General features: G+C 39.7%; 1 protein-coding gene across 3 annotated transcripts; it reads right to left on the bottom strand.

The window, feature by feature from the left end:
• Positions 1-576: 576 nt before the first annotated feature.
• SLC35D1 (solute carrier family 35 member D1) lies at positions 577-55,180 on the bottom strand. 3 transcript variants are annotated; one of them, XM_004280765.4, is made up of 12 exons: positions 54,600-55,178; positions 53,747-53,780; positions 53,563-53,649; positions 52,810-52,877; positions 51,222-51,293; positions 50,569-50,637; positions 48,355-48,457; positions 43,647-43,739; positions 24,550-24,617; positions 23,337-23,415; positions 19,439-19,521; positions 577-5,346 (listed from the first exon to the last, which is right to left on the bottom strand). In XM_004280765.4, exons 1-12 carry the CDS (start codon positions 54,800-54,802, stop codon positions 5,238-5,240), a joined length of 1,068 nt encoding a protein of 355 aa, XP_004280813.1. In that variant the 5' UTR covers positions 54,803-55,178; the 3' UTR covers positions 577-5,237. The 3 variants fall into 3 exon arrangements, with proteins under 3 accessions (XP_004280813.1, XP_049554345.1, XP_049554349.1); XM_049698388.1 differs by lacking the exon at positions 50,569-50,637 and having other exon boundaries at positions 54,600-55,180; XM_049698392.1 differs by lacking the exon at positions 53,747-53,780 and having other exon boundaries at positions 54,600-54,725.
• Between the last annotated feature and the right edge of the window lie 5,768 nt (positions 55,181-60,948).

Here is a 60,948-nt window from a genome sequence, read left to right as displayed (position 1 = left end):
GTCACCTCATTAACATAAACTCAGGTATGGTTGAAAGATGCTAAGGAAAGACACCCATTTCACTGTTATGGCTCTGGAGCTATTTCAGGAACTGGAAACGATACTAAATACTGTAACAAAAGATGTTCCTATAGCTCTTATAGAAAATTACAAGGGGGCTTCCCTGGTGGCGCAGTGGTTGAGAGTCCGCCTGCCGATGCAGGGGACATGGGTTCGTGCCCCGGTCTGGGAGGATCCCACATGCCGCGGAGCGGCTGGGCCCGTGAGCCATGGCCGCTGAGCCTGCGCGTCTGGAGCCTGTGCTCTGCAACAGGAGAGGCCATAACAGTGAGAGGCCCGTTTACCACAAAAAAAAAAAAAAAAAAAAATTACAAGGGTTTTAGGAGCTGTGTGCCAGGAACAGGGACAAAGACCAAATGTATATTTCTTATTATAAATCATAATATCACAATGGCAAACAGTATTTTCTCTATTACTGGGTCTCAGTTAACTAACTTGGATGCCATCCTCTTAAATTCAGGCATACTTATGGCTCTTGACTGTCTTTGTAGGCACTTAGAAAGAAATTTTAATACATGTGTTGAAGAAAAAGTATTTATTTGACACCTTTACAAAAATATTTAGGCACATAATTTTCATATTATGTCACCTGATTTACATATCTCAATCCTCGGTACCTTTTAAAAACACTAAAATGGTCATTTGGTAAATAGAATCTGTATTGAAAAAATACTGTGATAGGCTAACATTTGTAGACAAACTCAGTTGATTATCAGCATGAGAAAGAAACATTTATGAACAAATTAATCTCTAAAAACATTTTTGTGAGACAAAAAAATCTAACCAGTAGATTTCTTTTTAAAAAGTATTTTCAACAAAGCAAGCTTAAAAAAAAACCCACCATAGAATACCTCCTCATACCATGATGAAGTGGCACCCTAACAGTAAGAACTAGAAGGTAGGTTTAGAAAACAGCAATGGTGCCAGAGGTTCACAAACACCAATTGACAAAAGCCTGGACACAGAGGCAGCATGAAGTTGATGCATTTAATTCGGAGAAGGGAAGAAGGAATGTCTGACCTATACAGGAGCTACCTTAAGGTGACAAACTGGGGAAGTTTTAACGGAATCACCATTCTGAAGTCTAATTATCTTCCTCTCAGGTAGAAAATAATTTTTCTTTCTTTTTTTTTTTTTTAATTTACCAAAATACGAAAGTAATTTTATTTTTTTTTTAAACAGATGGATTCACCTGCATCACACAATATCCACAATTATATCCAGTAGGTATTTAATAAAAGACGGCCGTGAGCAGAAACCATTCTTTAACCGTGAGCAGAAACTGTTCTTTGAAACTAAGCATTCTAGAGGCAACAAAGTATAGGGTCACATTTTAAAAGAAATACACTGCCCAGCCTCTAGCATTTTAAGGAGCACAAATTAAGAATCCTAATCTTTGCCTATAGTTTTACCACGAAATAATGACGATAACATGTGCTGAGTGCCTAATATGTAGGAGGCGTTGTGCTGAGTAGTTTGCATCTGTTATCTCATTTATTCTGAGTATCTTTTTTTCCCCTCAGGGAGGGAAAAATCAATTACAGCCTCATTCACAAGGAGGACCAGTAGTACACGGCTGTAGCTCTGAGGAAGCAAGAATGCACGCACGAGAGGGAGGAGGGACCCAGGCTAGTCACAGAAGTCTAATGGCCTGGCACGCATCTCAGAGCTGGGGGACTGGTAGGAGTTATAACTCCTCTTAGATTAAAAAAGTGCTTCATTCAGCGCAGTGGGTGGGACACCCCTGATCAGCGGTGCTGACAACTGTGCAGGCAGCTTTTACTCATAAATCACGGACTCCTTTCATCTGCTTCTTTCTCTCAATCGGGGTCTGGCTAAAGAATTATACATTCCTTGAGAACAAGAACCCTGCCCTCTTCACCTCAGATGCCCCAGAGCTTAGCATAATGCCTGGAATAAAACAGTCAATCTTTGCTCACTGAATGACACCATAATAATGAAAGCAAAGGCAGGCCCTCCCCAAATCCTGGGTTCCTTCCCAAACCAGTCAAAAGTGAAATTCTACTATTCTTTCCACGAAGATCCTACATCAGCGTTACTGATGTGAACTTACCATGCATTCCTGATACACTAGGACTACAAACAACAAACCTGCAAACATACTTTTCTTTCTTAACCTACGTGCAAGTTGGATCCTACAAATGACTGACTCATACAGCCAACTGCCATATAAGGGTATTAAAAATCACCTGACATGTTAGCAATGTGTACCCTGGCCAACCAGGGTTATTCAAATCAATCTGGCACTGCCTTAAAAACAGACTGGCCAAAGACAACATCACTGTCACTGACTCAAGAAGAGGAGCCACTAGTCACTAATGTGTTTTCAAAATTCTCACCACAGCTCATCTGTCTCAAAGGGCAAATTTAAGCATTTAACTCTATACTGTCTCTGTTTCTTCCAAGAGGTAGTTAACAGGTCAAAGAACTTTTGCCTTATAAGATGCTGGAATGCCAGGTAAATCTCTTTGTGTGTGCCATAACCAAGCCTGCACGTAATTGAAAACAAACTTCAAAACTGGTTGGCCAGTCTATTCAATCTCCAACCTCTCCAGGCTTCTTTCTCTTATCTTGAAATGTTGGTGGCAGTTGAAGGGGGCATCCAGCAATCAACATGGACAGAGCAGAAGCTGTAAACTACTCCACTGCTTCTAAGCATCCAGAAAGTTCAGCGTAGGCCAGGAGCCCTGAGGTCATGTGCATCTAGTGAAGTTATAACTATTCATGATTTCCTCAAATAAACCTGGAGAGATGACAGATCTTCAAGGGAACCTGATCCCCAAGAAGCAGTGCAACCCCTGGTGGGGTTTTAGTCCAACACCTCTAAATGCACACGAAGTATTTCTAACATCAAAGTCCCCTCCTCCATGTGGCTGACAGAAGAAGGAACAGAACTGCTAAAATTAGCTCCCACGACTTCCCACTGTCCCCAGTGGCAAAACCAGGCAGTGGCAGCAACATTCACAGCCAGAAGTGCATGTCAACCGAGGCCAGGCTGGAAGTGAGACAGAAGCTCAGGCATGTAGACTGACCCATCATTCTCCCTGATTCACAAAGCCTATTCCTCTCTGACTCCAAATTCAATCAACAGATTGCCTCCCTGACAGAGCTCAAGCTAGCTTAGCTGGCAGCCCCGTTTCCTCACTCCCTCAGAGGAGAAGGGAGGTTATCATTGGCAGCATGGTTCAGTGGAAAAAACAGGAATTGTGACTTACTAGCAAGTCACCTAACTTTCTCTGAGTCTTGTTTTCTTATCAATAAAACAGGGACAACAAGATATCTTGTACAAGATAATATCCTATTCTCCCACTTGAATTTTCTCAGCTCACATAATACTGGAAAAAAGTGAGCCTTAGGACCCCTTACCTGGAGCTTGTAACTTAGGAGTTGGCCATGAGGCTAATTCTAGGGACCCAGCACCACCGGCCAGGCTTCGATAAAGACAAAATAAGGGAAAGATATGAAAGTGAAATGACCTCAATATAATACTTTTTCAAAAATAAAAAGAAATCAAAACCTTCCAGGTCCCCTGTTGAGGCCCCAAAATACTGTTTAGGTCAACAAAGGCCAGTAGATTGCAAACCTAATGAAATGGAAGCCAGAGTGTACACCAACACAAAGGTACCCAGCCTCTTACACAATGATTGCACAGCTGGCCTGAGCAAACACTCATCTCCAAAGTCAATGGATGTCTCTAAGCCAAGTCACATTACTGTGTTCGAGTTAACACCTGACCCACCCAAAGAGGCAATTTAGTCATGCCCATCCACAGCTGCTCTCCAGGATGCAGCACTGGTCTTGAGAGAAGCGGGCATGCCCAACAAGTGACCAAGGGAGGTGGGATGTAGGTGGGAGCGTCCAAAGGAAATAGGTATGCTCGTGCCACTCAAGTGGAAAGGAAGGTGATGGCTCTAACACTGACACTGCCAGAGACAGTCCAAGCCTCAACAATGGAGAAACATCTAATCAGCCTTTCTCCTCAAACCATACACTCAAAAATATAAGATGTAGACATATTGATTCAAGGACGAGTAAAAAGAGTAGCAACCAAACCCAGAGATGGGAAGCATGGGGAAACATGATGGTCCCCTTCCCTGCATGCCATTCTCACTCAGAGAAGAAAGGCTGAGTTGCATGGTTTACAATTGCAGCTTTTCACATACATGTGACATACACTGTAGCATGTGGTTTCGCATCGCCGTGGGGCTGGTAGACAGGTGCTTCCAACCCTGCTTACAGATCTGCAGTTTCTGAGAGCTGAAAAAATTTCCATGACTTGTTCATAGTCACAACGTCTTCTAAATAAATCAAGAGAGCTAAGTTCTCTATCTAACCCTCGGTCACTATAGCAGGAGTGAGATCAAGGCAACTACCTCCAAAACATCCCTTTACCCCCAGCACTTAGCACAATGTCTGGCACATAACTACATACTCAGTACATTTTAGTTAAATGAATGAATCAGAGACAGACAAATAAATGAGGAAAAGGCCTACTTCCTCCGTCCCTTCATTATCCTCATCCTACACAACAAAGAGGGAATAGGATATTTTCAAGGAAAGCACTCTGTTCATCCCATGAGTTCTTAGGGAAGCCAGCGTGGAAACCAATACACTTCAAAGCCGCACACATTTCTTTAGCGCCAAAGATGTCATCTTTGGCAAAAGGAGTGATGACATCCTTATGAAGAAAATGCAATTGTTAAGAAAGAAAATTCAAAGAAGAGAAACTTCAGATCCTTGGCTGCATTTCCAGCAGAAGGAAGGCTCAAGTGCCTCCAGACGCGGCAACGATGTGAATGCTGAGGCTCCGGGTGAAGCACTTCATATACGCAGCTCTCAGGGACACCTGGATATCAAACTATGGAATAAAATATTTTCAAAACATTGATGTTTCACTGTTGGCATAGAAGAAAAATAAATTAAAAAGCCCAGTACATTTTCCAGTCTGATATAAATTAATTCAAATGGCATATTTAAAAGAGTCAATTATAAGTCTCTCATAAAATTTTAAAAGGCAGCAATCAATCCTCAGATTGTACAAGTGCAAAGGAATGGTATTTTCTCCATAATCAAGACACCTCAGAATCTGTATAAGAACTGCCAGTGTTCCAAGCTGATCAAAAACTCGGGCCTATGTAGCTGATGCAATCCTCTGGTCATACTGCTCCTTTCCCCTTAATGTCCAGCTTGTTACTGGCCTCTGACTGTTTGCTCAGCTGCTCTTCAGAGAAAGTGATGTAGGAATACACCAGGCTCCCAGCAATGCTGCAAAATAGAAAACCACCATCAGAGAAGAAGGAAGGAATGGCAAATGTAAGGGAGACTGGTGTGAGCACTGGAGCTACCTTTACAAATCAACAGCACAGAAAACTAAAACATAGCATCTTCATCTACCAAACTAGAGACATTTCCCTCATCATGATACTATCCACTGCTGTTGATGCTTTGGGAAAATGAATGTTTGCACATAGTTGCCAGCAGGAGTGCCAATTTTATATAGCCTTTCTGCATGACAATTGGTTGAAATAAAAACCCTTAGAATTCGGCTTATCCTTTGACCTAGCAATCCATTTCATGGATGAATTGTATACATCTTCACAGACTTATTGACAAAGTATTTACCACAAAATCTATAATTGTAGAAAATTAGCTAAAGGATAAATGTCCCACAACAGGGAATTATATAAATTCATACAATAGAATACTATGCATCCATTTAAATGATATAAAATAAAAACTGGCAATGACAGTATTTTGTAGTCTTACAAAATATTAAGTATTGTCCAACCCCATTTTATTTAAATGAACATGAATATGTATATTAATATGCATCATAATAGGAAAATGTCTGAAAGGAACACAACAAGTATTAACAATGGTTACATCTGGGGGCTTCCCTGGTGGTGCAGTGGTTAAGAATCCGCCTGCCCATGCAGGGGACACAGGTTTTAGCACTGGTACAGGAAGATCCCACACACGGCGGAGCAACTAAGCCTGTGCTCTAGAGCCTGCAAGCCACAAATACTGAGCCCAAGTGCCACAACTACTGCAGCCCGTGCGCCTAGAGCCTGTGCTCCGCAATGAGAAGCCACCGCAATGAGAAGCCCGCGCACTGCAACGAGGAGCAGCCCATGCTCTCCGCAACTAGAGAAAGCCCACACACAGCAACAAAGACCCAAAGCACCCCAAAATAAACAAATAAAATAAATAAATTTATTTTTTAAAAATGGTTACATCTGGACGGTAAGGTTATAGGTGATTTGTATATGTATTTTCTGCATTTTCAAAAATAATCATTCAAGACAAAAGAAATATTATTTTTAGTAAGAGTAAAAAGCATCCCAATAAGTAAGTAAACATGCAGACCCTGGGGAGATTTCACAGAGTTGGTTTCTCTCCCACTAGAATCAAGGTCACAGTGGAGAGAACCTGTCATCTGAGCCCTCAGACTCTGAGCTGGTTGCTGCTAGCCCTCACACTTGTCTACCACATCTAACGGCAGGAGGGTTCATTCTTTTGCGACAGTGATTATTCTAGTCTACTCTCACCTGGACTACAAAGCCTCCTGCCCCAATCACTAAACGGAAAGCAAACTGGAGAAGCTCCAAGAGCCGACATGCTAACCTGCCCTGACCAGCTCTGCCACCAAGCCTGCCGCCTGTGACTCCCTAGGGTCTCCAGCTGGCAGCCTAGCCTACACTCTTGCAGATGTCTCCATCCTGGATTTAGCCCCCACCTTCTACCTGACCACCTGATTCATAAACTTGCTGCTTATTTGAAATTAGTTCTATTCTCCTCTGGACTTTGGCATGCCGGTCCCAGGAGGGTAAAAGCTGCATAGCTCCTGCAAATAAGGAAGCAAGATCAGGCATTCAGGGTACTAAATAATCAAATTGTGACCATTTATTGAAGTCTACTACATGCCAGGCATTTTACATACATCTCCTGCCACTATAATATCCCTTCAAGGTGCTCATTTTAGGGATGAAGAAACTGAGTCCCAGAAGTCATAAGTTACCTTGCTCAGGGTCACAAAGCATCTTAATGATGGACCAGAATAAAACCCAAGTCTGTCTGATTTTCTCCACTGAATCGGCTTCCTCCCTATAGCCCCTGCTCCACTTGATAGTGCAGGTACCTGGCTTTATACTGTTCCCATCAGCTTATGAATTTCCCAAGGCTTTACTCTTAGCTCTACAGAGTGCCTTACACAGGCCTGGCACTTTGTAGCAGCACAATTAAATAACTGCTGAATTGAATATCTGCTATGGCCCCATTCAAAGAAAGGAGCCTCATGAACCCATCCCTGGGCCAGGGTTCACAGAACCTTCATCTTTTCCTTCATCTGGTTGCTTTCTTTCATTTCTTTTTTTTTCTTCTTCTTCTTTTTTCCTTTCAGAATTTGATCCGACTCTTCTGGAAACTTTTCTTATTTATCTAATGCATCAAGTAGATGATTTCCTTGGTAGCTGGGCTAGGACCCAAGGAGACAGACAGCTTACCATAGCCTTCCTGATCAAAGCTAAAACTTCTCTGAGGTTCACATGTACATCTACATGACAGTCAATTTCCCTTTGCTTCCAACCCCACAAAAAAGTAGAAAGAATGCTCTTTCTTAGTTTCATCCTATCCTCCTCTAGATCCCCTCTCCTATGACAACCTAAAACATAACAATGCTCTCTTTTATTTCTCCTGTCAAGACAATCTATTATGTTCATGTTAAGCCGATTTCACCTAAATAGAAATAATGGAGCAATGTAGGATAGAAGAAGACAAAGAACGCCCTGGAATTCACTCTGGACTTCCTCCTTATGGCGATCCTGGGACCCTATATCCCTAGCGTAGTTAGTGTGACAAAAAACATGGACTCTGGAGTTAGGTGTTGGTTCAAATCTTGAATGTAACTGCTAGCTCTGTGCCCCTGGGCAAATCTGTTAATTTCTCTTGAGATTCTAGTTCTGTACTAAAAAGATAAGAATAATACTATCTACCTAGACTTGTTTGAAGAATAAATGAGATAACACGTATAAAGAACCAGGCCCTAATCCTGGCACATAGAGTAAGCAATCAGGAAATATTTATTCCCTTCTCCCCACTTCCATGTAAGCGCCAATACTCACAGGCTAGAGGCGAGATGCATTGTTAACAAAAGGTACAGTGGTATGATAAGGTATAATAAGAAGATTCCTGGTGCAAGAAAAGGGCATCTTGTTACCACAGAGTTGTTTAAATAACCAGAGCAAAACCAAAACACAGAAACCATTATTCTTAACTCTGGAGATTAAAGAGTACAGACTGTTCGGGTTATCACAAGTTCCAACATGAGGCAATAATAAAAGGCTTTCATCTCATCTTTATTCCTGACCTGATCATTATCAAACGTTTACATCTTCAGAAATGGTCTTTCCTGAATCACCTGAAAAGAAGTAAATATTCATCGACAAAGACACCACGTGCCAAAAAGCAGGGATGAGTTAATGCTGTGGGAAGAATATAAATTGCTTCCTAGAAGCTTTGGGAATGTGGGGAAGCTGGAAGGAGGAGATGAGGAGGACTAAGAAAATAAAGGGAAAAAACCCAATTTGGGGGGGAAAGGCCTATATCTAAATTTTTATACATCACTATCAAGTGATTCTGAATCAAAATCTGCTTCTTCAAAAAACTTCTCATTAATCTACTGGCTCTACAAATATTCACATTAAAGTTGACCTCTGATACTTTGGAATTGGTATTTATATACTCGACAATCCTAAACACTGATTTTTTAAAATCTTAAGCAATTCTCCATCTGCCTAATATTCAGATCATAGTACTACCAATTGTTAATTCACTGAGACCTGCTGTGGCAGACACAGCCAGGAAAGAAACAGAAGAAAGAGACAAAGCAAGAGTGTCCTGCAGACAGGGGTCTAGCTAGAATGCCACAAGCCTGGCTGGCAAGTGCCACTTCACCTGCTCTGATCCACTCCTGATCTTCCAAAGATCAGGCAAGTACAACCTACCTCTCCGAGACCTTCGCAGCCATGGACATGTTTACCAGCCTCATACGATTAGAAATCCATGCTACAAACATATACTAAAAACGCCCCTCCATGTAGCAGCTCCATGGCCGCGGACAAGAGTCTGAAGGAACAGGCTGTCTCCATCTCCCCCTGCAGCTGACCTGTCTGTTCACCGGTGTAGCCAGGTAGCTCTGCCTCTTGGATTAGACCCTGCCTTCCATATTCCATGTGTAAAATATGTCAACCAATATCAAGACCTATGAACTAAGACAGTTTGACTTTTACTGCGATTTCCTAATACACACAATTTCTGCCAAATAATTGAGGCAGGGCCTCTGAGTACATTCCTCCTACAGTGACCAGGGACACCCCATCTTCACTCCACACGCAGCAGCTGCTGGGGACCCTTTTCTCATCTTTCTCACCAGGCACATAAAGCAGAGCTATGCTGCCTCTTCATCTATCTTCCAGAGCTCCTATCTGAACAAAGGGAAACAGAGAGGTGACACAGGGTTGACTAGAAAGCATTTAACTGTGGACTCTGTGACATTTGCAAAATTCTATAATGTGGGGCAAGTTACTCTCAGAACCTCTCAGAACCTTAGTTTCCTCATCTGTGAAATGGTGATTAGACTACCACCCTTACAGGATTGATGTGAGAATTAAATTATATAATTTATTTATATAACAATGTTATATATAATTATATGTTAAACCATATAACTAAACTATAGACTTAATAGGACAACAGATCATTTTCAAAAGGTTAATCAGCATACAGTAGACATCCAATAGGGGTAAAAGTCAAAATGCTAAGGCATACCAGGGACTAATACTGCCAAACGCAAAAAGAAGAAAGGGGTTTTGGCAGTTGTCGCTTCTCCCCCATCTCTGTGGCTGCACACCAATTTATTCATCCAGAAAGTCAAGGAGTCCTAAGTATAGTAAAACCTTCCTGGTTTTGTCATCCCAATTAGGCCTTAATTGTATTATGAGTAAGCAAGACTTGACCTAACCTCTACCATCTGTAGTGTATTAGTAACTCTCAGAGTATTTTCCTAGCTGGGTATTCATCCTTCCCATTATGAGACATTCAAGGCACTCTGCACTCGGGCACCAACCTACTTCTCTAGCACAGTCAGCCCTCGGTACCTGCGGATGTAGAACCCACAGATACAGAGGGCTGACCATGGGACTTGAGCATCTGCAGATTTCGGCATCCACGGCAGGTCCTGGAACCAATCCCGCGGAAATACCGAGGGAGGCCTGTTTCACCCTTGTGAAATACGTCTTGCTCTAGCTGTACTGGAGTTCCTACCAGCACCTCCCCAGCCTCCACCCAACATCTGCCTTTCCAGCCCCACACTTCTGCTCACGCAGTACTGCATGGCTGGAATACCCACCCTTCTCTTTCTCACCTCTCCAAATCCTACCCACTGGTCAAGTCCTGGCCTAAGTATCCTTTCCACTATGAAATCTCCCAAGCAACTCTGTGTGATTTTAGTTCCTGAGACTACCACAACCTTTATTACTGGTGCCAGTCTGGATAGATACTTTGTGACCTTTGAGTGATGACAGCTGTTGAAAGCTCTTTTGAGGGAATGTATTAAAAGGGCCTTGGCATTGCTATTATTAATGCCATATAAATGCCTAATGTTATTATAAATGCTATGTGATTCCTATATAAATGAAAGCCATTACTATTAATATAAACATTTCACACTTCCCCTCCTTTGGTCTCATCACAGTAGCCAGGGTGGTCCTATTAAAATTAAATCAGATCATGTCACTCCTCTATTCAAAATCCTCCAACTCTCTTCCTATCTCTTAAAAGTTGTCCCTAGGGGCCTTCTCTGGTGGCGCAGTGGTTGAGAGTCCGCCTGCCGATGCAGGGGACACGGGTTCGTGCCCCGGTCCAGGAAGATCCCGCGTGCCGCTGGAGCGGCTGGACCCGTGAGCCATGGCCGCTGTGCCTGCGCGTCCAGAGCCTGTGCTCCGCAACGGGAGAGGCCACCACTGTAACAGTGAGAGGCCCGCGTACCGCAAAAAAAAAAAAAAAAAATTGTCCCTAATCTGCCCCCACCCCATTACCTCTACGGCCCCATCTCATTTCAGGCACTCCACTCCCACCTGCCACACTGGCCTCCTTGCTGGTTCTTGAACACACCAGGCACACTCCCACTTCAGGACCTTTCCACTTGCTCTTCCCTCAAGAAATCAGTATGGCATCTTTGATACTAATCTCAACTCGGGGCTGAGTCCAAACTACTCAAGCATTTCCATCATTTTCTCCCCTACTTCTATTCCTTTTTCTTTTCTGCCTCTTAAAACACCTTAAAATGTGGGTAGAGGACTCCCATCAGAACTTTTAAAAAGATAATATATTTTATGTGTTTCCTACACCTGGAAGAAGTTCCTTCAAATGTCATTAGTCTTCTGCAAAATAACTTTAGACCTAATGACCACATGACACAGTTTCACAGGACTTCCTCAGGGTGAATCAGAGAAGTTTAGTGGCAGAACTGGGATAGACAACTCTAGCTTAAAAACTGAGCACATGAAAACTGAGGTCATGAAAAGTGAACTATATATAAATAGCTAGCAGCAGTACCCATAACAAAACACACATTTTTGGGCTATATTCTATTTCAGTGCTCTTCTGTAAGGAATTATACTATAACCAAGGGCTAGCTAACCTCCCTACATCCTATTTAAAAGTCCAAGTTATTCTAGTGAGATGCCAGTTATTTAACTCTAAAAAGCCTGGTAACTGTTACAGCAGCAGCAACCAACTGATAATACAAAACATGTCCGCTCTCTCTCCAAATGAGAGAACTACTAAGTAAAGGGAAAGCTCATGTCCTTACTTCAGGAGAAGCCTAGAACCAGAAGAGAGTCTGCTAGGATGGAATTATTCAGGAGGAGAAGTCTGGAACTAGGAAGCAACACATCCTTTTAAGGAAACAGGCAAAGGAGTCCACAATGAACGAATTGTAGATTCAGGCGCTGGGCAGAGATAGCTAGACCAAAGTCCTCAGAACCTAACTCTGGAGCTAGACTCTGAGCTGCACCATGGCCCACCCCAAAGACTGCATAGACTCTAGTTTGGTGTCAGAAGCTACAGTAAAATGGGTTGTGTTACACAAAAGGAGGCTGACTTAAGAGTTATATAACCAGTATGATGACATATCCTGAAGGGATATGAAAATAAATTCATTCATCTATTCACTATTTACTAGATTGCAGTTAAGAAAATGTGGAAGGCAATCAAGGATTGAATATTTACCAGCTGGGTAGTATGTGGCAAGTTTCTCAGCCCCACTATGAAATGGAATATACACAGCATCTGTCTCAGGGGGCTGTTTTTTTTTTTTTTTTCCAGAGGGCTGTTTTAAAGATTAAGTATGGAGTACTTGGGGCAATGCCTAAGCATAAAAAATATTGTCTGGTATTTTGTTATTATTATTACTGGTTGGATGCCTATTATGGACCAGGAACTGATAAATACTGACACAACTATAAATAAGACAAGTGGTTTCTACCCTCAAATAGCTGAGAATCTAAGGTAACAATGGCTACATATGGTTTACTTAGGTTACACTACAACTAATCAGTCATTTACTGAATGCTAATTCATTAAGGGGTGAGAACTTGGACTCTGGAGTCCAACCCATCTGGGTTAAAATCCTTTAATGACCTACTAGCTATGTGACCTTGGCAGAGCTATGAGTGAATGCACCATGTCTCTCTGGAGCACGATGCCCGGCACACAGAAACAGGCTCAATGCATGTCTTCAGAATCCATTCAACTCAAACTTTCTAAGCCTCAGCCTCCTCATTTATAAAACAGTGATAATAAAAGAACTTCAAAAGAGCGTTATAAAGAATTAGGCAATTCAACAAAGGACAGTATTTTCAACAAAAGGTACTGGAACAATTAGATATCTATATTAAAAAAACACATACACAGGAAAAAGAATCTTCATCCAGACCTCATACCACATATAAAAATTATTACAAAACAGGCTATATACCTAACTATAAAACCTAAAACTGTAAAACTTCTAGAAGAAAATATAAGAGAAAATCTTTGTGACCTTGGGTTAGGCAGAGATTTCTTAGACACAGCACTGAAAGCACAACCCATAAAAGAAAAAAGAACTGGTAAGTTAAACTTCATGAAAAATTTTAAATTTTGCTCTTCAAAAGAGATTAAGAAAATAAAAAGCAAGCCATGACTGAGAAAAACTACTTGCAAATCATACATCTGATAAAGGACATGTATCCACAATATACCGATATAAGGAACTCTCAAAACTCATTAAGAAAACAACTCAAGTTTTTGAAATGAGCAAAATATTTGAATAGCCATTTTACCAAAGAATACATACAGATGGCAAATAAGCACATGAAAAGATGCTCAACATCATTAATCATTAGAGAAATTAAAACCACAATGAGACACCACTACAGATCTATTAGAATGTCTAGAATTTGAAAAACAAAGACAAACTGACGATACCAAGGGCCAGGATGCGGAACAATTAGAACTCTCATACACGGCTGGGGGTTACACAAAATGGTACAGACACTTTCGAAAATAGTTTGGCAACTTCTAACAAAGTTAAATATACACTTACCATACGGCCCAGAAATTCCACTCCTAAGTATTTACCCAAGTGAAATGAAAACTTATGTTCATACACAACTTTTAAACAAATGTTTTAGCAGCTAACACAAAACACCTAAAAACTGAAAACTATGTAAATAACTTTCAGTTGATGAACGCATAAACAAACTGTGATGTATCCATAATGAAATACTACTCAGTAAAATGGTACAAACTACTGATGCATGCACACCACAGAATCTCAAATGCAACATGGAATCTCACATGCAGTATGTTAAGCAAAAGAAGTCAGACCAAGAGCTACATAACATTATGTATCATTATATGATATTCTGGACACCATATGGATAGAAAACAGATCTTTGTAAGGGGAAAGAGGTTCAATGGAAAGGGACATAGGGAGATTTTGGGGGGTAATACAATTATTTTATACCTTGAATATGGTGGTTACATAACTGTAATAGTTGGTTGCATAACTGCATGCATTTGTCAAAACTTGCAGAACTGCACAGGAAAAGGGGGACATTTTACTGTATTTAAATCATATGTTAATTTTTTTTTTTTTTAATGGAAGGGAAAAAAAAGAATCACAGATAAAGATAAGCTCCAGAGATTCTACAAATTCTAGCCCGGGCAGTTATGGGGATGATGATATCATTATCTGGAGAGGATACATTACTCGGGCAAAGCCACGGGCCAGAGCCCAACCTCTGATGAAAGTACAGAAGCGTGTTCTGTCACCACCCTTCACTATTCATTCCCCACTTGCTCTGTTGCTTTTTTGGGCTTGGGTGAACATGCACTAATTGGCCACTGGAAAAAGGCACTTAGGGGAGTTAGAGACAGCCAGGCTCTCCACAGAGCCCTACTGAAAAAAGAAAAAAAAAGCCTTCATAAATCACAGTATCAAATTTGAATGGAGCCTGAGAAGCAATGCAAACCTCCTGCTTCCTGGAATTGAATCGTATCAGAGGGGGCTATTTAAACTTTCCTTAAAACAGCAAAGAAACCAGGCAGGGTGAAGGGGAGCTAGATGCATCTGAGTTTAATCAGAGAATCCTTTAAGAGTACAGTTTAATTAGTGATTTCCTTCAAAGTGCAATCAGCCAAGGATGGACTGACACCATGTCCAATCAAAGTGAAATCTATTAGGTAGCCAATTTAAGTTTGGTTTTCACATTTAAAAAAGAAGTAATATTCACAACCTATGAGTCTGCTTATTAACTAGTGGAAGATAAGTCAAAAAAACAATAAAACCATAATTTTCATTTTAAAGAGAAAAAGTGAAAGAAAAAAAGGCAACATATACTTTCCTTTACAAATGCTGTAAAGCATGTTGTAATGGAAAGAGTATTTGAAACAGAAGGTCACCTGGATTTTAATCCCAACTCTGCAAATAATTTGAACGCTGACTGGTGACTATACCACTTATTGTCCTTAATCTTATAATGAAACAGAGATTAAAGAGATACGGCATGTAGGGCTTCCCTGGTGGCGCAATGGTTGAGAGTCCGCTTGCCGATGCAGGGGACACGGGTTCGTGCCCCAGTCTGGGAAGATCCCACATGCCACAGAGTGGCTGGGCCTGTGAGCCATGGCCGCTGAGCCTGTGCGTCCGGAGCCTGTGCTCCGCAACGGGAGAGGCCACAACAGTGAGAGGCCTGTGTACCGCAAAAAAAAAGAAGAGATACGGCATGTAAAATTTATTACAATAAAATGTGAAAGCAATTAGGAATTATTAAAAATACTACAGAGGGGAAGAGTACCAATGACATCATTATCAACTAACCTTGCTAGCAAAACAGTACTGTTTAACCAGAACTATAATGCACTACTTAACACAAAAAGAAATTCCACTGGAAGAATTTTCAAGATGTTACGTATGTTAGGCTGACATACGTTGTAACATTCCAGCATACTCAGGCACTTCAAAGTTTTTTTTTAAGTAGCCTGAAACGTGAAAAAAAACCCCAAAAACCTAATATTTCTTATAAGATACTATAAGAGATTTGAACTGCAGATATCTGAAAATGCAAAGAGCAGCTTTTATTTCATTTTGACTATCGAGTTCTCATTTGAAGGGGACAAAAAGAAAATCAAGGCATCTCTGAATCGGGTCTATAACATGTCATAATGATTCTTTAATCTAGATTTTTAGAAACGAAGGAAACTCAGGCCACATCCAAAGTCAAAACTGGTTCACCATGTTGATCCTTACAGCCTGGCCCTTCTTCACAGCTATTAATGAAAGAGACTGATATTTACTAAGCATAGATGTGAAGCGATGAATCAGGTACTTTACATTCACTGGATTATTTCATTCCAACAACCCTAAAGAGATAGGTATTTCTATCCCAAACACATAAGAAAACTGAAGCTCAGAAAAGATAAACAACTCATTCAAAATCACACAGGTAGCAAGCATCAGAATTGTGACTCTGACCAAGATCTGAGACTCAGCTACTCATCTTCCTTCTATAATATGCAATCCTCAGGTATACTTACATACCCATCCTCTCACCAACTCCTACCCCACAAATAAAAAATGATTTTTCCTCTAAAAGGCAAACAACAATAGTGGCAAATAAATGTCAGGGAAGGGGAAACAATGAATTACTAACCTATTAATGATATTAGTATGGAATATTAAATTCTCATATTGATTCATAAGAAAGGTAGAATAGGTACTATCATTTGTTTACATTTGAAGAAATAAAAGCTCAAGAGAAGTTATATACTTTCCTGCAAATTAAAAAAAAAGATACTACCATATTCTAGAAAAGAGCTTATCTTTTCCAAAGTGTTTCCAAAGTGTTTTTTCCAAAGTGCTAGTTTCCAAAGTGTTTTTTTACCAATCCATACAGCAATATACACCAATCCGATCAAGCAAATATTTATTAAGCAATGACCAGGATTCATTCTAGGAGCTTGGGAAACGTGAGTGAAGAATACAGGCAGAGATCCATACCCTCACAGAACTTACATTATAGCAGGGGAGACAGAAAATAGGTAATATATATAAATATAAATAGAAAAGTAGAATAAGAGGGTTTGGGAGTATCAGAAGAGGGAGAGCAGGCTGCAATTTTAAATAAGGTGGTCGGGATAGACCTCCTTGAATAGGTAACATTTGAGCAAAAATTTATAGGCATAAAGGAATTAGCCACGCAAAGTATCTGGCAGTATAATGTTCCAGGTAGAGGAAATATCCTGTCCAAGCACCTAAAGAGAGAGCATGCCCTGTATTCTAAAGGAACAGCAAGGAGGTCTGTGTAGATGAAGTGAGGTGAGGGAGAAGAGAAGCAAGAGTTGAACTTGGAGGACAAGAAGGGGATAGATCTTGTAGGGCCTTGTCAGGACTTTGGGACCTGGAAAGACATGGGGGAAGGGGAGTAAAAAGAAGAGTGACATGTTCTGACTTACCTTTTACAAGGAATATACTGTCAACTCTTGAGAACTGACTAGGGGTGGGGGATGAGTTAAACCAGTGATACAAGTACAGAAGACTAGGCAGTAATCTAGGCAAAAGATGTTGGTAGCTTAGATGATGGAAGTTATGCAGATGGTGAAAAGTGATATTCTGAAGGCAGAACCAACAGAATTTGCTAACGAACTGGATACTGGGTATAAGACAAAGAGTCAAGGATGACTCCAAGGCTTTTGAACTGAGAGGCTAGAAGGATGGAGGCTCCATCAGCTGAGATGCAGAGGCTGTGGAGGTGGAAGAGACTTTGGAGAAAATAAAGGAGTTCAGTTTTTGACATGTCAGCCAGAGATGTCAAGTGGGCTACTACATATAAAAGTCTGAGTTCAGGACAGAGGTCTCTAAAATTTGAGAATTTTAAAGCATATAAATAGTGTTTAAAAGCATGAAATTCAAAATTCTCAAACTGAAAAAGATCTTTCATGCAAGTCACCCCATCACTGTTGAAGATAAAGTCTAAAGGAATGCAGTGATATGTCCAAGGTTAGACACATATAAAGCAACTCTAACAGAGCTGGTATTCTTTAGCCTAGAATTTTCTTGAGAACACTGCATTGACATCTAGCACAATAAATAAAGGATTATTCTTTGAAGGCTAAATAAAAGGGGTTCAACTTCTAGAAAAGACTCCCCAAAAACTGTGGATAAAATATGGAACCACTGTCTCCCTTTTCTTAAAAAGCATTACTGAAAGACGTGAAATGTATGGTTTAAAGACAGCCTCTTCAATAAGTGGTGCTGGGAAAACTGTACAGCTACATGTAAAAGAATGAAATTAGAACACTCCCTAACACCATACACAAAAATAAACTCAAAATGGATTAAAGACCTAAATGTAAGACTAGACACTATAAAACTCTTAGAGGAAAACACAGGAAAAACACTCTTTGACATAAACCACAGCAAGACCTTTTTTGACCCACCTCCTAGAGTAATGAAAATAAAAACAAAAATAAACAAATGGAACCTAATGAAACTTCAAAGCTTTTGCACAGCAAAGGAAACCATAAACAAGATGAAAAGACAACCCTCAGAGTGGGAGAAAATATTTGCAAATGAAACAACAGACAAAGGATTAATCTCCAAAATATACAAACAGCTCATGCAGCTCAATATCAAGAAAACAAACAAGCCAATCAAAATAATGGGTGGAAGCCCTAATAGACATTTCACCGAAGAAGACATACAGATGGCCAAGAGGCACATGAAAAGATGTTCAACATCACTAATTATTAGAGAAATGCAAATCAAAACTACAATGAGGTATCACCTCACACCAGTCAGAATGGCCATCATCAAAAAATCTACAAACAATAAATGCTGGAGAGGGTGTGGAGAAAAGGGAACCCTCTTGCATTGTTGGTGGGAATGTAAATTGACATAGCCACTATGGAGACCAGTATGGAGATTCCTTAAAAAGCTAAAAATAGAACTGCTATGTAACCCAGCAATCCCACTACTAGGCATATACCCTGAGAAAACCATAATTCAAAAGGACACATGTACCCCAATGTTCACTGCAGCACTATTTACAATAGCCAGTTCATGGAAACAACCTAAATGTCCAATGACAGATGAATGGATAAAGAAGATGTGGTACATATATACAGTGGAATATTACTCAGCCATAAAAAGGAACGAAACTGGGTCATTTGTAGAGATGTGGATGGTCCTAGAGTCTGTCATACAGAGTGAAGTAAGTCAGAAAGAGAAAAACAAATATTGTATATTAACGCATATATGCGGAATCTAGAAAAATGGTACAGATGAACCTATTTTCAGGGCAGGAATAGAGACGTAGAGAAGGGACATGTGGACACAACGGGGCGGGGGTGGGGGGAAAGGAAGGGTGGGACAAACTGGGAGATTAGGATTGACATATAAACACTACCGTAGGTAAAACAGATAGCTAGTGGGAACATGCTATAAAGCACAGGAAGCTCAGCTTGGTGCTCTGTGACGACCTAGATGGGGTGGGGTGGGAGGGAGGGGATATACGTATACATAGAGCTGATTCATTTCACTGTACAGCAGAAACTAACACAACATTGTAAAGCAATTATACTTCAATAAAAAAATTTTTTAGTAAAAAATATATATATAGTACATTGCAAGCACTCCATAAATGTTTGTCTAATAATAAATGAACAAATTTTCTGTGAAACAGTCTAAGCTTACTGTGACTATTTGACAATCCAAATCCACTCATCAAAGTGGTTACAGTTAAATATTTTTACTTACCTGATATTTAAGCCAATGAAGTTTGTCCATGTGAAAATGTAATCTCCACCAAAGACCATTCCGATGTAAGTTATTAATATATTCTAAAAAGAAAAATGGCAATATACTGTTTCATAGGTTTAACTGAACTTTTTCAATATTCATATAAACTCATCCATACAAAGACCCAAACATATATCCTTAAAATACAAAAACAAATAAACAGAAAATAACAAAAACCCAACGACCCTAAAATGAGCGTGAACATTAACTAATTAAAAAACAATGACATCAGTCTCTTCCCAGTCTCTCTCTGAAAGCTAAATGCTTTCACCGATACTGAAGAATACTAAAAAGTTATCAAACTTTCCCTGCCCTGTGGCACGCGCTGACATTATCAATCTAGATAGAAAAGCACTGCTATTACTAGGGGCAGAAAACACCAAGGCATGTTTAGCAATCTCAGAGAAGAGTGCTTTTTTTCCTCCCGTAGAGGTAGCAGTTGACTTGCCAGGGGAGAGTGAAGAAGGAAAATCTGCTTCCATGCAAGCATCTTTCCCTCTTTCTTGAAAGGAAAAAAGGGATGGTGGGGAATTTACCAACTCAAAGACTGTTTCTAGAGCAATCTTCCTTGGCACCTTAAAAAACCACAGGGGAAGTCATCTCAAAGTAGCGTACCTAAAATCACCTCTCCCAACTCCCTTAAACTCCCAGGTGTAAACATCTTCTGCTTATCTCACTCCCTTTTTGGCTTGTGAGATCTTAGTTCTTAGACCAGGGATAGAACTGGGCCCAGGGCAGTGAAAGCGTCTGGCTCCCTTTTAATTATCCTCAGACCGTAAAGGTGATATAAAGTTTTCCAGGGCTTCCCTGGTGGCGCAGTGGTTGAGAGTCCGCCTGCTGATGCAGGGGACACGGGTTCGTGCCCCGGTCTGGGAAGATCCCACATGCCGTGGAGCGGCTGGGCCCGTGAGCCATGGCTGCTGAGCCTGAGCGTCCGGAGCCTGTGCTCCGCAACGGGAGAGGCCACAACAGTGAGAGGCCGCGTACCACAAAAAAAAAAAAAAAAAAGTTTTCCAAAGTTTCATCTAATTCAGTTCTTCCCTAACCTCTCTTCTTTCACGTTAAGTCACTGCCTCCCTCTGTGCTATTACAACTGCCAGAAACGGTAAATGTCACAAATATTTTTAGTACCTGGGCTCTCTCCGATTAGACCTGTGAAGCAGAAAGTATAGTGCCACAGTGTTTTTAAGAAGCCAAAAACAAACTTCAAAATTATTTTTTTAATAGAGTACGCTTTGAGAGAGCATTCAAAATTATGTCAGCCTCTTCTAGGTCTAAGGATGGAGACAGAAAGTTATTTTAGAGCAGATTTTCTTATTATTTGAGAGGAAAAAAATAAAATTAAATACCATGTAACAGTAAACAAGGTTGGTAGGCAACTTGGGAAAATGTGTAACAGGACCTCTTGGAATACAGAGATCCAGGGAAAAGAGAGATTAATTTGCATAAACTGCCCAAGGAACTTCAGAAAGGGAAAGGACAGAGAACTCAACCCTTGTTGCTCAAAATCAGTCAGAAGTTAGAAAAACTTTTTTTTTTAATATTTATTTATTTATTTGGCTGCGCCAGGTCTTAGTTTTGGCATGCGGTATCTTTAGTTGTGGCATATGGGATCTAGTTCCCTGACCAGGGATCGAACCCGGGCCCCCTGCATTGGGACTGCGGAGTCTTAGCCACTGGACCGTCAGGGAAGCCCCAGAAGTTAGAAAAACTTAAAGTATATATTAGGGTATCCTAACCAAGGTTTTCTATCAGAAAAGACACTCATGTTCCCAAAGTAGAACTTACCAGGAAGCACAGAAGAGTCTGCGCTGGTAGCTCAAAACTAAGACCGCAATCTCAGCCTTTAGCATACCTGAGACTCAGCTGGAAACCCTGATGATTTCCACGTCCTACTTTAGAGATTCTGATTCAATACATCTGAGGTGAGGCTAGGAATTTCCGTGTTTAACGAGCTCTCCTAAGTAATTTTCCCACCACACTCAGGAGAAACAAGGAATGCTGACCCAAGGGTTTATGGGGTTAGGATCCTCAAGCACAGAAGGAAGCTTGAAGCCTGCTGTAACAGTAACTGAGCTACAAGGGTTGTAACTGGGAGGCTAATGAAAGAAGCTCCACTGTGGCCTGAAACACTCCAAACCAGCAAGGACATCAGGGTACTCCCATCTGTCTGAAGGTATAAGACATCCTTTAATAGCAAAACCACATGGCCGTGAGAAGCAACAGCAATTATAAACCACAGCTGACCCTTGAACAAAGCAGGGGTTAGGGGTGAGTGGAAAATCCGACTGTAACTTATGGATGGCCCTCCTTACCTGTGATTCAGCATCTGTGGATTCAACAACCACAGATGGTGTAGTACTGTAATATTTACTACTGAAAAAAATCCGAGTATTAAGTGGACCAGAGCAGTTTAAACCTGCATTGTTTAAGGGTCAACTATAATCAGATAATCCATTTTTTCCCCTCCCTCTAGAGCTTGGAAGTAAAACTGCTCCCTTTGGACTAAGTTCATACAGTTCTGTGGGAAGGAAGAAATATCAAAAGAAAAGTACTGGACTTTATGTTAATGAGAGCATGACTGTATTTGTACCCCATGCTAATAATGATAAAGAACGTACACTAAGAAATTCTAAGCAAATAGGTTTAGTTATCTGCTAAATAACTTTCCCTCACCATCCTTCTTCTTGGTTAAAAACATGGCACCAACTGTTCTGTCTCTCATGTTCTTACTGTTTTTATTCTGAAAAGGCAAGTCATCTACTTTGCTCTTGAAGCACTCACTTTACAAAAACTGAAACAGGGCTGAGAGCTAATTTGGGGGCTGAAACTGTCTCAGCCAGGCCAGGCCTTTGAATGCCTATCTCTAGCTTTCACGGGAAGTCACACAACTACTTGTTATAGTTTAATTTAGAATTCTATTCACACCAAACACTCCAAATCCATGATTTGAAGACACAGACCTTCTGAAGTTTTAACCCAAATCTAGTTTCTAAAATGAGGTCAGGCAGACACAACTCCACTGGGGGTGTAAAGGGAAACATAGCAGAACAGCACAAACTTTGCCTCTGCAACCCCTTCCCTCGCTATTGACAAATGGGGCACCAGAAAGTAAGTTCCAAGGGCAACTGCACTCTTTCCTCCAAATGATCCAGGACCTACCTCTATCTTGCTTTTCTTAGAAAGCAAGCCTACCTCACTAATTCTTTTGGAATTCAGGGATGCTGTGGCCTCTTCGATCTTAAAGCACCAGAATCACAAAGTCAGATGAAAGAGGCCTCAGGCTTCAAGTCACTAACTGCAGCTCAATATTCAAGTCAGCTTGGCTCTCCTGGCTGAAGACAAATGAACCTCCCTCAAATAAAATGGATCAGGAGGAAATGACATCACTGGAAATGTCAGACACAGCTTTTAAAAGTGGGCCATTTAAGGTTTGGCTCACGCTTAGGAAAACTCCCTGGATTAGCTTTTGGCAGGCATCCTTTTCCTACAGAACAGCCAGAACTCAGCGAGGCAGAGAACAATTCTCATTGGGAGTTAAAGGGACAAACCTATCAGAACCAAGCTAGTCATCTTTTCTGTGAGAAACAGGGCTGACTCTCCTCCCTCTGCTCTGAGATGACACATTCTCCTTTTCCCATACTCCTCAGACCTAAGTTGCCTGGAAGTAGAGATGATGCTTTCCCTGAGTTCTTAAGGATTGTTCTAGCAACCACCCCACAAGTCGTCAAACTACCAAAGCAACACATGAGGAAATAAGAATGATGGGGCTTAAGGCCACAGCCAGACTTATTTTAGAGGAACACTTTTCAAATAAAGAAGGCACCCAAAAGAGAACAGTATTTTTTCAACTCACCTTAATACAGCCAACTATTGTAGTTGTAAGAGCAGAATTATACTGAGTGCAGAGTACTGTGGCATACATCAAGATAAATCTGGAAAAAAAGAAGGAAAAGGTATCTTATAAGTAAGATTCAACTGCTGATTTTATAATAACCGGTAGCCAAGAGAAACAGTGTTGGCCATGCCAGTACATTCTACTAGTCACTGACTGACTGTGAGCTTTCCCTACTTCACTACTGCTTATACTGCAGCTTCACATTTTTTAAAAATTTCATTAAAGAGAAACACACGTACATTTAACGATCAGGTGCTTTTCCCAGCTACCACACCAAAACCTTGAAACCACCATTCACAACCATGAGTACTCTTTTTAGATCATAGTCTTAATTCACCTAACCCAGATAGAAAGCTCAGGACTCACAGGCCCTGGCTCAGGTGTGCATGTCACCATGAGGCCAATATGATTCCAGACCAGGGTGAAGGCAAGAGAGATTCTTAAGGATGGAAGAAAAGCAAATGAGAACTACTTTAAGAGGGGATATAGTTCACTTAACAACAAAGTGGCAGCAGTCAGCAGCCCCAGATTTTACAATGAGGCTTCGAAGCCTGACTCAGTACCAAGGTATCACGTCAACTTTATTTTGAAGCATCCAATCACTATGTACCTAGCCTGTGCCAGATCTGGTCACAAATATCGAGCGAAATGACTGGTTGAGGGAAAAAAGCATTAGGGATATTTGGAGGTGAAGAGAAGAGGCAGATAACAGCACATTTGCAGATACCCTCTTGCCTTCTACAACCTGGCAGGGAGAAGTCAGCCCTAAATTCAAAGGCTGCCACTGCTACCTACTAATTCTGCAAACTTAGACAATTTACTTGAATTCTGGGCCTGCTTTCTCATAGGTAAGGGGACAACAATCTCTGTCAAATGGTCAATGTAGAAATAAAATTAAATAATGCATGTTGAAATATAATGGTGCTTATCACATATTAGCTTATTGGGTAAGTATTAGTTTTTTTCCTTCATCCTTCTAAGCATGACTTTGAGATCAGTTTGGTAGCCCTGAGGGCACATTCCCAAGGGTGGTGAAACCACTTGAATCTGGAGGTTTATCCTAAGCTGATACACTCAAGAGACAGAACAGGATACTAAGGAATGAGGCAAAAAGACGCTAGAACAAATCTGCCTCGAAAAACTATCTGTTAACAAGGCAGCAAAGGCTTACCCCATCACACAAGAGAGGGTGAACTGCAGAAGAAAGAGGGTGTCGGCCCAGCCTTCAAAATCCATTGCCTGTAATACACAAGAAAGCCCCGGACTTTAGAGCAGGCTCTCAACATCAGCCGTTCCACTCATTAACCCAACTCCTGTGCGCTTGCTCCCGCCACACTCTGACACATACATACATTTCCCTGCATCGCTCCAAGCATAGAGAGTGATGTTCAAGAATGTCATATACATGGAGCTGAATCAACAAGCAGTTTTGTAAGGTTTTCTCCTTTCCAAAATATGTAAGGTGAGGGAGATTTTGTACTTCTCCATGTTGGTACAAGGAAACTGATATCTGCTTGAAGGCACAAGCCATGTCCTACTAATCTCAGCAGTTTTCCCAGATGGCTGGTATTAAATAAAGGCTTTCTCAAACCCTAAAACGTATTTCTTCCCTGTAACGTGTGAAAGCTCAAGTACAGCCTTAGTTACACAAATTCAGCTGAGGTCTGTCCAGGAAGAATTCCTATTTTAAAACAGTTGATTTTGTAAAAGCAAGATTTCTGTTGTTCTGTTTGTTTTGAAGCCAAAAGCAAAGGAATGAATAGAAATGACAGGTGCATTGATCATCTCATTTCTCATCCAGTAGGGAGGGTTTGTCTCTCAAGTACATAATTTCTCTTGTAATATGAGTTTGTCAGGCAAATATGAGAAACGCTCCACTTTTTCTCTCTCTGCCAACCTGTCCAGCTTCAACTCTTACCACTTGAACATAAATCTCACAGCTCCAGGGCTCCAGCAATACCAGGCTCCTTGTGGTTTATAAAACATAACCTGCAGTTTCAAACTCACATGCCTTCGCCTGGAATACCCTTCCCCTCTACATTCATCTGACTCCTGCTCACCCATCAAACTAGAAGCCAAGCAGCTCCTTCGTGGGGCTTTCCCGGATCAAGAACACCTTCCTTTGTGCCTCATCAGTACTTCTCTTTAGTGCTCTTATCTCTCTGAACTGCAAATCTTTCTACACCACATCTACAGACTGTGAGCTCCCTGGTGGGAGGAACCACATCAAATTAACTGAGTCACATTCCGAACACAGCATTTGACAGACAGTAGACATTCAATTTGTTTATGGTTCTTTGTTGAGGCGTAACATATAAAAAATAAAATTCACCAATTTTAAGTATGTAATTCAATGAGTCTTGAAAAATATATAGTAATGAAACCACCATTAGAGTCATGATAAAGAAATTTCGGCCTAAAACCATGAAACCTAGAAGAGAACACAGGGAAAAGCTCCTTACCACTGGTCTTGACAATAATTTTTTGGCTATGACACCAAAAGCACAAACAACAAAAGCAAAGATAAGAGGGACTACATCAAACTAAAAGGTTTCTGCACAGCACAGCAAAAGAAACCATCAACAAAATGAGAAGACAACCTACGGAATGGGAAAAAATATTTGTAAACCATATATCTGATAAGAGGAGAATAGCCAAAGTATATAAGGAACTCATATAACTCAACAGCAAAAAAAAAAAAAACCAAACAACCCAATTAAAAAATGGGCAAAGGAAGTGAGTAGACATTTCCCCAAAAGGAGGCACAAATGGACAACAGGTACATGAAAAGGTGCTCAACATCACTAATCAAAAGAAAGAGGCAAATCAAAACCACAGTAAGCACACCACACCTGTTAGAATAGCTGTCATCAAAAAGACAAGAGATAACAAGTGCTGGAGAGGGTGTGGAGGAAAGAGAGCACTTGTGCACTGCGGGTGGGAATGTAAATTTGTACAGCCAAGATGGAAAACACACACACACACACACACACAATGGAGCATTATTTAGCCATGAGAAAGGAAATCCTGCTTTTTGCAACAACATAAATGGACCTTGAGGGCAAAAGTGAGATAAATCAGACAGAGAAAGACAGACGTGGTCTGATCTCACTTACACGTAAAATCTATAAAAGCCAAATTCACAGAAACAGAGGGTAAATGGTGGTTGCCAGGGGCTGGGGCGTGGGGGAAATGGTGAGAGGTTGGTTTTACAACTTATAAGATGTGTAAATTCTAGGGATCTAACGTATAAGCATGGTATTATAGTTAACAACACTATTATATATTTGAAAATTACTAAGAGAGTAGATCTTAAGTGTTCTCACCACAAAAAAAAAAAGGCAGTTATGTGAGGTGATGGCAGGGTTAACTAATGCTACTGTGGTAATCATTTCCTAATACATAACTGTATCAAATCAACCATTGTACAACTTAAACTTACACAATATTAAATGTCCATTGTATCTCAGTAAAGCTGGAAAGAAAGAAATATTTACCACCCTAGAAAGTTCCCTCCTGCCCCTTTACAGTCAGTCCCCTCTCCCATTTACAGCCCCTGGGAACCTCTGATCTACTTTCTTACTAGAGTTTTACCATTCAGTAATTTCATATAAACGAGAGATTGTACAGTATGTACTCTTTTATATCTGGCTTCTTTCACTTGACATAATGTGGATGGCTTGGTTCTTTCAGTAAATGCATCTTTAATTTTATAATGAACTGTCCAACTGTTTTCCAAAGTAGCTATAACATTTTGTATTCCCACCAGAACTGTTATGAGAGTTCCCGCTGCTCTACATTCATACATACATTTGGAATTGTTTCAGACCATCCAAGTGATTAAATAAATGGTAGCTCATTATAATTTTAATTTTTTTTAGGTCATGAATCAATTTATTGATCACAAATAGCATTCAAAAATAAAATAGAACAAAATAGAAAACAGGGTGTATTCTGTGTAACAAGAAATATTTTTTCATGAAATTTTGCCTCATTTATGTGTGCATGGGAGTGTATACTGAATCACAATATAATTATTATTTCTAACTGTATGTAGAGGTCAAACATTTTAAGAAATACTGGTCTAGGGGATCAAATGTTATTTTTAGGGTTAAATGTCTAAAATATTTATACACTGACATGAAAATTGTAGTTTATACCTGGTCGAAGCATGGCAAGACTCACACAGATAAACCGGAGTAAAGTATTACAGACCTAATACTTTTTTTTTTTTTTTGGCTGCGTCGGGTCTTAGTTGCGACACATGGGATCTTCGTTGAGGCATGCGGGCTTCTCTCTAGTTGCGGCGTGCAGGTTTTTCTCTCTCTAGTTGTGGCGCTCGGGCTCCAGAGCGCGTGGGCTCTGTAGTTTGCGGTACGCAGGCTTAGTTGCCCTGCGGCATGTGGGATCTTAGTTCCCCGACCAGCGATGGAACCCAAGTCCCCTGCGTTGGATGGCAGATTCTTTACCACGGGACCACCAGGGAAGTCCCCAGACCTAATACTCTTGAAGAAATAGAATACATTCTATTTCACACACAGACACCAACATCTTTTGTCTTGAAACTTGTAGCACTTTCCTCTAAGTTCCGTTTCTTCTTCTTTTTTAAAACCTTCATAAACTGATTACTGGCTTTGAAGTCAGACCTGCACCCAGATCCCAAATCCACCACTCCCTACGTGTATCATTGTAATTTTAATTTGCATTTCCCTAATCACTAAAGAGGTTAAGCATCTTTTAATGTGCTTTTTTGCCATCAGTACTGTTTCTTTAGTGAAGTGTCTGTGCAAACCTTTTCCAAATTTTATTCAAGTTGTCTTCTTACTACTGAGTTTTAAATTAACAGTTTTAAAAAATATATTCTAGATACAAGTCCTTAATCATATATATTGGGTTGGCCAAAAAGGTTCCTTCAGTTTTTAAGTAAAAATAAAAGACACATTTTTTCATTTTCACCAAGAACTTTACTTAACAACGTATTCACCCTTTTGTTCCACTACCTTCTGCCATTTTTCAGGCAACTTCATAATTCCATCTTCCCAAACATTTCATCTTTTTGAGCTAAGAGCTGTTCCAGGTGCCTTTTACAGTTTTCCAGGGAATTGAAACTTTTTCCGTTGAGAGAATTTTCTAAAGACTGAAATAAATGGAAATCCAAAGGTGCAATGTCTGGTGAATACAGCGGATGAACCAGAACTTCCCAGCCAAGCCTTAACAAGTTTTTGCCTGGTCATCAGAGAAACATGAGGCCTTGCGTGATCCTGATGGAAGATTATGCGTTTTCTGTTGACTAATTCCAGACGCTTTCATCGAGTGCTGCTTTCAGTTGGTCTAACTGAGAGCAGTACTTGTTGGAATTAACTGACTGGTTTTCTGGAAGGAGTTCATAATAGAGGACTCCCTTCCAATCCCACCATATACACATCACCACCTTCTTTGGATGAAGACTGGCCTTTGGTGTGGTTGGTGGTGATTCATTTCAGCCCCACGATCCCTTCCATTCCACATTACTGAACAGTATACACTTTTCATTGCCCGTCACAATTTGTTTTAAAAACGAAACGTTTTTGTTATGTTTAAGTAGAGAATCGCATGTGGAAATACGGTCCAGAAGGTTTTTTACCACTTTAACTTATGTGGAACCCAAACATTAAAGTGATTAACATAACCAAGCTGATGCAAATGATTTTCAGCGCTTGATTTGGATATTTTGAGTATGTTGGCTATCTCCCGCGTGGTATAACGTTGACTGTTCTCAATTAATGCCTCGATTGATCACTGTCAACTTCAACTGGTCAACCTGAACGTGGAGCATCTTCCAGCAAGAAATCTCCAGCACGAAACTTCGCAAAACACGTTTGAAACGTTCGATTAGCCACAGCACCTTCTCCAAACACTGGACAAATCTTTTTGTGCGTTGCAGTTGCGTTTTTACCATTCTTGAAATAATAAAGCATAATGTGCCAAAAATGTTGCTTTCTTCCCATCTTCAATATTAAAATGACTAGACAAAAATTCACCAATATCCATGTTTTTTTTTAATGCAGGCTGATATGACAGCTGTCATACAATCTAACAAAACAATCTAACAAAATTGTTTTGAACGAAGTTAAAGACAACTAAGCACTGCTAGAGCCATCTTACGGAAAAAACCAAATGAACTTCTTGGCCAACCCAATATATATGAATGCAATATATGCAATATATGATTATACAAGTATTTTCAGTCTTTGGCTTGCATTTTCTTAATAGTGTCTTTTGATAAACAATTTTAGGGCTTCCCTGGTGGTGCCGTGGTTGAGAATCTGCCTGCCAGTGCAGGCGACACGGGTTCGAGCCCTGGTCTGGGAAGATCCCACATGCCGCGGAGCAACTGGGCCCGTGAGCCACAACTACTGAGCCTGCGCGTCTGGAGCCTGTGCTCCGCAACAAGAGAGGCCCGTGCACCGTGACGAAGAGTGGCCCCCGCTCGCCGCAACTAGAGAAAGTCCTCACACAGAAATGAAGACCCAACACAGCCAAAAATAAATAAATGTATTTAAAAAAAAAAAAAAAAATTTTAATTTTGATGGAGTCTAAGACCAATTTTGTGTTTTACAATTCTTGCTTTTTATGACTTTTCTATGAAACCCAGTGTAACCCCAAATCACAAAGATATTTTTCTGTGTTTTCTTCCAGTTTTATAGTTTTAGCTCTACTTTTAGGTCTATGATCCTTTTTGTATTAGTTTGCTAGGGCTGCTGTAACAAAGTATCACAAACTGAGTGACTTAAAAAACAGAACTGCATTGTCTTACAGTTCTAAATGCTAGAAGTCCAAGATCAAGGTGTCAGCAGGGTTGGTTCCTCCTGAGGGCTGTGAGAGAACATCTGTTCCACGCCTCTCCCCTAGCTTCTGGTGATTTGCTGGCAATCTCTGGTGTTCCTTAGCTTGCTGAGGCATCATTCTGGTGTCTGCCTTCATGTTCTCATGGCATTCTCTCTATGTTACTGTCTGTGTCCAAATTTACCCTTTTTATAACTGCGCCACTGATATTAGATTTAGGGTCCACTCTACTTCCATTATGATTTCATCTTAACGAATTACATCTGCAATGATCCTGTTTCAAAATAAGGTCACATTCTGATACTGGGGGTAGGACTTCAACATGGCTTTGAGGGGAGGAACAACACAATGCAACTCAAAACACTTTTCAAATTAATTTTTGTGTATTTCCTGAGGTAAGGGTCAAGGTTCATTTTTCTGCAAATAGACGTCAAACTGTTCCAGCACCATTTGTTGAAGAGATTATCCTTTCCTCATTGATTTATTTAGTTACCTTCAACAAAAACAACTGACCAAATGGTCTATCTGTACTTCTCGATTCTCTGCTCTGTTCCATTGGTCTATGTCTACTCTTAATCCAATACTACACTGTCTTGATTACAGTAGTTTTACAAAAGTCTTGAAATCAAGTAGATAAATCCTCCAACAATTTTCTTTTCTTTATAAAAAAATTTTTTTTTTTTTTTTTTTTTTTTGCGGTATGCGGGCCTCTCACTGTTGTGGCCTCTCCTGTTGCAGAGCACAGGCTCCGGACGCGCAGGCTCAGCAGCCATGGCTCACGGGCCCAGCCGCTCTGCGGAACGTGGGATCCTTCCGGACCGGGGCACGAACCCATGTCCCCTGCATCGGCAGGCGGACTCTCAACCACTGCGCCACCAGGGAAGCCCCAAAAGGTTTTTGGTTTTTTTTAATTGAAGTATACTTACAATATTGTGTTAATTTCAGGTTACAGCAAAGTGATTCAGTTATATATATGTTTTTTTTTCAGATTATTTTCCATTATAGGCTATTACAAGATACTGCATAGAGTTCCCTGTACTATACAGTAAATCCTTGTTGCTTCTCTATTTTATGTAATAGTAATTTGTACCTGTTAATCCCATACCCCTAATTTATATCTCCCCCCGACTCCCTTTCCCCTTTGGTAACCATATGTTTGTTTTCTGTACCTGTTGAGTCTGTTTTGTATATAGATTCATTTGCATTATTTTTTAGATTCCACATATAAGTGATATCATATAATATGTGTCTTTCTCTGTCTGACTTACTTCAGTTAGTATGATATTCGCTAGGTCCTCCAACATTGTTCTTTTTCAAATTTGACTATGATTAAGTCCTTTGCAATTCTATATAAATTTCAAAATCAGCTTAGCAATTCTACAAAAAATCCTGCTATGGGATTGGAACGGTGTTGAATCTACAGATCAATTAGAAGAGAATTGACAGATTAATAATATCAAGTTTTCCAATTCATAAACATTCATAAATATAAAAATCATTTATTTCGGTCTTTTAAAATTTCTCTCAGTACTGTTTTATAAAGTTTTCAGTGTACAGACATTGACATATTTTGTTAAATTTTTCCCTGAGTATTTCATACTTTTGAAGCTTTTATAAATGGTATTATTTACTTAGTTGCCAAGTGTTCATTGCTGGTATATGGCAGTACAGTCCATTTTTATATGCTGACCGTATATCTCACAACTTTGCTAAACTAATTAGTTCTAATCACTCTTTACTAGATTCTTTAGGATTTTCTGCATATATGATCATGGTTTTTATAGAGATATTGTTAATTCTTCCTTTATAATCTCTTATTCTTACCTTCCTGCACTGATGGGGTCCTCGAGTATAATGTTGAATAGAACATTATATGAGAGCAGACATCCCTGCCTTGTTCTCAATCCTAGTGAAAAGGTATTCAGTCGTTCACCATTAAGTAAAATAGCAATACATTATTTTGGTAGATGTCCTTTATTAGGTTGAGAAAGTTCCCTTCTATTCCTACTTTGCTGAGAATTCTAAACTCATAAATGGGTGTCAATTTTTGTCAAATACATTTTCTCAAACTATCGACATATTCTTCTACTTTATTCTTGCCAATATGATGAATTGCACTGATTAACTGATTTTCCAATTTTAAACTAACCTTAATTCCTAAGATAAACACAACTTGGTCATGATTTAGTGTCCTTTTTATATACTGCTGTATTTTTTTGGACTATAGTTTTCTTCTCTCCTTGTAATTTTTTGTCAGCTAGTGGTAGAGGGTATGCTGGCCTCATAAATCAATTGGGAAGTGTTCTTTTCTATACTCTGGAAAATTTTATGTAGAATTAGCATTGTTTCTTCCTTAAACATCTTGTAAAATTCTCCAGTGATCAGGGCCTGGAGTTTCCTTTCTCGGAAGGTTTTAAACTAAAAATTCAATTTCTTTAATAAAGATAGGGCTAAAAACTAGGGCTTTTACTTATTTTAATTAAATAGAGCAATTTATTTAATCGAATAAGGCTATTCATGTTATCTATTTCTTCTTGAGTGAGCTTTGGCAGTTTTGTCTCTTTCATGAATTTGTCCATTTCATCTCAGTTTTTGAGTTTATGGTATATTGTTCATAAAATTCCCTTATTATCCTTTTAATATATGCAGGCTGGGTAATGATGCCCCTTTCTCATTCCTGATGTCGGTAATTTGTATATTCTTTCCGTCCTGATCAATTGGCCATGGTTTAGCAATTGTACTGATCTTTTCAAAGAACCAGCTTTTAGTTTCATTGATTTCTCTACTGCTTTTCTGTTTCCTATTTCATCGATTTCTGCTTCCTTCTATTTACTTTGGGTTTAATTTGCTCTTATTTTTTTCTAGTTTTTTTTTTTTCTAGTTTCTTAAAGGAGAGGCTTAGATCACTGAATTTAAATCTTTCTTCTTTTATAATACATATTAATTTCTAGTTTAATTCTGTGCTGATCAGCGAACATACCCTGTATGGTTTTGATTCTTTTAAACTATTACTACTTGTTTTATGGCCCAGAATATAGTTTATCTTGGTGAATTGTTCCATGTGCACTTGAAACAAATGTGTATCCTCTTGCTATTGAGCGGAGTGCTCTACAAACGTCAGTTAGGTCGGCTTGGTTGATGGTGTTGTTCAAGTCTTCTCTATCCTTAATGACTCTGAATTTGTTTTATCAATTACTGAAAGGAGAATGTTAAAATCTCCACTATAATCATAGGTTGGTCTATTTATCCTTTCTGTTCTATCACTTTTTGCTTCATATATTCTGAAGCTCTCTCATCAAGTACATACACACTCAGTATTGTTACACCCACTAATATTAACCCTTTTAGCATTATGGAATATCCCTCTTTATGGTATAGTTTCCTTTATGCTTATTCTATTTAAGGTTTATTGAGTTCCTTGTGGGCACAGGTTTAGAGTTTTCATCAAATTTGGAAAAAAATCAGCCATTATTTCTTCAAATATTTTTTTTCTCCCCCACCCTGCCCCTTTTTCAGGACGATACTTACACAAATGTTAGACCCTTAATATTATCCTACATGTCACTAATAATCTGTTCATTTGTTTTCTAGTCTTTTTTTCTGAACTTCATCTTGAATAGTTTCTATTACTATTTGTTTAATTCACTGAACTTTTCTTGCGTAGTATCTAATCTGTTTGATACCTTCTGCTTTATTTTTCAATTCTGATTATATTTTTCATCCCTAAAAGTTTCACTTGGGTCATTTTTTATATCTTTCTTTTCTCTCCTCATCCTTTCTCAACAGTCCTTCACTGCTTTCAATGTACAATTCAACATCTGCTAAGTTCCGATCATGTGCCAGGCCCCATGGTAGGCCTCAGAGCACTAAGCTGAAGATGGTTTAGTCAGGTTTGCTGATAGTGAAGGGACAAACGGCAGCAATAAAAACGTACCACCTTATATTTATGGAGCACATTATGGTTTACAAAGTGCTTCCGTACATGGCCTGTCATTTGATTCCTACAATAGAAAGGCCAAGCCTTATTATCCCCAGAAGACAATGAGTGACTTACTTCAGGTAACACAGCTAATCCATGGTAGACTTAACATATTTCAAAGCCCAATGTTCTCTACACGGAACATTAAATTTTATTCAGAAAAATGCCCCAAATATTTAGTGCACAGTCCCCTTTGGGAACAAAGTAACTATATAGAATATTAAATCTCAAGGACATAATTCCATTTATATATAATTCTCACGGGATTTTTTTCTTTCCCTAAATACTCAGCCTGTCTCTGGAGAAAGCCAGTCTACAGGACAGGCAGCCTGTTGCATTCCCCTGCTTTGCCATAGGAATGGATCTTTGGCAAGCAGCAGACATTTGAATGTATAGCTGCAGGATAAATATGACCCAAACAGTCCTACAGTACAAAGGAGTCCACTCTCCTTTTATTATGCCATAAAGATGGCATGATAAAAACAATAAAAGCTACTGCTTATTAAGCTATTATGCTCTAGGCTCAGAAATATTAAGTAACTTTACCAAAATTATTCAGCTAGTAAATACCTGTTCAGCTCCATAACCTTCATCCTGCTATCTGGACTACTGGGGAAAACCAAAGACAAGGCAATATATTCTGAATTTTCTCCTAGATGGTTCCACATGGTTACTGAGTCAAAAAGCGAAAGTTCTAACTCTATCTCTGCCATTAATTTTCTGTGAGGCCGTCATAAAGTCATTTAACCTTTCTAAACCTCTACCTATATTACAAATATAGAAAACTACTCCATCTGTCTCTTGTGAGAATCAGTCGAGAGAATAAAATACAGAGTCTTTAAATGTATACATAATTTACATTCAGAGAGATTATTCACTTAACACTTCTATCACTGTTATCTCTCAGTGATAGATTTACAAGCGAATTTTTCTTCTCCCTAAGTTAGAAATAAAGAAGGCACGGTGAGAATGTACTTTGTTATTCAATTTTTAAACAAAACAAAACTTCTGCCTCTAGAGAAAACTGATAAAGAGCCATTGTGAAGAAAATGACCTGCTTGGTCATTCTGTGTGGCACAGAACTAGATGGGCTCTCTGACACAAGGCCGGCAATTTTCAGTGCTGGCTGAGTGCGGGCTGTGATTACAGACTGAACATACAAACGTGCTTTCTAAGGCTTTCCTTCTGTTTTGAATGAAGTCTCTGGTTCTACAGGTGCTGATAGTGTAACGTAATACACACCACAGGCATGAAAAGAATGTGGCATAAGTAATGGGCAAACAGGTCATATGGACCTACCACTTCCTAAAACTAGGCATTTGGTTTAAATAAGACTTTCATTTAAATAAAAATATTTAGAAAAAAACTTTAATGAAAAAAATGTGTTCTTTAGTTGCTTAGGTTAAGGAAATTAAGAAAGGGAGACTGAGTAAGATTAGGCAGTAATCAGTAACATAATGAATAAAATCTAGTGAAGGTATACCTGAAACTAATGTAATATTGTAAGTCAATTACACTTCAGTTTAAAAAGAAAAAAAGAAAAAGAAAAAAAATCTAATGTAGGGATACAATCAGATTTTGTCTAATCAACTAGCTCTAATCGACGGATCTGCCTATCTGGACCAGTATCTTGGTGAAAAGTCTGAGACTATGTGCAGGCTTAACAAGAAAGTGCTGGGACAACTTGGCAATGTCTACAATGCCACATTAGTACCAAATCACCACCCTAATCTAGTGAAAAGCAGGGAATAATTTCAACATATACCTGAGTCTTAGATGCAACCATTCTCACTCCCAGGAAAATCTGTTGCCAATTTACTTGAGATTTGAAATAAAATCCAAAGCATCATGGAGACATTTTCTTATGTTTGGATACCTCCCTGCTTACTATAAAGACTAAAAATAAACAAACCACTTAGTCTTTGGACTTCATGGTTAAAAGAAAAAAAAGGTTAATGAATTCTATTTTGAAAATTCATTCCCCAAAAAACTCTTGAGAAAGGAATTGAATCCTTAGCCTAGAAAGTAAACTGCCAGGACACCTGCTAAGGCAGAAGATAATGTCAGTGGTGTAAATGATCTGCATGGTTCCCCCCCACCTTGGAAAAGTTAGACAAGTTCATGCAACCAGTGGTCCTAGTTAGCAACCCATCTTCTGCACTACTGTAACCATCTGCCTGCCTCCTGCTCCTAGTTGAGAAAAGGAATAAGAACCCACAGATCTTCAATACCCCTTCTTGCTAGGTTCTACTGCCTATGTTAAAACCTACATACCATGTCAAAACTACATACTCCAGTACTAGTGTCAATGGGGTCACTTACTCTTATTTGAAAAAAGCATATCCTCAAAGGTAAGAATGGCTAAAAACATTACTTTGTCAGTCAAACAATATAAAGGCAAAGAGAAAGATCTAGTCATTCACAAATAAAAAAATAACTGATCCAACCCACCTGTATTACATTTGAGAATACCAAGGCCCAGAAAGCCGGAAGGTCCTGTCTCTATGTGGAAAGAACACTTCAGGGTTGAGAATCAGTCTGTAATGATCCACAAAGGGACCCAGAAAAGATTAATAACTCTAGACAGGCTAAAAATTCATTATTTAGTAGTAATGCTTAGTAAGACACCTCCTGGTAGATGATCTGTGCAATAATTTTTCCTGTAAAACTCATCTGAGCCATGTAATTTAACCAGTGATATAATGAAGACATTATACAGTGTACCAGTGCCTACAGTGCTGGCCTTGTGAGAGCTACAGCAAGAGGTCTGTTCTCCCATCCCTACGTGAGAACACCTAGCAGGGTGTGCTGTCAGAAAGTCAGACTCCAATTCCTGAGACTCTGAATCACTGGCTTTGTGCTACAGACATTCCCTTTTGGAGGCAGCGACTAACAAGTTTAAACACAGTCTGTCCTTTGGAAAGTCATTAGTCAATTGATGCTTGTTCTGCCTTTATCTATGTTAAATAGATATCTTTGGTTAACAGTAAGCTGGCTTTTGCGTGATACATAGTTTTGTTTTGTTTTTTTTTGGCTGTGCTGGGCCTTCGTTGCTGCGCGTGGGCTTTCTCTAGCTGTGGCTACTCTTCGTTGAGGTGTGCAGGCTTCTCATTGCAGTGGCTTCTCTTGATGCAGAGTATGGGCTCTAGGCATGTGGGCTTCAGTAGTTGCAGCATGCAGGCTCAGTAGTTGTGGCACTGGGACCCTAGAGTGCGTGGGCTCAGTAGTTGCAGCTTGTGGGCTCTAGGGCGTGCAGGCTTCAGTAGTTGTGGCTTGTGGGCTCAGTAGTTGTGGCACACGGGCTTAGTTGCTCCACAGCATGTGGGATCTTCCTGGACCAGGGATCAAACCCATGTTCCCTGCATTAGCAGGCAGATTCTTAACCACTGCACCACCAGGGAAGTCCCATGGTTTTTTTTAAAAGGAGAATGTTTTAAAGTTAGAAGACATGTGTCTAAAAAAACTAAATGCTGGATATACTGGTTCCTTTGTTTCTGGTAAACCTGGGACGTTGAGAATTTAAACTTTTTGAAAAATTACACGCACATATTTGCTTTCTCAGAATGCTTTGCCAAGGACCTTAGTGCTCATTAGGATGAGTTGTTCAATTGCACCTTGCCTTTCAATTTTTATGGTAATTTAGTTTTTTCTTCCTTGGCCTTCAATTCTTGCTTAAAGGCTGTGCCAGCTCATCAACTGCTTTATGTAACTCCTGCTTCCCTGGGGAGCTGACTTTCAGAGCCCCCTTATTGGATTCCTGCCCTAACAGAGGGAAGTTTTCCCTCCTCTCCCTACTAAGGTTAACAGTGGGATTTTGAGAAAAATAATTTGGATCTGATTTTGCTTCAGTTTGAATCCTGGGTCAAGAGTCTGCAACTCTGAACAATGAGAACAAATTAATTTGTCCCACCTCCCCCAGTTATTTTAAAATTTATAATTCATCACAGGATAGTCATTACTTATAGAAAAAACCTTTATCTTTTTCTTATTTTCCTTTTATAAAATGTAATTTAAAATACATTCATATGGCTCTACAATCAAAAAAATATAAGAAGACAAATAATGAAAAGTCTCCCTCCCACTTCTATTCTACACTTACCCTGTTCTCTCTCTCTCTCACACACACACAAATTGGTGGTTACTTTATTAGTTTCATGCATATTCTTCCACAGTTTCTTTACTTAAATAGTAAGTAAATTAAATGAATGTGTATATATATTCTTATTTTTCCCTTTTTATTTTACTCAAAAGTTAGTAAACCATATGCACTGTTTTACACTGTGCTTCTTCATTCAACAATTTATCTTGGAGATCTTTTCATTCAGTACACAGAGAGCTTACAATCAAAAAAGCTCTGGGTCAGGAAAGCCAAGAGCGCAACAGATGAGAGCAGTTTATCAGCACAGGTTATCAGGAGGCAGCTGGGCTCGTGCCAGCTGTCAGAACATCAGCCCAGTCTCCACACTGGCGTGCGTCCTACTCCTCAGAAACACTGTCTCAGCGCCGAAGCACGCCCTACCTAGAGAACCAGCCGACTCAGTGGACCCAGCCTACTCGGTTACCACATGACGAAGTGGGCCTGGAGAGCAGAAGGGACTCATCCAAAGTCAGACAGTGGTCACAGACAGAACTGGAGTTTGCTGGTCTTTTGCATTCTGGCCCCAAGTCCTCTCCACTGTACCACTTATGTCACAAACTCTTAGGGACGTGTCACTGTCTGCAGAGTAACTTGCAAATTCCTGTGTCTGGCACTAGTCCCAACTTGGAAGGAAGCGGGCTGTGGGATGGCAGGAAGAAGGAGACACTAGTCATAGAGTCAGAAAATCTGGGCTCTCGCCCTGAGCCCTCTTTGGGCCCAGTTCCCTCATCTGTGAAACAAGGGTCTGGAACCACATGCTCTCCAAGGAATCCTCTAAGGGCTCCAAAGTCGTTGACTTCTACCTTCTAACCACGTGGAAGAGTCTGGTCCTTGCGGCTGGGCCTGTGCCCACGCTATTAATTCCACCTGGAACGTACCTTTTGTTTTTCTGCCTCCACACCTTCCAAGGCCCACTCTGATGTCTCCTGATATTTGCCACTCCAGAAAATGCTCCTTGTGAACAAGCTCCTACCTCAGTCTTTAGAGCCTGCTCTTCCCTCGGCCTAGACTACTCCTTCCAAAGAGCCACACAAACTGGTCTCAGTCCACTCAGTTCAGCGTCTGCTCAAACGAAGCTTATAAAGATGCTCTCCCTAATCATCTTATCCAAAATAGCACTTCCCCAATCACTCTTCTCCTCGTTTTATCTCTCTTCATAGCTCTTATTACACAATTTATGCTTAGTATATCTTACCCCATTGGAATGCAAGCTCCTTTGAAGCAAAGACATGTCTTTTTTTTTTTAACTTAGAACAGCACCTGACACGTAATAAGCACTCAATAAATATTCACTGAGTGAAATAAATAATTATTTGTAAACAATTAAGTAACAAGAAAGCCAAGCTTCAGGGACTCCACTTCTAATACTAATCTGAGATATTTCTCCCATTCAGTAGCTTGTTCTGTATGCACGCAAGTCCTGAACGGGGGAAAAAACAAGTCAGGGATGCAGCAAGTGGCTTTGGGAGATAGATGTGGTCAGGCAAACAGCAAGAGATCTCCCTGGAGTCAGAGAGACTAGTTTTAGGGAAATTCCCTGACAGTCCAGTGGTTAGGACTCTGTGCTTTCACTGTCAAGGGCACGGGTTCGATCCCTGGTCAGGGAAGTAAGATCCCACAAGCCACAGGATGCGGCCAAAAAAAAAGAAAGACTGGTTCTAGTGCTGACCTCAGCTACCATGTAACCTCAAGCATGTCCTTAACCTCTATATATCAGATAACAACCTACCACACAGGTACACAATGAGGATTAGGGAAAATGATTAATGTGGAAGCATCTTATCAGGCATCGTGCAAGGCATCATACCCTATAGGTGAAGTATTACTTGAAGGTCAGAAGTAGACTGAAATTGTTAACATGGGAACAGCTTTATTTAAAGATAAACTGTTGGGACTTCCCTGGTGGCACACAGCGGTTAAGACTCTGCACTACCGACGCAGGGGACCCGGGTTCAATCCCTGGTCTGGGAACTAGATCTCACATGCATGCTGCAACTAAGAGTTTGCATGCCACAACTAAGGAGCCCGCCTGCTGCAACTAAGACCCTACACAACCAAATAAATAAATAAATAAAAATTAAAAAAAAAAAAGATAAACTGTCACACCAAAAAAGTGTCCACTCTTTAAAAAAATACACGCACATACATGAATGTTTGTCCACTTATATGTACACATATTTTGAAGCGAAAACCCAAGCCTAAAAGACACACTGAATATGAACCTGACTTACTAGAAAACACTTACCTGAAATCCTGCCACATATTCCACTCTGTAATGTGAACCCTTTTTGCCAGAACTTCAGACGAACAACCCACTGACTACTATGAAACTGAACCTTCCAGTGGAACAAATCAACTGCAACCTCTTGTAGGATACTATGAGCCTCTAGGATTGCACTAGGGCAACTATGGCTTCCACCCACTGCTTCTGTGCTGATTAATAAAAGCAAACCATTCAACCACTTCTGTAAGTTATATCTCTAACAACAACCCCCAGAACAGGTTAGCATTACTTGTTGCAGTTGGTGGGTAAGAAAACCAAGCCCTATCTCCTCTAAAAATCCAAGCTTGATATTTAACCCACATCAGTTTCTTCCTAACCTGAATACTTATAGTACTGACTGACTGACGGGCATGCACTTTGGTGCTGGATCTTACACCATCTCTGTAGCATGTCAAATGTCTTTCTTGTGTGGCAAGGACTATGTTGTATTTCTCATATATTCCCCAAAGAACTTAGCACAGGGCTTTTTTACCACAAGGAAGATGCTCAGTAATACTGAATTGACTGAATCTGAAATGAACTTAAAATAAAATTGTAGTAAGCACACAAGGAATTTAGGAAGAAAGGAATTTAGGAACAGAATCAAACTCAGAATTCTTGGAGTTCCTAAGTTCCAAATTTAATTCATAACCTACCAAACAATACTGATTATTCATATTATTTGTATTTTCATCCTGTAGGCAAAGCTCCATGAGATAGGCATTCCCTCTCCAACAAGGAGATGGAATTGACCCACCTCCATTTTCCAACCCACAATGACCCCAACACCTTTCCCACAGAACTGGTAACAATTATGACTCTGATGTTGACAGGTCTGCTCCCCAAGACAACTAAATGGTTCTCAAAGGCAAGAATACCACCTAATTCATCCTTCTTTCTTATCACCTGAGCTTAGCACTGTGAGACACACAATAGCACTTAATAACTATTCGAGAATGTTAGAGGGAGAGTATGTCAAGGAGAGAATGTTAAGAAAAAGAGCATGAGATTGTAAGCCTGCCAGCCAGTAGGTCCATCTGTACCCCAATAAATATTTTATAAGAATCATATTAATTAATAATAAGAATAAGGATGAACAAACATTTATGTAAAACCCAAAACACTGATGGGGTGGATCACAAAGCAATGAGTTTAGCCTCCATAATTAGTTTATCATCCCAACTTGAAAGCATTTAGATAAATTCAGTCATTCTTAAAAAACACTGTTCTTTCAAAATAAACCTTTCTTGACCTTTGCTGGGCATTTTCATTGGAAGAAACAAAAAGATTACTCAAATTCCACTCCTCTGCTTAAAAAAAGAAGAAAAGAAGAATAAAAGTAAAATCTAAATCTCATCCCAATATAGGTGACAAAGTCATTTTTTCCACTATGGGTAAACACCTGTAATTATATCGAAGCATTTAAAATTGAAAGTGTGTTAGTGAACTTCAAAATACGCATGAATTTTGCTACAACCTGGCAGATAACTTCTAGTTATCTCTGGAATGAAGAAATATCTCCTTCAGTCAATGTTTTCAAGTAGCTACAAGCTACTAGTCAAAGTTTCAAATTAATGAAAATTCCATTTTTGCCGAGTCTGTAGAATACCTAATCACATTAATTCTTCCAACTTTCTCATGTACAGATTGGCCTCAAGATTTGGAACCATCTGTGCTGCCATGGGGTACCTGGTTATTTTACATTACATTCTTACCCCAAAACTAAAGAGTGAAGGGTGCTTCTGCCAGAGTCAGCTAGAGGAGGCAGAACACTGAAAAGACCATGGCCTCTGCAGTCAGGCTTGGGTTTAAATCCTGACGCTACTACCTGCTGACAGTCTGATGCTGGGCAAGTTATTCAGTCTCTCTGAACCTCTATTTCCACCTTGGTAAAATAGGGTTAATTCAAACTTCCTACAGCTGTTATGGGGACTATATTACATTGCATATAAAAAGTGACTAGCACATAATAGGGACTCAATAAATGTTAGTTTCTCTTCCCACTTTTTGCACAGCCACAAAAAACTCATTCAACATCTTTATTTTTAGAGCAACACCTCTACAGTAGTTTCCTGCTTTGGAGTCATTTCTAGGCCTGCTGATAGCCAGGTCACAATTCATTAAAACATTTACATATGTTCTTTGCCAGTTTTAAAAGAAAGAGTTCTTGACGAAAAAAACAAAACAGCTTTATAAGCAGTCAGTCTTCTCCTACCTCTGATTCAAGCACAATTTTTAACAGTCTAACTACTTCTAAAATCCTCTTCTTTATTTTGGTCCCCACTGATTTGGGGAACTTGTCGCTGTCATTATAATAAACAATCAATACATTTATTCTGAAGAAACTACTAGCCAGGGGAATCATTAGGAGGAATCTTGGTACCGAAATCCTTGGCAGAATTCTAGATTTCCATTAAGTTTGCAAAATTCTGTGAATTCTAACAAAATGTTACCAATTTTTATGCTATGAATATGTGTTTCAGAGAAAAATTCTTGTCTGGATTTAGTTTGCTACTTTATTCTGGATTTATTTAGCTAAACATTTGCAGAAAATGAGTAAACTATTATATTCGTTGCTATTTATACGGTTAAGTCACCACACAGCTAAATATCTCCTGAGGGGAAAAAACAGCTTGGGATTTAAGCCAGGATGACAATTGTACACCAAAACTGAGAGCTTCTAGAGATAACAAGCGTTTTGTTAGGTTTGAAGAATTCTACTACTTCTAGATTTTTTGTTTCTCAAGGATAGTTTGCTACTATTCCTATTTTGTAGTTTAGTAGAAATGTAAAAATTCCCTTCCTCTACCCTCCTGGCACGTAAGAGAAGGACACTAGTTGGCATGCACTATTTTTATGTCGACAGCCAGAGCTATTTTAAGCTATTTTAGTACTATCCAAAAAGGTTAGCATGACATTAGCAAGCTAAAAGGTAAATTCTCAGTCTTTGGTCACTTACTAAGAACATTACTTTTTAACAACCCAACTGTCTATCTCTTGGTAATACAAATTAAAATAAAATTCAAAAACATACACCATGAAGCCATAATTAGAAAGTCCTACCTTTTGCGCATCTCCGGTAAAATATGCAATGGCTAGGGTGGGCAGAATCATGAACAGTGCATTGTAATAGAGCAGACCATATTTTCCCAGCTCCTAGGAGAATAAAAAATTAGGTGTTTCATTTGGTTCCGGTAGACAGAGAAAGACAACCCTGTACAGAGTGCCACCCCCCATTACAAACATGCACCCCTCCCCCACAACATACACCGCAAATTAGTCAAGTCAGAAGTCTTGCAAACATTAATGACCTAAGCTTTCCAAAAACAAAAAAAAATGCAAACTTACAAGATTTCAAGTTTATTTGAAATAAATTCCTTGAGTGCTTAAGATCAGAGAAATAAAAATGACATCAACTCGCCGCCTCAAAACAGCAAGGAGAAAAGAAGTTATTTTGAACACAAACATACATCTCTACAGAAACACGTCCTTGGAGCCCTTCCCTTTCCAGAACAGAATAAAAGTCACCAAGTTAGTCTCGGGCTTTTCAGAACTATAACAGAGTGCAATTTAACAGACACAAAGACTCACACCTAGACCAACACAGACAGACATAACTTCCCAGTGAAGTATTTCTGAAAATGTATACGGGAAGTACCATGAAGATTAAGAAGAAAGAAAAGAAAAAGAAAAAGGAAAAGAAAAAGGAAAAAAAAGAAAAGAAAAGAAAAGAAAAAAGAAAGAAAGAAGATTAAGATTACCCTACAGGGACTTCCCTGGTGGTCCAGTGGTTAAGAATTCACCTTCCAATGCAGGGGATGTGGGTTCGATCCCCGGTCGGAGAACTGGGATCCCACATGCCGTGGGGCAGCTAAGCCCTCACACCACAACTACTGAGCCTGTGCGCCACAACTAGAGAGCTCACGTGCTGCAACTACAGAGCCCACATGCTCTGGAGCCTGCACACCACAACTAGAGCACCCATGTGTCACGACTATTGAGACTGTGCGCTCTGAAGACCACACGCCACAACTAGAGAGAAGCCTGCGCACCGCAACAAAGAGCCTGAGCACCACAACAAAAGATCCCGCGTGCCACAACTAAGACCCAACAAAGCCAAAAATAAATAAATTAAATAAACATTAAAAAAAAAGATTACCCTACAATTCCTAAAACATGGTATGACTAGTTGTGCCCTCAGCTACTGGGGAGCAACAAAAGACCACACACATCTTCAAACACAGGGAGTCTATGAGAACTGTGGGTCCACCTTTGATTCACAGAATTCTGGGACATTCAGCAGGAAGCAGTCACCTAAAAAAGTAGGCCTGAGTTTGGAGGGTAAAGGGGGGGTAAAGGAATAGTGAGGATAAGGGCATAGTATCTGCCTAACTTCTGTGACTGAAAGATCACCAAGTGATATGAAAAGTCAAACTACCTTCTCAAAAGCAGGGTTTTTTTTCAGTGATAATTTTTTTTTGATTTTTATTTTATATTGGAGTAGAGTTGATTAACAATGTTGTGTTAGTTTCAGGTGTACAGCAAAGTGATTCAGTTATACATATACATGTATCTAATCTTTATTATGTATCTATTTAGGTTATTACAGAATACTGAGCAGAGTTCCCTGTGCTATATCAAAAGAAGCTTTGAAAAACTGGAAACAAATACCCAACAGTAGAAAACTAGTTGATTAGACTATGATACAACCATACAATGAAATATTATGCAGCCACTAAAAATGTTTAATACTGATTGATGAGGAAAGTGTTCATGAAACAGTACTAAATGAAAAATACAGGTTAGAAAACATCATATTTCATCACTCTTTTAAGTTTTTCTCATAGTTAAGTGTATACATGCACACATACACACAAACACACATTCTTACAAAAGGGTATCTACCAAAACAGTGCTTCTCACTCAATGGTGGAATTAAGAAAGATTTGTATTTTCTTCCTCTTGCTTATCTATGTTTTCTACTAATTCTATTATAAATACATGTTATTTGTATGATTTCTTTTGAGTTAAAAATGTTTTAAATTCAGTAGCTGCATTCAGGTCTGAAATGCAGCACTAAGTCTTTATGTCATGTGATTCATGCTCAAAGGACCACGATTATAAGCAGTTCTGAAATGATAGGTAATAAAACTCCTGATTAAAAGCATCTCATTGTGGCCCTACTGCCTGCTGGATAAACCAAATAACTGATTGCTTATAGCCACCACAGCATCAATGAAAAGATGTGCCTGATTTCTAAGGCAGCAAGAAAAAAGCCACAGTAGGACAAAACAACCTTTAACATCAGGTGCCCCAACAGCAAGAGACATGAGTCTTATCCAGGAAGTAGAGGATGCCTACACACACACACACATACACCATCCAGACAGCTGATAAATGCCAAATTGTTGTTTTTCTTTTCACTTGTTAACTGTTTTAAATATCTTTTCCCCTGTTCTTAAACAGAGTACACTGACTACAATTTAATTTAGGGCATCATCATTAACATGCATTACTGTATTGTGTTTTTATATGGTGTTGTCCATCTTTGAGTAGTTCCATCTGACTTTCATAGTTTTCCTGTTTCTCTTGTTATTAGCTGAGCTTTTATATTGCTGATAAGCCTCTGCCTCCAGATAGGATTGTTGCTCCTAATCCATGAACTGTGAAAAGCAGATCAATATGCTTAAAAGTTCTAATACAAGTAAGCCATAAGTCATTTCTGAGTGAGGAACTAAAAGGCTCCCCTGGGAATAAAATACTCAGAAACCCTCTTTGCTATTTTTCCTAGGTTCTAGGAGGTACTCTAGATTGTGCTATACAATATAGTAACCACTGGCCAAACACAGCTATTTCAATTGAATTATAATTACATTAAACTACCAGTTCAGTTCCTCAGTTGTGCCGTCACTTATCAAGTGTTCAACAGCTACGTGTGGCTAGTGGCTACCATTAATGATCCGCAGAGATAACAGATTTCCATCATCATAGAACTGTACTCGACAGTACTGTTTTAGACAGCTGAGGCTACTGGAGAAATGAAATGTTATTATTACTACATATTTCCAAAGCAGCAAAAAACGAGAGTAAAACTAAATCTCTAACTGTTCCCTTTTCTCTAGCTATTGCACAAAGATTAAATTTTTTAATAGTAGCTTCCATTAAAATGCAATCATCATACAGTCTTCAAGGCAAATAAACGGAGAACAAGACATAAAGGGTATATTCAAAGAAAATTTGCTGAAACTAGATCTATACTGCCCCTAGTTCTTCCAGGTTATTCAAAATAAACATTCTAGTTTATTCAAAATAATGAAAACTACTGGGATGGCCATATATTCTACAGTCCTTTCTGAAGAAGGCAAAGCCACCAGCCAAGATGATACAAACTCTATACTAATACTACTATCAAGCAGGTAGGGCATTTGTATTTATGATCTGAACCCCAAAAAAGGACCTGAAGTAGTTTCAGAAATACTGTACATATAATAGAGCCAACTAAAAACTAAGCGGATATGGTCATCTGACTGATGAGAACACAGGGGTAGGAAAATAAGATAAAGCTATGGTCAAGTTATAAGACTTAAGTACTAGATAAAAATACACCAGCTGCTTAGGAAAAACTATGACGGTATCTATGATAACGATCTCATGTGGGTCTTCATATAGGATCCATTATGATAGAAAGGACAACTCCTTCAATAACCCTAGGATACATAAAGCTGAGTTCCATGTAGCTTCTCCTTACAATAATGCAATCTTATACCATAATGTAGTAAAATATGGCTTGAATGCTCAGCTTCCTGATGGTCTGGCTTGATCTCAAAATAAAATTTGGTGTGTTTATATTCAACATATACATTAGACAAATAAAAATATCTTTAAAGCCTTCATGTGCATGCTGCAGTTGAAGGAAAAGAGCGGGGTATATGAAGTTCATGTGTACGAGATCTAGGCCAGGAAACTCGGTGCTGCCCCTGAAAGAGAGATTCTAATACTGCCTAAGTTTCCCATTACAGTTAGCCCTCCATATCCATATCTGCATCTGAGGATTCAACCAACAGTGGATGGAAAATATTCGGAAAAAAAAGTAAAAATTCCAGAAAGTTCCAAAAAGCAAATCTTGAATTTGCCACGCAAGCAACTGTTTACACAGCATTTACATTGTATTTACAACTATTTACATAGCATTTATATTGTATTAGGTATTATAAGTAATCTAGAAGTGACTTAAAGTATATGGGAGGATGTGCATAGGTTACATGTAAATACTGCTCCATTTATATAAGGGACTTGAGCATCCGAGGATGTTGTTAACCTTGGGGGTTCCTAGAACCAATCCCCCATGGATACTGAGGGACTACTATATATTTGTAGGACAAATATGCAAAGTCCATTCTTGTTCTTGTTCCAACTCACTTCTGAAATCTGCTCGAGAGCTTCCAGATACTTCTTTCTTGTCCAGGTCCCTCACCAAGTCCTCTAGAACACAGCCATGAACGTTTATGACACTTTTCTCTAATGAACACTCCTTACTTACATCAGTATCCCTCTCAAAGTCAATATTCACCCAGTCCCTTCCAGAAAAGCCAACAGTAAAATCTAACTGCTAATTAGAAAATAAAGTTTCTTACGTGAGCACCAAGGTACAGGCACTTCGCATCCTTCGTAAGTATTTTTCCTTATTCCCCACTTTATCCCCTGATGAATTGACATGACCATTCCCAACAACAGTAAACATCTCTTAAAGAAGCGTGAGACTGCTACCTACTTTTGAATCTAATTTTTGTTTTACGTAGGCACCATTTGCTGCTGTCAGGACATCATTTATCAGAATAAAAACATATCCTTCCAGATCGAATGCCAAGTCAGAGCTGCAAAACATAAGTAACACTTTAATAACAACTAACATTTAAAGAACATGCATTAAATGTTAAATAGGTCTGAACTACAATACTTCTAAGAACATACGCTTATCTAGGTAAGTGAATATTAGGCATTTTATCAGCTACTAGTATTTCTTGGTTCCTGGTTAGAGTTTGCAATTTCATAATCAGTAAGGGGGTCTTCAGAAATGAGAAGCACTAACACTTAAACACAAAATCATTAGCAATAATCAACCACGTCAGTTAATAGCACACTGCTTCAAATTCAAAGTCAGACAACAAGAAAGAACCAACCAAATTCACCATTACAATATATCTGAAGCAAGCAGAAGGCATCAGAGGTCAATTTCACAGATAAGGAAAACAAAAGGAGAATGAAGTTGTTAACAGTCATTTTTCAAAGGTTCACACAAAAGGTAGGTCTGTCTTGCACAGGTGGTTGGGCCACTGGGTGGAATTTCTGAAGTGTGGATGGTGGTTAGTTCTGAGATCAGGCTACATCAGTGTCTAAGCACATAGTGGGAACTCAAATACTTAAAATAATTGCCTAATGAGCCTACTAGGTGTAACTAGTGGGATTAGGGAAACTAAAGTTTCCTGATATTTAGCAGAGCACCAGGCACAAGACCTTAGTAAACTGAACAGAATAAATGAAAATCTAAGTACGCCTTCAGCATACTTTAGCACCCTAGCTAAAACAGGGGCCCTGCATTTTGTGATTCTGCAAAGGTGTTATCTGTTTGTAGCTAAACTACTACATGGGACAGACTTCTGAGGAGCTCTATGCCACTGCAGTTTCGGGCAGAACTACCTAATGACCCACCCCTCTTCCAAGGAGCCTGACAACCCTCTAACTCCAGACTCTCTTCCTCCAAATTTTTTTCCCAAGTAAAAGGTTCTACCAGATAGCAATCTGCCTCAGAAACTTTTTGCAGGCCAGAGTTAGCCCTGAGAAACTCCTGTTGTTTTGCTCTGTTTTAGATAGCACCAGCTTCAATGAAATGCTTCAAAGATTAGTAGGGCATCTTTAAAAAGAAAGGTAGGAGGCTCGTATAGAATTTTTCTCCAAGGAGGAAGGTTACCTAGAGGGAAAAGCAGTCAGCTATATAACGAAATTCTAGTAACTAACTACTCTATTTTTTTTTTTTGAATGAAATTTCACTTCGAGAGTTAGGGTGGAGTAGAACTGACTTATAGTACTTTTCCCCCACCTATACTACAGGGATATGATGAAGGTAAATGAGCCAATTCAAGAAGCACACTGGAACTCCCAGATGGAAAATACAATGTCAGGCAGAATTTGCGGCATTAGCAAACCCACACATGCAGAGTAAAATGTTGTAGAAGGCTTCCACTCATCATTTCAATTTTCTGAGTCTTTGGGTATACATTTTCCCCATTCACTTTAAACTTAAGAACAATGGAAAAAAGCTTTAACAGAATATCTAAGTTACGGCATTTGTGATACCTTATGTGAAACCCAATAAAGCAATTCTATTATTTATTTCCCATAAGGCAAATAATTTATTATCATTTGCCTTCTCTGAGACACTGTTTTCTTTAGCAGCATGCAAAGGAAAAGAACGTCACATGGTTTATAAAAGCACACAGGCTCTGGAGTCAGGCACAGATTCAAATTCCAGCTCTGCCATTTACTAGCTGTGTGACCTTGAGCAAGCTACTGAACCTAGATTTTAGTTTTCTCAACATAAATAGGAAAATTATACCCATACCTTTCAGAGTGGTTGTGAAAAATACATAAATAATATGTGTAAAAATACCAAACATACTGTATGGCACAAGGTATATGCTCAATAAATAGAAGATAGCATAATAAACTCTAATTTAACCTTCTGAATGAATGAATGAACTTTTAGAATGAATTTAACTTTTAAGAATCCCAAGAATCTGATTTTGCTAGCCTTAATCTTCATACAGCCAAAAAGATTTAACTTTTAAAAGTCTTTTACTTTTCAAAAACATGATTCTTATTTAGCCTATAAAAAAATTCTCTTTATTGGTAATTGATCATTTATTATCAATAATTATTGACAAATTCTAAAGTACTCTCATAGGTTTTATATAGGCCCCCATCTTACCTGGCAGCTACAAAGGCTCCAATAATCATTGCAAATACAGTCATCTTAATACCCCAAGAAAAAGTCTTCCTACAAAATAAAATAATTAAAAAATACATACATGTGGCTTTAGTTATTTACAAAGACTCGTTCTGCAACATAGGCAAAAAATATATGTTTTCTTTAAAAAAGTTGTGAACAAATGATTCCAAGGAACTGGATATTATAAGAACCCCTCTGATGAAGCAAAAACTTACTTTCTTATATAAGTAAGTATACTTATTTTTTCTTATTTTTACCATTTGTTATTATTATTATTGAGCTTGAATTTTTGCTAATCAGATTTCTTTAAGTTGAAAATGGTCACACACATTTGTAGTAAAAGTAGCCAAGACATGAACACTATTTAAAGCCTATACTGATCTTCTGACCCAGCTTCACCCAGTGGCATCAGTAGGTATAGGAATTCTTGAAAGTATACCTCATGTTCAGACAGGCTTCCATAAGGAAGCCATAAACTAGCAACTCCTACAGCAAAGGGAGAAAGTTGCTTAAACTTCTCAAAAGATAAAGTAGAAACAACACAAATAATTGTAATATCTTACATATGCTGGGCACCTTTTCAGGGTGATTAAAGTTGGTTAAAGACTAGATATATTAGAAATTTAACTCACTTGAGTAAAAGTCCTTCAGCAAACATTGTAAACAGGATGGAGAACCTTCTCAGAACTGTAAACATTGGCAAGCTGCAGGAAAAAAACAAAGATATTTAGGTAAAATAAAATTTGATTCTCCAAAATTAGTATTTTAAAATAATGCTAATCTCTTCCTTCCATTATGGAAATTCCATGCTGATTAATCTGTGACTAAATTAAATCCTTATTTCTCTCTAGAAAGTATTTGAAAGCCTGAAAGGGTTGCTTTTATAAAACTACCAGAAGTGAAAAACACCAAACTAATTATAAAATGGTAGAAAACATACATCTATTAACAAAGACTGATAACAGACACTTTTAATTTTACCCTGCGTATTATGTTAAACACCCTGAACAGTAATCATGTTAGTCTTTAAGACCTCGTCTTTCTTTTCTAGACTGACCTCCCTTCCTACCCCTAACTTTCAAATAACATCGGTGATAATCTTACCCCATAAAACATTCCTTGATTGTCCTTTTGTGGAAGTAGTCCTGTCTTCCTCTAAATTCCTAGAGGATTGTGCCTGCACTAATCAAACATACAGCCTCTTGCAACATAATTATTTCTGAATCTATCTCATCTCACCCCAAAGTGCCTTATACTTAACTGGCAATCAAAGATAGGGTGTGAAAAGATGGATGGATGGATAGATGACAAAGGATGAAAAAGAGCAAACTCTATATACAAGCAGCACTTTGCAGCAGGTCTGCATTTCTTTCCAAGTGGGTAATGAGATGTAAAAGGATGCCCCACCCATGATAAATCTGACTTCCATGGAACCTTAACCAGAAATACCATCGTGGTCATTCTGTCAAGTTTCTTGGGTCTGAGGAAATGAAAAAAGCTTGGTCTCTACCCTCAGAGATCTCTCCATTCTGTTTTACAATCACCCATTAAGCCAGAGGTTTAGCTCATGTGACAGTGGTGAAGCCATGGGTTTCTGTTAAATGGTTTCCCTATGTGTATACTTTTAACATCACATATACCTGATACATACACTCTTTTAAGTGGAAAAGCCAAGAATTGGGAAGTTAGAGGATAATAAGTGTTGTCATGGAGTAGAGAGCTACTGCTTCTTTCTAAAAGTGAAAATGCTGCCTCTAAAATCATATGGCCACGTGTAAAATGTTAATCATATTTGTATCAGGGTTCCATCTGATGCTATTTTAACTACCCCATGTTAAAAGAAAAACTACAAAAGTTCTCATATCCACAATCTAATTTTACTTGTGGAATTTGCCTAAAATATACTATTTATGAATTGTACTAATGAATTGAAATCTCAGAAGCCTAACATATATCCTTCACTATTACAGGTCTGTAAAAATAATGAAAATCTCCCATCACAGTATTTTATAACATTTTAAGACTTCTATCATCAAAGTGAAGGGGAAAAAAAAACCCAAACAAACAAAAAACTTCTTTCTCTTCAAACTTAAGAGATTAAGTTTCTGGTCCTTTCATTTTTCCAGGATCAGTAACAATGTGTTAAACATTTGACATTTTCAAGTACAATTTTAAGAACACATTATATTAACCTCACTAGTAAAATAAAGTTATCCATACTTCAGTTTCTTTGTGCTGAACAGTCCCGTGATTTGGTTCCCAAAATATAGTAGAGGTAGTGGAAACGTCTAGAAAATTTAAAAAGGGATAACAAAACTCAATAATAAAGGCAGCTAAAACAAGGTCCTTTTCAAACAGAAACAGTTTTGTTTATACGATCAAATTCTTTCTACTTAAAACACAAGATTAGTTCTCACACACAATTTTGGCCCCCATGAAGCACCCAAACAACGTTACTCCTGGATAAATAGCTCTCTGCAGAAAGAATGGAGGGGAAAAAAGAAACACAAATATGAATATGATCAAAGCACATGGGACAACAACATCTTTCTTTACAATATGATAATGTAGAGCCCATTGTTCTGATGTCAGCAGAAAAAGGAAAGGCATTTCATCCTCAGGTGGAGTCAAGCAGAGGCAGATCGAAGAATAAGAAAATAAACCCAAAGAATAATGAATGCAGGATACACAGATTAGACGGACGTAGAAAATGCAAAATGACTGTAATCCCAGCAAGTGTTCAATAATTAAAACAGAACACAAGATCTAGGGGCATTTTTTCTTAACTCTAAAGAGACTGTGGGACTTTTTTAAAACACATATTACTATATTTATTCTTTGCCTGCATTATACCTACTCTAGATTGGGCGATTTCAAGGCTGCAATTTTTAAATATGTAAGGCACTGATGAAAAATATATATAGTGACTTCTTTTCAGAACATAAAGTATTACTTTTTTTTTTTCTTTTTTACCTTTCGAGGTACATTTCTGTCAAAGTCAGGAAACTTGACTACTCTGAGTGCCTTTCCAACCCAGAGTACTGCCACTGTGGCCACCATCTGTAAACAGAGAACACAGATTCACTGTTCTACATATAAAGACACATTCAGAAGTTCTAACGACACAAACCACGTAATGCTGAAGATTCCAACTAACCTGGCCAAGTCCAACACATAGTGAGGAGGGAAATCTACAAAAATGGTAGAGAAAACAAAAAAAACACAGGGTCAGAAAAACCTGAGCTCGGTGAATTCAATTTGCACATCGGCAACCTTACAATGCATTTTGATACAAAACACACCAACGTCTACCCCTCATCCAAATGACAATCTGAGAAAAATCCCTGCCAGTTGTCAGTAGCCTCGGGCTGCCACTTGTCTCATCTTGTCCGATTCTACAATTTCAGTCGGCTGCCTGTAACTGACTTGTCTTGGAAGTGAAGACATACATCTCTTGAACGGTTTCACACATTTAAAAAAAAAAAAAATGCTTCTGCCTTTGTGGTCCCAGTGGCAGCATCACAATCATCTTAAATGGGCTTGAGGATGCGTAGGTCCCCAGAGGCTGTCAGCGAAGACAGAGAACCCTGAAGCCCCGGAACCTAGCCCAGGCTGCGGGGAAGGCCGGGCATCCCTCTCCGGGCTCCCAGCCTGGCGTGCACAGGAGTCAAAAAAGTCACGAAGCAACTCCGCTCCATCTCTCCGAAGGGCAGGGTTTCCAGGGTGCGGCACGGCGGGCAGGGCGGGCGCTTTCCGAACGCGGCCCCGAACGCTCACCCGGCAGTCCCGAGCTCGGCGCCGGGAGCGGGAACCCCACTCCGGGCCGGCGCGCAAGCCGGCTCCGCCGCCCCGGCCGCGTATCAGCCGCCCGCCCACCCTCCCTCCCTCCCCGGCTCCCGCCCAACTTTGTTCAGCTCCAACTTTGCAGGCAAAGTTCAGGGAGCCGGCGCCAAGCCGCCGCCGCCGCCCGCTCCTCTCCGCGGCCTGGGTCGCCGCCGCCTCGGCCCTACCTGTAGTTGGTGAGCACGCTCTTGTTGACCACCACGATGAGGAAGGAGCTCACGCCGTAAAAGCCAGCGGCCAGCAGTTTCAGGAACACGGTCAGCGTTTCGGCCGACGCCATCCCCAGCTCCTCCTCATGTCTGTGTGTGGAGGATTTCGCGGGGGCTTCTCCTTTAACCCGGGCCTGCTGACGTCTATGAACTTCCGCCATGGCGGCGGCGGCGGCGGCCTGCGAGGGGAGCGGCGGGCGGCGGGGCCGAGCAGAGCTGGGGTCTGAGGCGGCAGCTCGCGGGGACTCGCGGGACCGGGGCAGGTGTACTGGGCCGGCTGCCGCCGCCGCCTCAGCTCCCCGCGCGGCCGCCGCCCACCCCCGCCCAGGGGCAGGGACGCTGTGGTTCACACGCCCCGGGACTTTGATCGGGCATTGTGCAACGCGGGGTCAGAGGGTAGGGGCCGCGCCTGGCTCGGCCTGGGCAGGGCTTGGAGAGGGCCCGGAGAAGGGGCAGTGGCGACCCTGAGTCCCAGACAAAGAGGGAGAAGAAGCTTAGGGGGAACCACTCGGGGACACCAGGAAGCCTAGCAGCACAGCACAATCGCGGAAGGAAGCGACCGGTTAGCGCCTGCGCGCAAGCCCGCGCCGGGTGTCTCGGGGGCCGCGTACCTGGGATGCGGAGGCTGGCGGCTGGGGGGCTGAGAGCCGTATTTTCCAGATAACTGCCGCAACCAAAATACAGACCTTCTTCCAATCGGTAACAGGTGGCTGACTGAGTAGTTAACAATGTGCGTGCGTCTAGCCTCACTCGAACGCTATTTCGGTCTCTCTTGCAGAGGGCCTAAGCCCTTAAAAAGTATCAGATGTGGATCAAGAGTAAACATTCAACTGTTCAACATTTCAGTCTGCGTTGCCTCAGATTTCTTACGGTTTCTGAACCCAGAAAACACCATACAATACCGTCTTTGAGATTGTACTGCCATATCCAAAAAGTAACAAGATAATAAAGTGGCTTGGGCGTTGGTGAAACAGTAAGGCGTTAGGAGCTGAGTTCCAATTCCGGGTTTCCTAGAAATGCCCCCTCACTAGCTGTGTGCCCTTGCGTCAGTTAGTTGAACTCTCTGAGCCTACATCTCATCTCTGGATATAAAGCTGGTTTTCAGTAAACAGTAAACATTGTCATATAAGAGAAACAAATCATTATTACCAGCTTAAACAAAGAAATGACATATCTAATTTTAATGTCAAGGCAGAAAAATAACTTTGAATTATTTATCTAAATATTTTGTCTATATCTTTAAAATATTTTTCCATATTTTAAAATTATGGTAAAATATACATAACACAAAATTTACCATCGTTACCTGGTTTTTATTATGGTGAAATATGCATAATATAAAATTTATTATTTCAACACTTTTTAAGTGTACAATTCAGTGGTGTTAAGTACATTCATGTTGTTGTGAAACTCTTAACCACTGCCCTTCTCTAGAGCTTTCATGTCATCTCAAACTGAGATTATGAAACCACTAAACAAAAACTCCCCATTCCTCCTTCCCTCCATCCTCTAGAAACCGCTATTCTACTTTGTCTCTATAAATTTGACTATTCTAGGTATCTCAAATAAGTAGAATCATACAGTATTTGTCCTTTTGTGTCTGACTTATTTCATTTAGCATATTTTCAAGGTTCATCCACATGTAGCATGTGTCAGAATTTCTTTCCTTTTCAAGGCTAGGTAATATTCCATTGTACGTATATCTTTTGATTTATATATTTTATGTTATCCTGGGGACACTTGTGTTCTTTGACTGCTCCTTAGGAAAAACTGGCACACAGAATGAAATTCTTAACACAGTCCACAAGGCCTTAGGTGACATGGCTCCTGCCGTCCTTACATTTTCCTCCCTAGGCTTCAGCTAAATCAAACTACACCCAGTTCCCTGAAGAATAATGTGGGTTCCTGTGTCCTTACTTCTGTGTCTTTACTCCCATATTCCCTAAATCTGGGGTGCTTTTTCTCTCCCTCCTCTCCACTGTCTACTGAAGAACTGTTACTTTTCTTTTAGTATTTAGGCAAAATATTATCTCCTCTCTGGGCACCTTCCTTCACACCGCCTCTCCTTGCCCTCCACAGAAATGACATCTCTCCTTTGTGCTTCTCCCACTGCATCTTTGTGCATCCCCTTTATAGAGGCTCTGGAATTATATGTTTACATGTCAGTCTGTTCCACTTGACAGTGAGCTCCTTGAGCGCTGGGTGAGGCAGGGACATCTAGCACACTTTAGATGTTTGTGCTAAATGAATCAGCGAATGGTATAACTTTTCAACAATGAAAGAAGTGGCCAAATTTCTTCCTTAACTGCTGGCAGCAGAAGAAAAATAACTAGAAAATTATATTTTGAGAAACATCCCTTGTGAAAAAAATTATTATTAAAATAATAATGTCCCTCATTACAAAAGCAAACAAGCAAAAGAGACTTGTATCGCACAACTATCTTGCTCTCTTCCTCTCTCACCCCTACCCATTTTTCAGAGAAAGCAACTGCTAACCATCTCGAGGCTCTGCTTAGAGCCACTTTCTGTGCCTATACAAATACATATACACACACATATGCATATATATACATACACATATATTTATAGACATGTATTGTTATACATTTTTTAACATAAATGAAGAGAACCAGGTAAAAACACTGATGCTCAAACCAGATACTGCCTCTGACACTAGTTTTGTGATCTCCGGCAAGTTGCTTGATGTTACGGTGGTTCAGTTCCCTCATCTGTAAAATGGGGATAACAATAGCACCCACCTCATAGGGTGGTGATGAGAATTAAGTAAGTTAATAAAGTTAAATGCTTAGAATATAGTACACACTTTACAAATGTTCCTAATTACTATTATTATCATTATGATTATGCAACCTTTCTCTTTTCACTTTTTATTCCTTGAAGGCCTTTCTGTGGCAGTAAAGAAACTCTACCTCATTCTTTTTAATGGCTGCAGAGAATTCTATCAGCTAGATGCATCATGATTGATGTGATCCATCCTATAGACATTTTTAAGTTGTTGCCATTTTTTCAGTTTATAAACAATGCAGCTTTGATTATCCTTGTCCATTCAACTTTGTACAGGTATCAGTTTCTAGAAGTGGAATTGCTTAATTAAAGACTACTTTTTTAAAAAATTATTAGAATGAACAAATTGATCTCCAAAGAGGTTGTACCAATTTTATATTACCACTAACACTGTATGAAAAGGAAATTTCCTTTTATAAAGTCAGACGGTGATAATAGAAACCAGTGAAAGAGGCCAGATAATAGTTCAAGTGCTACTCTATGGAGTATGAAATGCCAGGTACAAATTTCTGCAACAAATCGATTGCAATTACACAAAATGAAATGAAAATAAATCTCCTAAAAAGTACTGATCCAAGCAATTACTGTTGTTTTTCTCAGCATGATTATGTAATTTATTAGCAAGTATACACTGAGACCTACCATAGACAGGCCAAGAACTGTGTTGGGTTTTCTTAACTCCAGTAATGATTTGTGGAGCCTCAGTAGAATGCTTTGAAGTGTAGAGGAGTGACACATTCTCATTAGATAATAAGAGATAAGATAGGTACTAAGGGGCTTCCCTGTGGCACAATGGTTAAGAATCTGCCTGCCAGTGCAGGGGACACGGGTTCGACCCCTGGTCCGGGAAGATCCCACGTGCCATGGAGCAACTAAGCCTGTGCGCCACAACTACTGAGCCCACGTGCCACAACTACTCAAGCCCGCGTGCCTCGAGCCCATGCTCCACAACAAGAGAAGCCACCACAATGAGAAGCCCGTGCACCACAACGAAGAGCCGCAACCCTCTCGCTGCAACTAAAGAAAGCCTGCACGCAGCAACGAAAGCCCAACACAGCCAAAAATAAATAAAATTAAATCTTTTAAAAAAAGAAAAAGAAAAAATAAAGCAACTATACCCCAATAAAAGAAAAGATATGTACCAATACTGTAGTAGGGTATTATTATAGGGAATTAGACTTTTAGGTATTTTAGGTACTCAAACCTCTTTCCTAACCTTAGTAATATTAATCACAGAATTATATATGGGAAATTTATACATTATCTGATAAAATTTAATAAAGTTTAAAAAATATCTTAAAAAGCTGTACAAGATTGGAAAGACTGGATTTAAATGTTCTCATTGATATACAAGCCTACTCTAGTTGGAAATGTCAACATTGTAGGTTGATATATTTTATATCTTGCTAGGTGTAATTACTAGCAGAAAAATCTCCTTTGTATTTAAATCATGTCTTTTGCTTTAGCCATCATGTTTCTCCATGAAGGAAATTGATCAGTACTTTTCCCTACACGTCTCAATTTGCCCTGGCTCACTTGCTCTTCTTATACTGGAATTTATTTGGCCTTTTTGGTGTTCACCAATTTCTTGTTTCACTAGATCAGCCAGCCTAGATCATACCCAATAACATACTGTGTTGTACCACTGATTATGCTATAGCCAGGGAGCAAAGGTCATAGGTGTTTCCTATTTGAACAATGCTTTTAAACTTCTGAGAACCAAAGTGCAAAGAAGTAGAGTGCAGCTTCTCTGCAGTGCCTTATACTTCTCTGTGTTGGGCTGGAAGGAATGACCTCAATGACGACTGATGGGTGGCCTGGCAACGTGCTGCAACTGAAATTCATTATCTTATTGCATCCTTACCACTCTAGGAAGTAGGTATGGTGAAACAACTTATAAACAGGAAAACAAAGGCCTAGTGGAAGTATTAGGCATGCCCTGAGTCTCACAGCTCTAAGTAACTGTATAGATTTGGCCCTAGTCCGTTCAACATTCAGTTTGTGCTCCTCCACTGGACACCCCTGCCTTATTTGGGGTAGGTGGACATACTTGCTTCTAAAGTTCTCACAATGCCATTACCCCCTTCAGTTGCCAAGTTTAGTGTTTAGCAATGCTATGAAGAATAATCAGGATATAGGAACACCAGTCTATTAAAATCATTGTCACTCATGACCCATTCACAACAATACCATACCAGACATCAATTTAGGCATTGAAAATACAGACACATTTCAAACTCAGTTTATTTACAACTGAACCTCATACAAATCTATCCAAAGTCAGCAGCTTTGAATCTTCTGTCTCTGTGAACTGACTGGCCTCACTATCGACCTATTCACATGGCTCTGCCCAATCTACAACCACCTCCAATCACGCTTCAATTCAAACCAAACTAGTTTTATCCCCTCCACTACACTGAAGCTGGTCACCCCTAAGTCACCAATGACCTCCATGGAAGTAAACCCAGCTGACTCTCAGTCCTTCTCTTGCTTGACCACTTCACAGCATTTGCACTGCTGACCCTCTCCCTTCCCTTAGCTACACTCTCTTTCCTTGATTCCTGGGACACCACACACTCTGCAACTCCTCCTGGTTCTCTGGATGGCCCTTCTCATTTGTCTTTGCTGGTTCCTCCTCTTCTACCATATCTTTAAAATAAAAGTTTCATATGCCTCAAGGCTCAGCCGTGGGTCTTCTCATTTGATTCTACATATTCTCACTAAATAATATCATCTCATTCCATGGCTTCAGTTATGATTTAACATTCCATCAACACTTCCTAAATCTACTCATGTATGTTCTCTTGAACTCCAGGTTTGTATATCCAACTGTGTCTTGAACATCTTCACTTGGATGACTCTCTCTGAGGCTCTTCAACATGTCTAAAACTAAATTCATCCTTATCCCCTGAACACCAGCAAACTGCTTCTCCTCCACTGTTCCCCATTGTATCAAGTAATGAATTCTAACCAGCTGAGATCCTGGCTGTCTTACTTAACTATCCAAAATATTTACTACTTCCTTGGGACTTCCCTGGCGGTCCAGTGGTTAAGACTCTGAGCTTCCAGTGCAGGGGGCATGGGTTCGATCCCTGGTCGCGGAACTAACATCCCACATGCTGCACAGTTTGGCCAAAAAAAAATAAATGTAAAAAATTTACTACTTCCTGTTTATCAGATCCAATTAGCATATTTCAATCCCTATACTGAACCAGTTGATTTTGTATGAGAATGTTCAGATGATTAAGATCTCTGTGGACTATATTATGGCAAAGAGTAGGAGATTTGATGCAACCCTGAGGCTAGACTGTGATGATGTACTCCTGACCCTGCCATTTAAGAAGTAAACTGCTTCTAGTCAGTCCTAATAAACTGATGAAGAGAAAAAAGCATTTTCCATATCAATACAGCATACTAGGTGTCAGGAGCTGTAGTGTTGACCTGCCTCAGTAAAAATGCGACATGTGAAACATTATCTAAAATTGGAGTCACCTCCTGATTA

The sequence above is a fragment of the Orcinus orca genome, chromosome 1 (genome assembly GCF_937001465.1).
Source record: "Orcinus orca chromosome 1, mOrcOrc1.1, whole genome shotgun sequence".
In the NCBI taxonomy this organism is placed as follows: Eukaryota; Metazoa; Chordata; class Mammalia; order Artiodactyla; family Delphinidae; genus Orcinus; species Orcinus orca.
This window is presented reverse-complemented; position numbering and strand designations above follow the sequence as displayed.

Bases quoted from the DNA above. Each gene is read 5' to 3' on its own strand.
- SLC35D1 (XM_004280765.4), bottom strand. From the start codon at position 54,802: ATGGCGGAAGTTCATAGACGTCAGCAGGCCCGGGTTAAAGGAGAAGCC. The intron at 23,416-24,549 runs GTAAGCCTTTGC...CTTTTTTTCCAG, and splicing joins ACCCTCTCTTGTGTGATGGG to ATTTATCTTGATGTATGCCA. The intron at 5,347-19,438 runs GTAAGTAAAAAT...TCTATTTTGCAG, and splicing joins TTCATTGGCTTAAATATCAG to CATTGCTGGGAGCCTGGTGT.